The sequence below is a fragment of the Pinus tabuliformis genome, chromosome 7 (genome assembly GCF_031772625.1).
Source record: "Pinus tabuliformis cultivar Carrire ecotype Pingquan chromosome 7, CPIR1, whole genome shotgun sequence".
In the NCBI taxonomy this organism is placed as follows: Eukaryota; Viridiplantae; Streptophyta; class Pinopsida; order Pinales; family Pinaceae; genus Pinus; species Pinus tabuliformis.
The window spans coordinates 152,722,734-152,794,822 of NC_142293.1; the positions used below are offsets into that span (position 1 = coordinate 152,722,734).

General features: G+C 40.2%; 2 pseudogenes; both read left to right on the plus strand.

Moving 5' to 3' along the window:
- The first annotated feature begins 11,483 nt into the window (after positions 1–11,483).
- Positions 11,484–12,493, plus strand: LOC149246314 (uncharacterized; annotated as a pseudogene).
- A 4,623-nt stretch (positions 12,494–17,116) lies between these two features.
- On the plus strand, positions 17,117–41,867 carry LOC149246315 (uncharacterized; annotated as a pseudogene).
- The last annotated feature ends 30,222 nt before the right edge of the window (positions 41,868–72,089 follow it).

Consider the following 72,089-nt stretch of genomic DNA (forward strand, 5'->3'; position numbering starts at 1 on the left):
TTGACTTCGCAGTGAGGTAGTTGAAATGGGTGATGTAGAAGAAAGAATCTCACTGTCAAACTCGTGTGGTGCTTTCCTCGCTCTTTTCCTAGTGGGAAGAGAACTCAATCGGCTGGATGCCAAATTTTTCACTTTTCAATCTGGTTAGGGGATGAGCAGGATTGTACTGCGAAGTCACACTGCTTTGAGATTTATCAGACCTCTGAGGAGAAATGGAAAATCCCTGAAGTTTGTGAATCAGAGATTCGACTTCAAGAGGTTTAATGGTAAATTGGTCTGAAATATAAAGGTGTGCAGCAGCGATTGATACTCGAGCGACTTCCGATTCTGGATTTAAATATACTGGAGAAGTCGGGGGAGATGATAAGGGAAATTTACTCTCAGAATGGTATTTAGATTTTGATTTAAGTTCCATTCATAGTTCGAGCCCTCCTTCTAGCGCCAAATATGTTGAAGCCCCGAAAATCGGGTCGACAACAAGGGGGATACCCACCCGGTCCAGACCTTGGTTGGCAGCTCCTTATCCGTTTGGTATAGCGGGTCCAACTGGGGATAATAGGACCATTTTCCCAATCTAAGGGTGTGTGTGTGCAGAGTTGGATGATGCTGATCTACAAGTTCTAATCTAAGCTACTTTAGTCTAATTCTATGATATTGTAATCTAATGAAAACAGCACATCTAATCTATGCTAACCCGGGATGTATTTCTTCTATTATGCGATCTAAAGAGATTTCAGACAATAACTGGTAATAAAGATCATTCAGCTATCATAAGAATAGAAATCAATTAAGATGAACCAATTTGCATAAAAAGTTAGGCAAAACAGTTGTGAACAGCATATCGCATAATAAGTTATTCATATATCAAACATAAATAAATGATTCCACCGTACAAAAGTGCCAAATGGTAACTCACACATTCATGCAATAACATATAAACAACTAAAAACTGTAAATCACTTTAAGAATATAAGCGGAAATGGCCAAGAGATAAAAGTACCATTTATGACTAGTCCTACTCATAAGCTTCAAGCAATAATGATTTATCTCTCCTTGTTCTGATATCTACCAAGAGTACAGAAGTGCAACATCAGTAGCAGATATCAAATGCAAAAATTAATAAACCTTGATCCATTCATTCATCAAAACCTCCTCTGAGGGTGCAGAAGTGCATGTTCTGAGGACAAGTTTTTGACAAATTTCCGAAGCCTTCTCCAAATGCATGAGAAGGGTTTAAATACTGCTAACTAAATAACTTAATTACATAAATTTTGGATACGGTTTTAAAATGACCGCCCTTTATCTAAGCAAACTTATTTCTAAAAATTGAATCTAATTTCTAACTATTTCTGCATTTGCTCCTTAGTGCTGTGAGTATGCAACATTTGCCTGGGAAGAGTCCGCTGGTCATCCTCTGCTTTTATTTGAGCTACAAAAATAGAAATGGCAAGCGTTGGCACCTCTTTTTAGTAAACTAGAAGATATTTTTGAGAATCATCTTCTGGTTGGGCGAATTTACTGCGTGTATGCTTGGTAACAACCCAGATTCTTCTTCAACTACCTCTCCTTTTGCTATCTCAGCTTCCGGACTCGTGGATGACTAAGCAAGTTAGGGACTTTGCTTTCTGAACAATTTTCTTAGCGATGTGTGATTAGCGCTAGGCACTAATCGCGCATCAAAAAACTACCTCCGTTCTTTGATTCGGGCCTTTCTGGTGCGTTTTCCACCTTTAGCGCTTTTTCATTTACCGGGCATGAGCTTCAGAATTTTGTAAACATGCTGCTTTTGTGAGTTTCTTGACCTTGAGTGTCAAATCGCCTATTGATATCAGTATCTGTTCAGCAACACTCTGAAATATGCGTTTCTGTTGCATGCGGCATCCGTGTATGAGGGCATCTCTTTTCTGTTCTCCGAGCATTGACGCTTTCCCTTTTTCTTTAGATGTTTCCTGCACATTGCTTCATGTTGTTCCCTGTTTTTATTCCTACGGTTCACGCAAAGGAAAAGAGTAATGATAGTAAATTTTGACACGAAAGCTTTGAGCTCTATGAATGCATAAAATCATGACACCCACAGTGAACTGACTCTTTGAAAAACACAAAATTGTCCTTCATGAATACCTTGGCGTACATTCATTAATTTTCTTTAAGCCGTGCGCTCAATTTTTGGTTTAGGGACAGCTTTTCTTGGGTGTTGAGCCGAGGAAAATTTGTGATGGGTGATTTCTGCGACTCGCAGATCACAGTTATCGCAGTATCGCGACATCGCAGATCGCAGATCGCTGCAATTTGTCAAGTTATTCGTGTGTTGTTTATGCGACGTTGCAATATGCGATATCGCATATCGGCCATCGGAGATTTTCTTAAGATTATTCATTTATGGGCGCTTCTCAATGTATTCGATGTGATGAATTTCGCGTTGTTTTAATGTGCTCATAAAGGAATGCTTGACTCTTCTCCGTGCGATGCATTTTTTTTTTAGGAGTATAATACAAAAAAATTTATAAAATCTTTTTGGATTTTTTTATTTTTTTTTACTAAGGGTCCCCACTTCTTTAGCGCTATTGCTAATACTTAAAGAAGGAGGGGGGTTGTTGGTGGTCACAACACAACTATGTCTGGTTTTGTTAGATGTTTTGTACATGATCTTCAGTGCAAAACATTTCATAAGCATGTCCATCAGAAGTATCTCGAAAAATATTTCCAACGGTATATCACACTCCCAAAACCATCTTCTGGATCAGAAGATATGACCAAATGAATAATTGACTCAAAAATAAACCAGTGTAGTAGTTCATGTATTTAATGATTCCGAGGAAGCTACGAGTTTCCAGTGGCTGGTTTTGTGGCTGAATTGTGATAAAGAAGAAGATAACATAGCATTTGAGGCCATAGATTTTTGTCATGCTGCTAATCCTTATCTCAACATATGGTGAGCTCATTTCTCTGCTTTGATTGAAAGAGATATCCATGAATCTGTGTAGAGGTTGGTCCATCCAAATCAGTTTTTTGCACATGCATTTGTTGCCAAATAGGAAATTGATATTAGAATTGGTGTCTCCTTCACTTGGTTTCAAACTATGCTATTGAGAGAACGAGATTATTGCAGAAGTTCTATGCCAATTCAACTAGCACCTCAGTCTCAACATCTACAATATCTTCAAACTGGATAGTCATATGTGGTTCTTATGATGTACGAAGGTAAATTATTACAGAATTGGAAAATAAACAAATTGAATGACTCCAAAGACCAATCTTAGCTCCAAGCTTCATGCACCCTGCTGTTGTTGGGAAAAGTATCCAATACGGAATGACCCTATCCCACTCTAAGGGTGATAGTACCTCAGCAACAATCAAAGCAAAGCTATTCAAGATTACTTCTTTATGAGATGAGAGAGAGAAGAGAAAAGGGATCCACTAACCGTTATCTTCCGCTAATGGTTGATCCAATCTTCCCTCTTTGCTGCTTGCTCCTAGCTCCTTGCTCTTTCACCGGCCCAGCTACACAAAGATCCTGTAAAAGCACAAAGAAAGGAAACTACAAGAAGCATACATCCATAACTGATTCAAGGATTAGAATAAATCAAATATACAAGCATCAATTCACCATAGAGATACATGCATATAGAAGAACCTCAAATACTTTATTAATAGAAGAAGTAAAGTTCTGAGAGTGTTACAACCATAATAGGCCCAATCCAGCAACACCTCCCAGCAGAAAGAAATCTCCTCTTCACCTCCTTCAAAGCAATCACCCAATAGTTCTATACTCAAACCAACAGCACTTCCTTACTTGCACAAAATTCCAGCCTCCCTAGACCTCATGAGAGAGCTCTATATATAGGAGTTTTGGAGAAAGGATGAGTCAGCTTGAGGCTGGCATGAAGCTGACTAGTGTCCTCTCCCACTTCAGTTATACTTCAGTTCTTGAGTCCACTTGGAGTTTCTTGCTTCCACTTGGAGATCTAGATCCTCTTACTCATCACAAGGCGAATTCCTTGACCCAAGTGTCAGTTTGGAAGCTTCCTGGGCAATTGACACCTTGCAGAATGACTGTGCCACTTGGCCAATCTCGCCCAGCGCAGGTAGCCTTCATTAGATTTGACATTCAGCGCAGGTACAGAGTGGAGCAGTTGACATTCAGCGCAAATTCTCAGTGGAGCAGCTGACATGATCCAGAAATAGCTTGTTTTTGAGTGTTTTCAGGTGGAGAACTGATTTTCAGTGCTGTGGTTTGCTGACCTTGTTCCTCTAGGGGTAGGAACAACATGTTTAGGGACTTTGGATCCCTCAGATTATCGACATTTCATGCTTCATGCTGTAAGGCACAAAAATGTCTATAACAGTTGCCCCCTAAAGTATGAGGTCGTTTATCGGGTGAAATGCTTTATCAGGAGGATCCGAAGTTCATTCAATCGCTGAGAGGTGCCCTGTAATAAAATACAATACAATACATTATTTTTCATTCTGCTTTCATGATCTAGCTGAGGCGGGCATTCCCATGCTCAGCTTTATAAATTCATTTTGGTACATAGAACAGACGATCGTCTGGTGGTAGACTGATAATTCTCTGCTGAAATTATCATCCTTTGAGTAGGATGATCATCTGTTGCAATGATGTACATAACAAATGTCTTTATATCCTGAATATATATATCGCAGCCCGGATGGATGAAACTAGATCTGGGGTCTTCAAACTCGTTCGATCTTCACTCTAAGTACAAGTCGATCCATGTGAGAATTGCGCTGAAGTCGAACATGGAAAGACATCGCTTGATTACCGGTCAATAATGTAAACCGTTAACAAGCGCGAGAGGAATCACCAATAATGTCAATGACCCTCAAGGTACTGCAGTACAATTCACGTGGTGTGAATAAAGGACTTGGCGTCGAACACCACGCAAAATCTTCTGGTCGAAGGTCATTGATGTATACCTGTCGCCGGAAGTGAGAAACTTGCCATTGAGGCATGCAAGCTTCAAAGTACCGGGGGGGTTTGTTCCTAGATCAACTTCTTGGATAATGAGCTGAAGTCGACAAGAAGCGATCCGTCAAAGGAGGGCCTTAATGAATCCCACATCAATGACACGGAACGGAGCTAATGATTTTAGTGGAGGTGAAAACAATCTGTGAAATATGATTCAGGGTGGCGATCATGGGTGGATGAAGGATAATGTATGGCAGTGGATGGGACACGGTTGACTCTTTCTGAACACATCTCTTGAACATATAACGACACTGATGTGATGGATCGGTAGCATTACCCCAAATGTGGATGGTTTGGCGAGGACCATGGTGATGAGACCGGTGAATGAAACAACCCAACCCGATGTGATACGGAGGACAAAGTGTCATGTTCAAGAGCGACTTGCTACCATTAAAGCTTTGAGGTTCTCCCAATTTTTCCCCAGTCATTTCTGACCAGTACCTCTTTATTTTTGTCACGCTTGAGGAGGATAACATATGCTTGTTCTATAACCTGCCCTTCGGGCAAGCCCATCGCTATGTTTTAACGAGCTTAGCGATAGGGAAACTCGTTCTCGTCTAAAGACAAGTTTGTCGCTATTTAATCATTTTAACGAGTCTAACGACAAGGAAAACTCGGTCCTTTTCATTTTTAGAGAGTCTGAAAAGGTACAGAAAGTTAACTCCAAAATTCCTTTTTCGTCATCTAATCCCTTAAGTCCAAAAAAGTATAAAACAATACAGAAGGGATGAGTTTTCGATTACTTTAACGAGCCGAATAAAACAAGCACTCGACCTTTTTGTGCAATAATCCCTCAGGTCCAAAAAGATTAAAATCTAGAGGAGGGATAGCTCTTCCGGTCACTTTAACGAGCTGGAAGGCCAAAACTCGGCAAACTTTTCATATTTTACGAGTCAGGAGAAAAGAGCTCAAAGAAGACTCGTCTTTTGAGGAGCGAGTGATAAACAGGGATAGCAGCGGATTCCAGGTACAGGTTGGAATTTTCCAATCACGGCAGTGTCACAAGGATGGCTAAGTGAAATCACTCTTCGCAGCTGTTCCTCGAAATGGGTAAACAACCATATGGAGGTGAACGATTGGCCAAATGAAATGGAGGTGGCGGGTGCAAACACGACCAAGGCTTTTATGGCTAATAAATTTATGATCACAATGGTTATTTACCGGTACTGGGTTCATTTTTTAAAGAGCTTGAATGCGCCAAAACACTGCTCAAAAGCTTATGTTTATTTTTTAACGAGCATGAACTATGACGCTAAAACTGCTCGGATCTCGCTTTTCTATTTTTTAACGAGCATAAATTCCGCGGTAAAACTGCTCGAATATACCAGTCATAAGATAAGAAATGTCTCCTGTGAGATAGCTATTTTTTATGGAGCTTTATCTCACGAAGCTATGCTCCTAATTTGGCAAATTTTGACCTTTGCCCCACATCCTTTCTTTATGTAAGTTAGGAAACGATCAATGACCGCTCTTTGCTTACACTCCAAAAGGTTTGCATGCCCCCAGGTATAAGATATAATTTCAAGGCTGCCCCTACTTATCCGATAAAACATTTGTTTTAAAGGGTGAGGCTTGCCTCTTTCAGGTTATCCAAAAAATGGTTTTATTTGCTGCCGCAAATGAAACTCTTTCTTCGGCGATGTCTATCATTAGGTTACTCAAAGATGGTTACAATTTGTTGCAGCAAAGGAATCTCTTTCTTTGGAGGCTGCCCCTACTTATCCTTCAAAACATTTGTTTTAATGGGTGAGGCTTTCCTTTTACCCAAAGATGGTTACAATTTGCTGCCGCAAAGGAATCTCTTTCTTTGGTATTGCCTACCTGTTTAGACAAAGGTGAATGACTAGAAATCATCAAACGCATAACTTTGACAAAAGAATCCTGTTCTAGAACAACCCCTCTTCCTTCTTCCGGACGGGGTACGGACTAGTCATATTCTTTCGCGGAAATTCTACCTTATACCCAAGGTTTCCTCTGCCCGAAGCAGACCAGGATGCATGCCCCCTGGGTTCCAGTCCCATCTTTCCGAATCACTCGCACTCATCGGGAAGGAGGACTGGGGGTGGAGACATTTCTTGGGTGAATAGACCATTGAGGGTTGGTATTTGACTATTTGCGATGCGTGATCCTGGAAATGAAAGTTGGTCTACGAGCTTGACCATTCTTCCTTCGTGTGGAAAACACATTACTCTAAAGAGTGAGGAGACTATAGCTCCCATGCAATATATATAGTCTCGTCCAAGGAGTAGGTTATAATCCAAGGGTCCTTGAACGACCATCACGTTCATTTGAACGGTCTTCCCTTTCAATGTAACAGGCACATTGGGGAGGATCCCTAATGGTCGACTAGTTCCTTTATCAAAACCCGAGAGATTTCTTATCTCAGGCAAAAGCTCTGGGGAACCCAGTGCTTTCCAAGCAATAGAGGAAAGGATACTCACAGATGCCCCTTCATCAATGATAGTTCCAGCCATTACCATTCTGTAAATTTGGACTATGATTCTGAATGGTATACTGGCTGGTAACCGGGGTCTGCCTAGTTGGTTCCAATCAAAGGACACAACCAGGTTGCTTGGTGGTGGGACCGAATACACGGCCGGATACGATCCTGACGATGTTCCTTCCTGCGATAAAGGAATGGGCGCATTGCCCTGATGCTCATCAGAATCTGTGTTGATGAAAAGAATCTGGATGGTGTCATCCTTATTCTTTCCAGTGAGGGTGTCATTTGAAGATGAATCTTCAGTGACGGTGTCATTTGAGGATGAAACCTCTGAAGGAAGAACCGGGTCAACTGCCGTATCGACCTTTAGACTTTCGTCTGGTCTGGATTCAGTAGGTTCATTTTCAATGACTGACGCTTCAGCTGACCACTTGAGCAGGCCAGCTGTATTTTCAACCAACGAAGGACTTGGCACGAGTTTTTTGTATCCAGGAGGAAGTATTACTGGTGAAACCGGATGATCTTCCAAAACTCTCTTCGCTTCGTCTAAGAAGGGACAACGATGGATGGCGTGACCGCCTTCACATAGTCTGCAGGGGGATCTTGCTCCCCCTCTTTGTCTTGAACCTTCACTTTCGCTGGTTGACGGTAAGCAATCAACATGGCTATCAGAGGTCGATGCTCCCGAATTGTGCAACCGAGGGGACCAGTCCCTTAGTATCCGGGGAATACAGGGACAATCTCTATGAAAGTGGTCTCCTCTACATATGACACATGGCGATTTAGGCCCGGTCTGTGCTGTGTGTGGATTTTTGTCAGATGTCTTTGGATTGCCCCCAGTCGCCTTAGGCTCCTTCTTCTTCCTCTCTCTCTTCTTCTTCTCCTTCTTCTCCATGGGAGCTTGGCTTTTGCCAGCCCCACCTTGCGAAGATGAAGGATTAGAGGAAGAGTTATAAGAAGTAGAAGGCTGGTGGGCAGCTCTAGACTGATCTGACTGTTGACTCGACTGTTCAGGAACCATGGTGGTCTGAACTACATTAGTTGAGAAAAGCCAAATAGGCAGGCCAATTGTCAGTCCTGGAAGCGACAATGTGGCCATGTGGGGCGCACCAACTTCTCCCCAAGAGGAGAATGGACTAGGATTTCCATCATGTGGAGTTCCTTGGTTGGGGCGTTCCATGTTCTCAACTTAAGATCAACTGCGGGAATAGGAGGTGATTATGTTCCGTTTAAAATAAATTTTATAACGACGCTTAGACACAACTTGCTTTTTCACTTTTTAAGAGTCGAGAAAAAGCTAAAGATGACTCTAGTCTCCTTCGATGTTTTAACGAGCCCGAAGTGACAAATGCTCGGATGGACTTTTTCAGTTATAGAGTTTGAAAAAGGCCAAAAGAAACTGCTCTGGAGTTCTAGGCAGAGGGTGTGCCAAACTTTTCGCAAAACCACAGAATACGTTTTACGATACGAGTGGTCGATCTTCGTGAATGTTGTGTTCACTGCATTGCGATCAGTAGGGCGGCCGACACGGTTTCCTATTGGATAAAGGCTTTATTCCTATAGGGGTCTCCCAATATATACGCGACGGTACGTGGGAGCACAAGTCCGTATTGATACTTATCGCTTCACCGTGGAGGAATCACCCAACCACTCAACGCTAAGATATCACGTTTAACGACGCCAGAACACGTCTCTAGCTTAGACCTCTATGTGTTTGCGTTATGTTTCAATGCGTTGTTATGTAAATTCAATTTATTTTAAGGTTGATCTTGCTTAGCAATTTGCCTTTATGGATCACCACGAGATGTATGATAACACTCCTAAATGCAGTCTAAGATGATAAGCAAGCTTTTCAATCTTTCAACTTTGAAAACCTTAACTACTGAGGGAAAAGAAAGATAACACCTTTTCACACAGATCATAGAGCACACACTAATGCATTTTTTCCTAAATCAACATGCAAACTGTCATAATGTATATGCACAATGCAAGTATTTCTTTTCTCTTTCTTAATGTTGGTGTAATGCAAAAAGAAAGCTGTTGTATAATTTTGAATTCAATTTCAAGTGAAAGCAAACAAGCTTGTCCAAAATCAAAAGACACCTTAAGATTTACTTGTTTCGACACTAGAAATATATAAATTCAAACCAAATGACGAAAGCAAAAGCTCAATCAGCTATGAACAGCAAACAAACTAACTCTTGAGATCAATATGACACTTTATAACAGGTCTAGATCTAAGAGGCCACAGCAAGACTAGTTCACTTTCGTTATGGGAAACTGTAAATGTACAAGAAATACAAAAAGAACAAACACAGTTTCTTTATACAACTGAGGCGGAATAGTGACAAGGAAAGTTGGTTTCAGATAGGCCTACTGACTGGTAACAAAAAGCAAAAACAAGAGTGAAAACAGGGCAAGAAACAGCAGGAGACCCCAGCAGCACAAGGCAGGACTGAATCCAGCGCAGGTGGAACACTGCCTGTTTGACCTTCAGTGCAGGTAGCCCCTTCGGGAACTGCGCTGAAATGCAAACAGCCTTTGTACAGCCTGCACTGAAGAACGAAACTTTCGTTTCTGGTGGTTTCCGGGTCACAGATTGCTCAAAAATTCATAGTTTTTGCTCAAATCAGAAGCTATCAGTCAAGGACACACTAAGGGATGACAAGGAGGATGAAAAGCTATCACTAAGAGCTTATTAGAGTCCTTGTGGATCAGATCTTCAAATCATAAACTTGCCCAGAAACTGAGCTAGAGTAGCTGCCCTCTACTTTGCATTTGAAAGATTCAAACACAGTTCGATTCGGTACTCCCTTTGTTTATGAAATGAATAGAAAAAACACAAACAACCAACAAGATACGATCCCCAGTGGAGTCGCCAATTTGTTGTTGGGAAAAGTATCCAATACGGAATGACCCTATCCCACTCTAAGGGTGATAGTACCTCAGCAACAATCAAAGAAAAGCTATTCAAGATTACTTCTTTATGAGATGAGAGAGAGAAGAGAAAAGGGATCCACTAACCGTTATCTTCCGCTAATGGTTGATCCAATCTTCCCTCTTTGCTGCTTGCTCCTAGCTCCTTGCTCTTTCACCGGCCCAGCTACACAAAGATCCTGTAAAAGCACAAAGAAACGAAACTACAAGAAGCATACATCCATAACTGATTCAAGGATTAGAATAAATCAAATATACAAGCATCAATTCACCATAGAGATACATGCATATAGAAGAACCTCAAATACTTTATTAATAGAAGAAGTAAAGTTCTGAGAGTGTTACAACCATAATAGGCCCAATCCAGCAACACCTCCCAGCAAAAAGAAATCTCCTCTTCACCTCCTTCAAAGCAATCACCCAATAGTTCTATACTCAAACCAACAGCACTTCCTTACTTGCACAAAATTCCAGCCTCCCTAGACCTCATGAGAGAGCTCTATATATAGGAGTTTTGGAGAAAGGATGAGTCAGCTTGAGGCTGGCATGAAGCTGACTAGTGTCCTCTCCCACTTCAGTTATACTTCAGTTCTTGAGTCCACTTGGAGTTTCTTGCTTCCACTTGGAGATCTAGATCCTCTTACTCATCACAAGGCAAATTCCTTGACCCAAGTGTCAGTTTGGAAGCTTCCTGGGCAATTGACACCTTGCAGAATGACTGTGCCACTTGGCCAATCTCGCCCAGCGCAGGTAGCCTTCATTAGATTTGACATTCAGCGCAGGTACAGAGTGGAGCAGTTGACATTCAGCGCAGATGCTCAGTGGAGCAGCTGACATGATCCAGAAATAGCTTGTTTTTTAGTGTTTTCAGGTGGAGAACTGATTTTCAGTGCTGTGGTTTGCTGACCTTGTTCCTCTAGGGGTAGGAACAACATGTTTAGGGACTTTGGATCCCTCAGATTATTGACATTTCATGCTTCATGCTGTAAGGCACAAAAATGTCTATAACACCTGCAGTCACAACACACAAGTCTAAACATCAAACCATAGAAGCACAAATCCTCCACTTACTCTGGTTCCTGGGAAATGGGTTTGCAAGAAAAGTAGAACTAAAGGATGCTCGAAACTTCACAAAAGTTAATGCATGGAGAAATTCACATGAAAAAGACAAATATTGTTGATATGACTCTCACTGAACTTTCACAGTGTTACCAAACACATGGATCATAAAATCGTCGTAAATCCCTCATTGCACTTGCTACCTAGTTTGGTGTTAATAAGGTTCACATTTGAGAACTTATCCAACAATATCTTAGATTGTAGAGTTATGATCATGCTCAACAGTCTGACTTGGATGAGGAAGGGTGTGTGTCAGCTTTATATACGATGGAGAAAAATCTACAACATGCTCTAAAGCCATTATATGTAACAGTGTTTGAGCGATTGAATGCACATCTTGGTGGCTTGAAATTCATGATTGATCTTCGAGTATATCTTAATGGAGCTATTGGAGAGGAAACAATTCCATTTTTGAGATCCTTGGATTCAAATTTAAAGGAAAAACTAGCAACATGGTTCAGTCCAACTGTCCTCGAACTCCATCGCATTACCTAGGATGATCCTGCATCTTTACTGGAGAAGATTGTGGCATATGAAGCTATACATCCTATTAGCAACCTCCATGATTTGAAACGGAGATTGGGAGTAGGCCATCACTACTTTTGGTATCTGCATCCCGCCACTTCAGCGTGGTCTAACTGGAAATCAATCTTGGAAAGTTTTTAATCAAACATGTCATTAAGCTAGTTCGACAAGAGAAGCCACATGTTAAAAATGTTTGCCACAATTAGCCCTATCTCAAGCTTCATGCAATGGCTCTTATCGAAACTAGCATCTCAATCAATGTTTTCTCCATCTTCTTTCAAAAGTGGTACAGATTATGAGGAAGCTTTGGCTTTTGTACTTAGAGATATTTTACTTATCTAGAAGAAGAGGAGGCAATTATTGAAGTGATTATGGAAACTAATAAGAGTATTGGTCCCACGGAAGTATTGTTGAAGGCCATGCTCAACTCCAAATTCCATGTGCCCTGCATCAAAAATTACAAATTTTATTTAAAAAATTGAGAACCCAAAGGCCCAGCTCAGCTCCAAATTCCATGCACCGTGCAGCCACAACACACAATTCAAACATCAAGCCAAGCCAATCTAAGGAGGTGTATAATGTGCACAACACGTCGAAATATGTTGTGAGTGGTAAGTATTATAAATAACTACGTTTTATTTTTCTGCTCGCATGTGGGATAAATACCATTCAGAAATGTGTGGTCATCTATATATGATGTGCCCTTGTACTCGTCAAAAAACATGATGGTGATCGACCTGAATTGAGCGCATACTAGCTGGAGAATTTTAGTGGCAAAAAATCGTCTACAGTGACCATGAAAGCAAATAATATTAGAGCCTATTTGGGCATCTTCCCAAAGGATTTTTTTTTTTTTGGAATGATCATCTGATATAGAGAGTCTAGGGGTGTTGCGCGTAGCCCTTTGGCGCTGCGCATAGGACAATCTTTGGGTTCACATAAATGAAGGACACCCAGCGTTGATAGGCATTGATTGGTGATAAGAAGGAACTTCATCACTCATGTCCTTGCATTCTTTGATGCATCTGATGGGATTGTTCTCAGAAACCTAGCTGGGAATTTCATGAAATAAGTTTAAGTTCCAGAGGCTTGTGTGTTTATGGTTTTGTTTGTTGGGTATGCGTATGCTTTGTCGTGTCTATATATTATGGGCACAGAATGGAGGAAGAACACACTGAAGACAACATTCTCATTTCTAGGCATTTCCTTTTTCATTTTTGTTATATAATCAATGCACTAATATAGGGTGAGAAATCATCTGGTGTAGTTCCTTTTGGGAGTATGTTTTCCTTGGTCCTTTTATGGTTTGGAATTTTTTTGCTATTGGTCCTTGTTAGTGCTTTTGGCTACATGAAACCTGCAATTGAGGATCTAGTGAAGACCATAAAATCCCCAGGCAGATTCCAGAGAAAGCTTGGTATATGAAACCCATTTTCTCAATATTGATTAGAGGCATTTTTCCTTATGGAGTTGGTATTGGGGCAATGCTTATGTGCCCATCATCTGTGAGAATCGTTTCCATGATGTGAAAGTTAGTACAATGAGCAAGAGCCATTACAATTTGCCAAAGACATCCTATGAAACCAATTACAGTGCAAGAGACATTACGGTGAAAGCCATTAAATTTTGAGAGAGATTGTGTTTACACCTCGGCAACAAGACAAATGCTTCCTTTATGGTCAGATTGATCATTTAGCAGCTACATGTGAAGGATAACCAAAAATAAAACATGGAGATATTGATGAGAAGAGTCGTGTAGCAAAGTTGATTTGTCAAAAAGGAGAACCAGTGGTCTAATAGTCAAAATGGAATGAGTGCTCGGGAAAAACGTCAGCGAAAGCGTGAAGAGGCATATGAAGCATCTCTTGTTGAGGATCTGGGTGAAGATTTCCATTTGCCTATCAATCATAGACCGATTGAAAATCTAGATACTGACAATTTGGAGTAGGCATCTGTAGACACGCAGTTAACATCCTCAAATATTGGATTCAGGCTATTGCAGAAAATGGGATGGAAAGGGAAATGGTTAAATTTGTTCAGATTGCGGATGCCCAAAGGTCACAACAACAACAAGAGGATTATCATTTTGTCCCATCCTCTAGCATAGTAAAAGCTGCAACATCTCTTGCAGTGCAGGATCAGAAAAAGGCATTAAAGTTTGGCTTTGCAACTAAGGCTACTCCTTCCAAGACTTCTTCAAGTGCTGTCTCCAAGAAAGAAAAAGCTATTTCCAAAGTGTCATCAGTTTTCGGGAACGATAGCTATGAAGAATGATAACTAGATGTGGCATTATTCGAATATTTATAGGAACCAACGGCAAGTATTTTAGCCATGAAATCAACAGCATTGAGTTTTTTGAGAGGTGGCAATATTCAAAACATTCAAGGAACAAATGGAAAATATTTCAGGAATCCAAGGCATCTATACGGTGCAGGTGGAAGATGATCAATCAGCATCTCAAAAAATCCTAGATTTCCAGTGATGACACCTTCAACAATTCGACTTGTGGCAGTAAGCTTATTGTTCTGTTTTGATGTGATTTAATTCCTTAGTTATAAATTTGATTTATTTTATTTGACCACATAAAAAAATATTTAGTGCTTTTGTTTTTTCTATTTTAATTATTTTGATTCCTATGTTTAGGAAATCACAATTAATATGTAATCACATCAGATTTGGGATCCATTACAATCCCTTTAGATTTGGGATCCATCACAATGTTTAATGTCCAGCATGTGTTCATTGTAAAATCACTTACATACTTTGTTTTCTCCTGCTAATTCTTGTTACAACATTATCTAAGGGAAGTGTTAGGAATCCATCCATGCACGATGCTCCTTTTCAAATGATTTTGTTGTTAAATGTAGTGGTTATATTTGCATAATACATCCTCTGTTAGATGCTCTGTTGAGTAACCATGTGTTTCTTTTTCTTCTAACTCTACCACTGTAGATCCATCCCTTGATTAAAGCATGCAAGGAAGCTGGTTTTCTCCTCTTTTATTCTCTCATTTACATTTTTTTATCTAGATGATCATTGTGCTTACTTTGCCCCAAGTTTACTGACAGAAACCAACCTCGGCTCCATAGCCCAACGGTCCCTTCTCTTGTTGTTTTCAACCCACAACTTTCAATCAAATCCCCGTACTCCATAGCTAGCTTAAGATTCATTTATTTCAGCCACCCTCAGTTGACAAAGGGAGAGCCCTCTCTGGTCTGGCAGGGCTAGATGCCAAATCAAAAGCTTGGTCTATGGTTACCTCAGAATTGCCTCTTCTCAGCCTTAAGGTTCATTCTGAGTGCTAACATATTGGCGTCGTTGCTGAGGATGAGGTGACAGATCTTCTCTGGGAAAAAATCATTCAAGTTGCAGTTATGGTTGCTAATGGTGGATAGTGATCAGACATATGAAGGCTGAAACATTCACCTGGCGACCCCAACTCAATCTAGAGATTCCAGTGCTCACTAATCCGTTCATGTACTAAAATAATATGGTAGGGTATGTGGCAAACCCTGTGTTTTGTGAAGTTTTCAAAGAAGTTAGAGATCAGTTAGTGGATATTGAAATAGATGAGGTACCTTCCATTATCGTGCTTCAATGTTTGAGATCTCCAAAGTTTCCTCCTAAAGGTAAAATTGGTTTCTTTGAGTTAGTTGCTGAAAAATTTTAGAAGGGGATTGAGTATTTAAATGATCAGATCCAATCATATGAATTCTAAGATCCCAAAAGGTTCTTGGAAACTCTCCCTCCTTCGAAACAAGAAACAATAGGGCTGCCCATGGATGTTTGCATTGACAGTTTGTAGCTGGAAGCATATTTTGAGGAGTTAGGGTAGCAGACATGGACTAGTTTCTATGATCCTTTTGTTGCATATATGGAATATTTTTTTAGTTTGAATGACAAACCAATTTGTCGTTTACACAGCCAAAAGCATTGTGTGCATGTATGGTTGTCAACATTTCCAATTGTGTCCTGGTTCAAGCACTCCCTAGCATCGTCGTTGCCACAGCTGCTTGATTGGTTAGTCTGGCATTACAACATTACTTGATCTATCAATTTTGAATTAGAGTAGGGTAGGTTTGTAAATAAATAAGTTTCCCAAGGAAACATTTCAGTTTTCGGTATTTGTTTATGTACATATTGCATTATGTATATGTTTTTGGATTGGTATGAGTTGTTTTGGGTTTACAGTTTTTTGTGACTGTATTGCCCAATGGATGAGGCACTTGGTCTATGGTGTTCTTGACACCTCCAAGGAGCTTCCATCCCCAATAATGCCAATGTTAGTTCTAGTCTTCGTAGGCTGTCACCGGTGATCAAGATGGGCTTTTACTATGTCTTGCTTTGTTAGATGTTTTGCACATGATATTCAGTGCAAAACATGTCATAATCATATCCATCAAAAGCAGCTTGGATAAATATTTCCAACGGTATATCACACTCCTGAAACCGATTTCTAGATTAGAAGATATGACCAAATGAATAATTGACTAAAAAATCAACCAGTGTAGCAGTTCATGTATTTAATGATCCTGAGAAAGCTAGGAGATGTCAGTGGCTGATTTTGTGGTTGCATTGTGATAGAGAAGGAGAGAACATAGCATTTGAGGTCATAGATGTCTGCCGTGCTGCTAATCCTTATCTCAACATATGGCGAGCTCGTTTCTCTGCTTTGATTGAAAGAGATATCCATGAATCTGTGCAGAGGTTGGTCCATCCAAATCAGTTTTTTGTAGATGCAGTTAATGCCAGATAGGAAATTGATCCTAGAATTGGTGCCTCCTTCACTCGGTTTCAAACTACACTATTGAGAGAACGATATTATTGCAGAAGTTCTATGCCAATTCAACTAGCACCTCAGTCTCAGCATCTATAATATCTTCAAACTAGACAGTCATATGGAGGTTCTTATGATGCAGGAAGGTAAATTATTACAGAATTGGAAAATAAACAAATTGAATGACTCCAAAGACCAAGCTCAGCTCCAAGCTTCATGCGCGGTACAGTCACAACACACAAGTCTAAACACCAAACCATAGAAGCACAAATCCTCCACTTACTCTGGTTCTTGGGAAGTGGGTTTGTAAGAAAAGTAGAACTAAAGGATGCTAGAAACTATGAAAAAGTTAATGCATTGAGCAATTCACATGAAAAAGACAGATATTGTTGATCTTACTCTCACCGAAATTTCACAGGGTTACCAAACTCTTGGATCAGAAAATCGTTGGAAAGCCCTCATTGCAATTGCTACCCAGTTTGGTGGTAATAGGGTTCACATTCGAGAACTTATCCAGCAATATCTCAGATAGCAGAGTGATGATCATGCTCAGTAGTTTGACTTGGATGAGGAAGGATGTGTGTCAGCTTTATATAGGACGGAGAAAAACTGTGACATACTCTAAAGCCATTATATATAACGTTTTTTGAGTGATTTAATGCACATCCTCGTGGCTTAAAATTCGTGGTTGATCTCCGAGTATATCTTAATGGAGCTTTTGGAGAGGAAAAGATTCCATTATTGAGATCCTTGGATTCAGATTTAAAGGAAAAGTTGGCAACATGGTTCAATCAAACTGTCCTCGAACTCCATTGCATTACCTGGGATGATCCTACACCTTTACTAGAGAAGATTGTGGAATATGAAGTTATACATCCTATTAGAAACCTCCATGATTTGAAATGGAGATTGGGAGCAGGCCATTGCTGCTTTGGGTATCCGCATCCTGCAACACCAGCGTCATCTAGCTGGAAATCAATCTTGGAAAGTTTTTATCAAACGTGTCATTGAGCTAGTTCAACAAGATATGCCACGTTAAAAATGTTTGCCACAATTAGCCCTATCTCAAGCTTCATGCAGTGGCTCTTATCGAAACTAGCATCTCAATCAAAGTTTGCTCCATCTTCTTTCAAAAGTGGTGCAAATTATGAGGAAGCTTTGGCTTCTGTGCTTAGAGAGATTTTACTTCTCCAGAAGAGGAGGAGGCAATTATTGAAGCAACTATGGAAAATAATAAGAGTATTAGTCCCATGGAAGTAATGTTGAAGGTCAAGCTCAGCTCGAAATTCCATGCAGCCTACATCGAAAATTACAAATTTTATTTAAAACATTGAGAGCCCAAAGGCCCAGCTCAGAGCCAAATTCCATGCACTGTGCAACCACAACACACAAGTCAAACATCAAGCCAAGCCAATCTAAGGAGGTGTATAATGTGCACAACACATTGAAATATGTTGTGAGTGGTAAGTATTATAAATAACTACATTTTATTTTGTTGCTCGCATGTGGGATAAATCCCATTCAGAAAAGTGTGGTCATCTATATATGTTGCGCCCTTGGACTCGTCGAAAAACATGACGGTGATCGACATGAATTGAGCGCATACTAGCTGGAGAATTTTAGTGGCAAAAAATTGTCTGCAGTAACCTCGAAAGGCAATAATATTAGAGCCCATGTGGGCATCTTCCCAAAGGAATTTTTTTTGTTTTGGAATGATCATATGATGGAGATTCTAGGGGTGTTGCGCGTAGCCCTTTGGCACTGCACGTCTAGGGGCGCTACGCGTAGCCCTTTGGTGTTGCGCGGAGGGCCATCCTTAGGTTCACATCAATGAAGGACACCTAGCATTGGTTGGCATTGACTGGTGGCAAGAAAGCACTTCATCACTCACATCCTTCCATTCTTTGCTGCCTCTAATGAGATTGTTCTCGAAAACCTAGCTAGGCATTTCATGAAAGAAGTTCAAGTTCCAAAGGCTCATGCTTTATGGTTTTGTTTTCTGGGTATGCATATGCTTTGTCATGTCTCTATATTATGGGCACAAAATGGAGGAAGAACACACTAAAGACATCATTCTCGTTTCCAGGCATTGCTTTTTGCATTTTTGTTATATACCCGATGCACTGATATAGGGTGAGAAATCATCTGGTGCAGTTCCTATTGGGAGTATGTTTGCCTTGGTCCTTTTATGGTTTGGAATTTCTGTGATGTTGGTCCTTGTTAGTGCTTTTGGCTACATGAAACTTGCAACTGAGGATTCAGTGAAGACCAATAAAATCCCCAGGAAGATTACAGAGCAAGCTTGGTATATGCAGCCCATTTTCTCAATATTGATTAGAGGCATTTTGCCTTGTGGAGCTAGTCTTGGGGCAATGCTTATGTGCCCATTATCTGTAAGAATAATTTCCATGATGTGAAATTCATTACAATGAGCAAGAGCCATTACAGTGTGCCAAAGACATCCTATGAAACCCATTACAGTGTAAGAGACATTATGGTGAAAGCCATTATATTTTGAGAGAGATTGTGTTTACACCTTGGAAACAAGACAAATGCTTCCTTTATGGTCAGATTGATCATTTAGCAGTTGCATGTGAAGGATAACCAAAAATAAAACATGGAGATCTTGATGAGAAGAGTCATGTAGTAAAGTTGATTTGTCAAAAAGGAGAATCGGTAGTCTAATAGTCAAAATGGAATGAGTGCTCGGGAAAAACGTCAGCAAAAGCATGAAAAGGCATATGAAGCATCTCTTGTTGAGGATCTGGGTGAAGATTTCCATTTGCCTATCAATCATAGACCGATTGAAAATCTAAATACTGACCATTTGGAGCAGGCATCTGTAGACATGCAGTTAACATCCTCTCAAATATTAGATTCAGGCTATTGCAAAAAAATGGGATGGAAAGGAAAATGGTTAAATTTGTTCAAATTGCAGATGCCAAAAGGTCACAATAGCAACAACAGGACTCTCATTCTGTCCTAGCCTCTGGCATAGTAAGAACTGCAACATCTCTTGTAGTGTAGGATCAGCGAAAGACATTAAAGTTTGGCTTTGCAACTAAGGCTGCTCTTTCCAAGATTTCTTGAGGTGCTCCTCCAAGAAAGCAAAAGTTGTTTCCAAAGTGTCATCAGTTTTTGGGAATGACAGTGATGAAGAATCATAACTAGATGTGGCATTATTAGAATCTTTCTAGGAACCAATGGCAAGTATTTTAGCCATGAAATCAGCAGCATTTAGTTTTTTAAGGAGAGGTGGAAGTATTCAAAACATTCAACGAACAAATGGAAAATATTTCAAGTATCCAAGGCATATATAGGGTGCAGGTGGAAGATGATCAATCAGCATCTCAAAAAATCCCAGATTTCCAGTGATGACACCTTCAACAATTCGACTTGTGGTAGAAAACCTATTGTTCTATTTTGATGTGATTTAATTCCTTAGTTATAAGTTTGATTTATTTTATTTGACTGCATAAAAACATATTTAGTGGTTTTGATTTTTCTATTTTAATTATTTTGATTCCTATGTTTACAAAATCACAATTAATATGTAATAGGGTATGTCATGCGGAAAGAGTCAATTTTGCAGACAAAACCGACCTCCCTAGAAGCTAAGGCTTTCTAGTGACAAACAAAACAATCAAGCACTATCTTTCCATAAATATGCATTTAAAATAAAAGCAACCAGGTGTTTAAGGCTTACCTCTAGTCCAACGCTTGTTTGTAGCAGTCCAGCCTCTTCGATCCAGATGAGCTCCTTCTCCTTGAAGCTTGCAATCACTAACAAGCAAACGATTACATAGCACCTGAATAACTCATATAATAAAACATATTCATCATAAAGACCAAGGAGTATATGAAACAAATTATATATAACAACTTGTTGAGAAAAATGAACTTAATTGCATTATTTGGAAACAAAAGAAACCATTACAACTAGTTCCTTGGTGTTGTGCAGGTCCCTCCCAGGGTCCAGCAAGAGTTCTCCTTTACTTTGATCAGCTCACCCACTTCCAAATGAAGCTAAGAAAGGATTGGAATCTCTCCTCTCAAGCTCTAAAAGGGAGTCCTAATTTCAGCAGCATCTACCCTTAGGAATGTTCAGCTTTCAACCTCCCCTCCCTCTGGCCCAATGCCTGTATTTATAATGCTTTGGAGGAAGTTAATCAGGTCCACCATCAATGGGATAAGCTCCTCTTTCAAAGGGGTAGCTCCCCTCTTCATGGGATAAGTTCCTCTTTCATTGGGATGCATGAACCATTTGGAGGCACTCAATACACGTCAAACCATCTTCTAGAATGCTCTAGAATCGACCACAAGTAACTTTTTTGAAGTAAAACTTGCGCCTTTTGACCTTTACAGGAGTACACACCCACCCCTTTACAGACAGAGCGTACAAGTACGCGGGTATTATGAACTTGAGGTGCGTACACGCAGGTAAGGGTAAGAGAAACTGCGTAACCAGAGTTATATTGACTTTTTAAAGACTTTCTCTCTTTTTTGGAGTTTGACATGAGGAGCAGAGGTATAAGACTTGCCAAGGAGGATAGTATGGTTGTTGATGGAGCCATACTAACTGCAAATAGTCATGGTGACAAATTTTAGTGTAACAGATTGCCCCCTAAAGTGCGAAGCCTGTAGTAGATTAGGGTTTTATATCATCTAGGAAGGGTGAAGCACTTTATCATTTCAAGGATTATCTTGTGGAGAGCCCAGTTGGAACCTACAAATATTCAACACAAAATACATATATGAGATCATATCATCGTTGAGGTAGGCATTCCCATACTCAGATCAAAAACTTTAACTAACAGACTAACTACTACTCTGATACAGGAATGATTTCACAGTACATCATAATCATAGACTCATGTAGACACAGTATGGACGCAGCCATATGTTTATAATTAGTCTACTATATAATGAATACAAAACTCCTCGCAGCCTGGATGGTGGAAACTAGATCCAGGGTCTTCATTTCTACTTCCTGAAATAGTACGATTCTATCCATGCGAATAAATGAGTTGATGTTGAACATGGTAGAAACCACTTGATTACCAGTCAATGATGTAAACTGTTAACAAGTGTGAGAGAGACCACCAGTGATGTCAATGGTTCTCAAAGTACCCAGTACAATCCATGAGATGTGAATGAATGTGTTGATGTCGAACATGTCACGGAATCCTTCGATCGAAAGTCAATAATGTAAATTGTCGTCAAAGGCGAGAAACCTACCATTGATGCATGCAGATTTCAAGGTACTGACGATTTCTAGATCATCTTTCTAGATAATGTGCTGATGTCGATAGAAAGCGATCTGTTGCAGGCAAGCCCACAACAAGAAATCATAGATCAAGTTGAATAAATGTAGCTGTAAGGACTGACTCAGGGATGGTCAAGATGGATGACAGGTATTTTGCAGATGAATGGTTTATTTGCAGTGACCTCTTGAACACATAACGACCCAACAGATGGCTTGGTGACAATTGACCCAAAGTTAATACCCGGAAACTGGTTGAAGTCTTTCAATGTGGTTTGATCAACTGTTAGGCAAAGGATTTCCCAACCCAGGTGAATGAAAAGTGGTGTGTTCAAGAGTGGTGATAAGGTTTTTCTGAGACAAAGGATAACAAATAGGCTCATTTTTCTCTCTTTTCCCCCACCATTTCTGGCAAGTACCTCTTTATTTTTTACAAGCTTGAGGAGGATAACATTTGCTTGATTATAAGCTCATCCTTCGGATGAGTCCAACTTAGTTTAGATTCGAACCCTAAGAAGGAGTGGTCCGTTCCTGTTTGTAATCGAACAGGTCCTTTACTGTGAAATTTTAACGAGTCCAGTATAGGAGAAACTCGGTGTTTTTCAGTTTTAGAGAGTCTGAAAAAACTTAAGAAGACTCCAGGGTTGACCTTTTTCGTAAGTTTGTGTCTCCCAAGCCCGAAAAAGTATAAAATAATACTTGAGAGAACCGCTTGATCTTTACGACCAAGGAGTACTTTCATGATTAGTGTCTCTGATCTGAAAAGTAAAAAGCGATCAAGGACACGTCGTTTTATTTCCAATATCGAATTTGAAACGATAAAAATCCGGCAATCTTTTCATGTTTTTACGGTCAGAAAAGGGTTGTAAGAGGACCGTCTTTTAATTCTGTTTTAACGAGTGTAAAAGAAACGCTCGGCAATCTTTTCATGTTTTAGGAGTCAGAAAAGGGCTTAAAGATGACTGTGATGTTTTTGTTTGTAAAAAATGACAATTTTCCCTGAAAATCCTTTATCCTCCACAAAAACCAACACATTACTCATACCTGTTGAAGATAGATAAAAATACTTTGAAAAATACCTTTTCATGGTGAAAAATAAACAAATTTACCATTTATTTACCCAAAAAACCTATAAAAAGGGCTTTTACCAATTCATTTTTACCATTTTACTGTTGAGGAGAGCAAAAGGGCTTTTGGCAAGAAACTTCCCGTGGACATTGCGGAGAATCCGACCGTCGAAACCGAACGCCGTCTCTTTCAGGTATTCTACAACATCCTCCTCTTCATTTTCATCTGTTTAGAATTCTTTTTTAGGCCCTAATTTCATTTTTTGGAGGCTTTGGGGTTTCGAGAACCGCCTCTCGGGGTACGCAGGTGCCACACTAGGGACCCGCGTACCCCGACATTTTCTCAGTTGGGAAAATGCCGGGCGTACGCACCTTGCCTTAAGGGAACCTACATACCCACGCTCTGTTCCTAAAGGCGGGGTGCGTACCCCTCAAAACGAGTTTTCAAACCCCAATTTCTCCAAAATGGACCAAAACTTTTTGATTTCATGGAATCTAATGGATGTTTTCTGGTGTGTAGATTGCTCACCATGCTTGATTGGCGCGAGAGAGAGCACGAAGATGTTGATTTGGCCGCCATTAATCATCAACCGTCAATTGATGCTTTGAAGGCATGCGGCCTTTATAAATACTGGGCCATACCTGGCATGAGGGCCCAAGTGAGATTTCTAGAGTGGCTGGTAGAAAGGTGGAACATTCAGGACCAGTGTTTTTATATTGGAGGGCACCAGCTCGAGATAGAGCCCACAGATATTTACTTTCTCACTAGTTTTCCAAAGAGAGGCGAACACTTGACTCTGTTCGGGACTAGGCCGGGTGGCCAGTCCATCGCTAGTCTTCGACTAGAGTGGTGTAACACTCAGACTCGGGAGAAGGGGATAGAGATCAAAACTATATCCCGACCTGAACTTATGGTGATTGCCTTCACAGTTACCAGACTTTGCGGGGCTACCGCTTTGCACATTGCCACTGGGTCCCAGATGCGGATGGCAATTGATTGCTATCGAGGTACCATTTTTAACTAGTGTGATGTTGTGTTGGCCAATGTAAAAGGCCAACTGACTAGAGCCAAAAATGGACAGCTGAAGACTTTTGGTTATGGTCCTTTAGTTGTGAGTTTTGGCTTAGAGAGGGTTCTGATGCTGATCCCACAGCAGCTCACTGTTGGTGTTGGGCTTCCTCGAGAGCCCAAATTGATGCGATGGGTTGCGGTTATGGCCCGTCATCCTGATGAGGGAACGGAGGTTGTCCGATTTACTCCGGAGTACTTTCACTGGTTAGAGGACCAGGTCTTTTCTATACAGGATTTTCCTTATGCCGGAGTTGATTTTCGTGGAGATCCGGACATGGTTCTTCCACTGGGAGAACAATGGGATGATACAGGTAACTTCATTTTCCACAAGTTTTTAACTTATCTATTTTTTTTTTTTTTTTTATATCATCTCAAAACTGATAGTAATAATTTTCAAAATGCAAATGTAGGTCCACGTCGTCCAGCCAATCTCCGGCCTTTCGAGAGGAGACTACCAGTTGCAGCGGCACCGGCCCCACAGGACGAGGCCATAGAGACTTTAGCTGAGTTGGAACATGACCTAGAGCGTCTTACAGCAGACATACCGGAGACTACCATAGATGATATTTCTATCAGGCTTCAGCGCTATGTAGTCGGGGTCCCAGGACCTTTTAGGAGGTTCTTGTGTAGGGTAGCCCGTGCAGTGGTGTCATATAGAGATCATCACCAGTGATTGGATGGTCGTTTTGTAGACACATGTGACATTTTGGTTTTTTGTACTTATCATTTTTGCCTATCATAAGGTGTTTTTCAACCTATGATCGAAGACGATGTATTTTTTGACATACTCCTATCTATATATATCATTATTACCGGCTCATCTTGTAAATCATGTTATGAAATGGTTTTAAATTTACATGTATGATTATTGCAAATGTCTATTTAACATTCGAGAAGCAATTGCATCTGCTAATGTATTTAAAGACCTTGGAATATTTTGATATTCAATGTAATCAAACTCACGTTCCAAGAGACGCACTCTCAGAAATAACCTTAATAACACTGGATTTCTAATGGCATACACTCTATTAAGCTGTAATACAACGAGTTCAGAATCTAACCTCACTATCAAACTCCGAATCCCAAATGAAATAGATTCAGACAATAACTCAATCACTGCACTGTATTCAGCAATGTTGTTTGTTGTTTGACCGAGGCTCACCCCATGCATAGATACTAACTCGTCAGAGGGTGAATAGATAACCCAAGCTGCGGAAGAGATATTCTGTGTACTACGAACCATCAGTGAAACCAATGTATGTTTGGAGAGGCATTGACATCTGCGTCATCAAGAGTAAAACCAAGATAAGTCAGAATAATGACGAAAAAACACAGTCTCTAGGCTAAGCACATTGTCTAAACTAACAAACACACCAGCTAGAAAGAAAAACTAACCTAGAAAGAAAAACTAACCTAACTAAAAATCGTCGTACCCATATTTTAAGCATAATACCTCTTTAGGTAAAGTCCATTTCTGGGTTTACCCAAAGAGTCCCCGTCAAATTCTACCAGCTCATAGGCCCCTTTTGCTAGCTTTCGCTTGACAATATAGGGCCCATTCCACATCGGAACAAATTTCCCAACACCTAATTTATCATTAGCTTGATCATATAATAACACTAGGTCTCCTTCCGAAAAATTTCGAGGGGTCACATTTAGATCATACTGAGCTTTCATACGTTTTGCGTGAGTCTCGATCGCCAATGCAGCATCACGTCGATTCTCATCTAATTGAGCTAAGTATAATAAACACTTCTCCTCTTCGGAAGTAGCTGGAAGTAACTCGATGGCCATTTGTAGTGACGGGATTTCGCATTCAATGGGTAGCACAACTTCCAAACCATAAACTAGTTGGCCAGGAGTGAACCCTGTTGATGTTTTCACTGAGGTTCGGTACGCCCAAAGCGCGGAAAATAACATGTTATGCCAATTTGACCGATGAATACCAATGATTCGTTGGATCATGATAACTAAAACTTTGTTGATGGACTCAACCAGACCATTCGCTTGTGGATAATAAGGAGTTGAACTATCGTGACGCAAACCAAGTTGGCCTGTAAGTTCTGTCATCATAACGTTTCGAAAATGGCGCCCATGGTCAGTGATTATCACTTGTGGGACACCAAACCTAGCAATTATATGATTGAACACGAAAATTGCAGTTGTCTTGCCGTCTGCCTCGAATGTAGGCATCGCCTCGGCCCACTTAGTAAAATAATCTACCGCAAGGATGATATACGCATGCCCCCCTACCGAGTGAGGGTTACATGTAATAAAATCGATACCCCATTTGGAAAAAGGACCAACAGAAATTATAGGGTGGAGAGTAGCAGGTGGAGCGCGCATGTTTTGATCAAACACTTGACAGTTGTGGCATTTTCGGACCGCAATAATACAATCTTTAAACATGGACGGCCAGAAGTAGCCAGCGTGCAATATCTTTTGGGCTGTGGCATACCCAGACATATGACCGCCACACGCTCCAGAGTGACAGTCATTGAGAACCCTTTCAGCCTCTTCGTGAGTTAAACGTCGAAAAATAGAGTCCGCCCCACGGCGATAAAGAGTATCTCCAATAATTTTGTATTGTTGGGACTGGAATCGAATTTTCCGACGTTCTGACTTTGAAGCTTCGGGCTGAAAGGATTGGGTCTGGAGATAGACGATGATATCCCCATACCACGGATCTAAAGTGCTGATTAGAAACAAATATTCGTCCGCAATGGGCTCCTCTGCCACAGTTTCCGTGTCAGCATGCAAGAAGTCACACATTAACTCTGCAAAAACTAAAGATTTCTTAGACTTAGATTTCTCAAACTCCAAAGCAAACTCCTGTGGGATAACAATCCATTTAGAGTACTTGCCCCCTAGCAATTTTTTAGTCAAAATGTAGATCATAGGGTTGCAATCCGAAATGACTGTAGTTTTACGAAGTAAAATGTAGTAACGGAAACGTTGGACAGCTTGAACGGCTGCCAATGCCAATTTCTCCACATGTGAGTATTTTAGCTCAGTTGGATTTAAAGTCCGACTAAGGTAATATATCACATGTTCCATTCCGAATTCATCTTCCTGAACTAAGACCATCCCAATGGTGGAATGAGCGGCGACGAGGTACAAAAAGTAATCCTGGTTGTAGTTGGGAGGATGCAGCAACGGTGCATGGGTCAACGCGTGTTTGAGTGCATCAAAAGATTTCTAAGCTATCTCATCCCAAGAGAATTGAGCGTTCTGTTTCAACAACCGTGTAAAACCCTTTGTAACCTCGGAGTAGTTAGGAATGAATCGTCGTAAAAAGTTTGCTTTTCCCTGCAAACTTTGGAGTTGGCGAAGACTCGAAGGAGGAGGCAATTTGATGATAGCTTCTACCTTCGAGGGATCGACGCGAATGCTGGCTTTCAAAACTACAGATCCTAGCAATCGTCTCGCTTCTATACAGAAGACACATTTTTGTGGGTTCTGTTAGTGTCAGTCTTTCCAGCCTTCCTCCAGTGATCAAATGTGCTCTTACAAAGTGATTTTGAAGTGTCAAGGTCAAATTTTGTCATTTCAAAGAGTTTTCAAGCAAAATTTGGTCACTAAGCATTAGGTCTAGGGTTTGCTTTCACTCTGTTCAAAGTTGCCCAAATGTCAGTCTATGTCATCATTCACCTGAGTGTATTATCATTCATAGGGTTTTCATTATCATCTCAGTGTCTAATGAGTCATTTGATACCTTGTTCATGCTTCAGTTGCGCCCAGGCAAGGTCATTTCCCTCTCTTAGGGTTTTGAAGGCAGTTTCTCTTGGGCGGACAAATCATCGGCAAAACTTGTTTCCTGATGTTCATACACCTTCCCCTACCCTTCACCTACCTTATCAAACACTTCCCAACACTCAGATCCCCCAAATTCCTCATTTTTGCACAAACCCTAGTTTCTAGCTACAACCTGGCAATTTTCTAGGTTGGGCCTGTGTTTCGTCCTTTTCGACCCCTTCCCCTCACTCAATCTCTGAGATTCCACTTTCCCCTGCTTCCTAACATCCCTCCCCACTCCCAAAAATTTCCCCAAGAATTTAGAAGCCCTCTATCCCCTTCATTTCGCTCCATTTCGACAAAATCCCTTGTTTCACACATCGGGACAAGTTTCACTCAAAAGCTGTTTCTGAGCAATCAAATATGAATTTTGCAAAACTGAGAGAGGTTTTTGTCCACAACATGCCACGAAAGAAAAACCTCTTTCACTTTTTACACAGGTGTCATGGTTTGAGAGAAATGTCAAAAGTACCAGCGAGAACGAAGGTGCTCCAAGGACGGTTGGCCAAAGCACAAAAACGAAGGAAAACGCCCGATCCACTCCAAACTTTGGCCAAAGCCTCTTTGACTGAGCATGGTACTTGATTGGGGACTCCCATCCCAAATTTCAAGAAATTTGGAGAAAATTTTGTCATTTGTGAATTTTTTGTGCAATTTACAGGTTTTTCCCGTGGAATGGTCTCACCCCGGGTGAGACCATTTTGGAGGACTGCTCGGAATTTTGAAAACTTGGCATTTTTGGAAAGGGCATGCAAAGAGAAAAATTACCAATACTTGGGAGAAGCCTGATTTTGATATTTGAGCCTCCAAAAGCTCAAAATACATCAAAAAAAATGACTTTCTGCCCACTTTTTGAGTTGCAGAAAGTGACCTTGGGAGAAATGGTTTTTGAGGGGGAAAAACAACTCCAAATTCAGAAATTCCACTTGGGATGGAAAGTAGACAGACCAAGCTTTCCAATGAGCCATCTTGCACCTGATTTGGACCAGTGGAACCCACTCAAAAGTTGCTGCAAAGGGGCGCGACCATTTGAACAGGGGGCGCGACCATTCGAGCCAGCTTTGCCAGAATTGACCTTTTTTGTCAAAAAACACTGTTTTGACTATGGTTGACTATTTTTACTTGTAGATGATGGATAAATGTAATATTTTCATGGCACTTTGATAGATTTTATCTCTCTTTACCCTTCTAGAAGCTTCCTTGATGTAAAAAGTGAATAATTAATGCATGAATCAGTTAGCTAAGTAATAGAGGCAAGTTGTTGGACTGCCTATTATCTAGTGCTTAATTTAGAATTAGTTCAAACTGCCCCTAGGAAGCTGAGCTCGACCCCTAGAGGTGGGGAAAGGAGTTAGATGGTCTAGATGGTCTATATTATGCTCTCTCCTTCTCATTTTCATGGTTGGACTCTTGTGGGAGAAACATTATTGTGTATTGTACATCTATTTCTGCAAATTTAAGGAAAGGAAAGCCAGGGTTTTGCAGATTTCATTGTGGATTCTTGTGGATCATTGTGTTGATGGTGTGTCTTCTAATTGTTACTGTAAGTTTGTTTATGTGTTACATATCTCTTTCTTTGCTGCTATTTGAACAAGATGAAGTGATAAAGTTTGAATTCATGCATGCCATGCTCAGCTTTTAATTCTGTTCAATATCTATGTTTTCCACTGTTTAAAGAGGATTCAAAGCCCTTGTTTGCCCTCTTTAACCTCCTCTCTTTCTTCCCTGATCACTCATCCAAGCCAAAGGCATCAGCACAAGTTCCTACCTTGCCCCAAAGAACCCCCTGCAAAAACTGAGCCCAATCCCCGCACCCAAAAACCCCAAAAACCCCAAAAATCATTAAATCCAACCCCCCTATCAATTTACTAGCCTAAAATCTTTATTCTTAATTGGTCAGCCTAATCATATTGAAAGATCTATCAAATCTGACTCGAGAGAGCCTTCTCATACCTCGTAGGGCTAGCTACGAGGTGAAATAGTTTGATGTAGCCTTGAGAGTTTGTCTATCTCAGCCTAGGTGAATTCCAAGTGCTAATAGGTTCAACCAAATACGATAATGCCTACACCTCATGAAGATTGCTCGTAAATGGACAAGGTGATCAGCTCGATGTAACGAATGAGCAGGCAAATCATCGAGATACGGTTGCACAATGTGTTTGATGTCATGAAACGCATAAGACATCGCCCTTTGAAAAGTTCTTTAGCCCAAAAGGTAATTTGCAATAAGCAAATGTCCCCCATGGACAAATGAAAGTCGTTTTTGGTTGATCGGTAGAATATTGATTTGATTGTAACTGGAGAAACCGTCCATAAAGGAAAATATTTCGCTGTCGGCACAATCATCAATTATTTGATCGATATAGGGTGTTGGGTAGTTGTCTTTTGGACAAGCTCGATTAATGTCCCTATAGTCGATGCATATTCTTATTGTTCCCTATTTTTTGTTAACCGAAACAATATTCGATACCCAATCTGTTAACGGGATCGGATAAATGAAACCTGCTTTCAATAGTTTCTCAACTTCTGCTTTAATGGCAGCAGCTTTCCGTGGGTGAATCTGACGCAAACGTTTCTGGACGGGTTTAGCGTCTGGGTAAGTCTTGATCTCATGAACAACAATCGCGGGATCAATTCCTAGCATTTCCTCATAGGACCAGGCAAACACGTCGCGGAATTCTTGAAATAGGTCCTTGCATGTCTGAATTTCGTCATATGTACACGAGGCACCTATATGAATGTTTTCAATAATTCCAGGCTTAACTGAAATGTCAATGGGAATAGTTCGAGAGATATTTCCCAAATTCAGCTCTGAATCAGGATGTTTCATGGGATTCTGAGTTTCTTTGACATACTCAGCTGTAAAAATTGATGAGAAATCATTTTCAAAATGATCATCCTCGGGTAAAAACGAAGATCTATGATGGAGATCGTCCCATGGCAAATCGTCTACACATAGGACTTCACGAAGTTGCTCGTCAGATGACACAACTTCGGGAAACGTTGTTAACTCCGAGGTTGATGTGAAAAGTGATTCCTCACGGACCACATTCATTTGGTCGATTTTGGTTGAACACAGGTCGGTAAAAGACTGCACGGCTTCATAGGCATTTTCATATGGACTCAATGGCATAGAATTACCAAATGAGTCTATTTCAGATTCAGAAGGAACGATCCAAGGATCGTCATAATAAATAGTGTCTGATGTAATCATATGAATGGTTGCAAATGAAGATGATGTGTTGAGCGGAGGAAAAGGAAAAGTTCCCAGTAAACCAGAATCTTTAACTAGTCCTACTCCAACATCCTTATATGGGATAGTCGTTTTACCGACATGCTGAATACTCTCTGAAGAGGTTGGGTCAGATGAAAAGTAAGCCAGCTGGTCTATTGTTACGATCTTTCCATTATGTGGGAACTTTATTACTCAGAAGACCAATGAAACGACCGCTGTCATAGCGTAAGACCAACTTCGACCCAAGAGAAGGTTGTAGTCTAGAGGGGCATCAACCACCTCCACATCTAGACTAATGGTTTTGCCTTCAACCCCTATAGGAAAATCCTGTAGAATGCCAAAAGGATGAAACCCACGGCCATCAAAGGCCTTACGAATTGTCGGGGATTGATTTAGTGAAGGAGAACCAAGCGATCTCCAACACTGTATCGACATAATACACGTTTAATCTCCCTCATCAATTACAGTCCGATGAATAAGCCTGTTTTTGACTATCACTGGGATCTGGAAAGCCATTTGATGAGGCAAACGCGGTGTACTATTTTCTAGATCAAAGATTATTAGGTTCGGGTCCTGAACATCAATAGCTCCTATAGCCGACAAAAGTAATTTTCGTTGTGCTGGGCATGATTGCAGCACTTCCAAAGCCGACATTGCTGAGGGTGAAACAGCTAAGTCCTCAACAATGTTGTAATTCTGGGCCGCTCTCGCATGTGGATTGAAAGCAGACCTTCGAAGTACGCCCTTGGCAAGCGGTTTGATTACTAAGTCTGGGTTAGGCTTCTCGATCTGTAGCGGATCAGAGCCGGGAGCTGAGGTTGATGGATTAGAATGAGAAGATTCTGCTTCTTTGCCATCAACAGGACTTTTTCTACCATAATCTTGCGATCGAGTCGCAATCCTTACATGGGACATCATCAAAATGGGTTCTTCATTGGCACTCGAGGAAGAACCTATCATTTTGCTATCTTTTGGAAATGGATCCTTCAAGACAGCAGGAATTTGGGAACCCTTGACGATCTTTGCAACCTCTGCTCGATGAGGGCAGTCTCTTGTAAAGTGTTCCTCTTCACAAATGAGACATAGATAACGAGGTTTGCGCTTTTCATCATTGGATTCCGCCTTTTCAGTTTTCTCCTTTGGAGTTTTGTCTGCTTTATTCTTCTTCTTCCCTTTCTTCTTTCCATCGGATTTTGATTTAGCCGTAGATGACTCTACAACGTGAATATCGACGGAGAGTTCAGCAGAAGAATCTCCTATCGGGGAGTCTGGTAAGGTGATAATAGGAGAAGAATTCATGGAAGACTTCTTCTTGCTTTTAGTGTTCACCGAACCAATCATGCCATCAGCGGCATGAGATCCCAAAGGAGCAGCAGCGATTTGATTTGACTTTGGAAGATCTGGGATCTTTTCGTGTAACGTACCTGACTGAGTATAAACTAAGTCAAGGTACTGCGCTTGAGCAATCACTTGCTCCTCAGTAACTACTCCGGCCTTAGCTACGTCTTCAGTAATCTTCGGTAACAATGATTTAACAAACCATTCAGCTAAGATTTGGTCCGGGATAAAAACTTTCACTAACCGCCTTCGACGTCTCCATTCATGGATATGATCGGAAATATAAGTGGACGTCGATTGTTTTAATGAAGTTAGTAACTCCGTGCCATTATCGTATCTGACCGGCAACTGAAAATGAGTTAAAAACGAGGTAGCTAACTGACTAAAATTATAAAAAGAGGCCCGAGGTAACTCAATGTACCACTTGGCCGCAAGACCAATGAGAGTGCGTTGGAAAAGACGTAAGCAGATCGAATCATCTGAGATGGAATTAGAGGCACACCAGAGGTGGTAAGTCATCACATGATTCGACGGGTCCTCTCCAGACTTACCTTCGAACTTGGGAATGTCACTGGGCAACTTATTTGGCATTGGCGGCCAAAAGGGAAGATAATTAATTAGATCATTCGCTAGGCGCGACAAGTCTGGTAAGTCCAAAGTTGCAATAAACGGTAGCTACCGATCAGGATCCCTAAAACTCTGAGTCATTATACCAGCCCCAGGAGGAGGATATCCAGGATAACTAGGAATGGGAATTGCATTCAGGATATTGTATCCTCCTGGAAAACCAGGATTAACCGGACCGTACTGGGGTTGCTGTGGTTATTGATAAGTGTACCCAGGATACGATTGATACTGGTACATTGGTTGCTGGACAGCAGGACCGAATTGATACTGTCCCTGGTACGGTTGATAAGTGAATTGTGGTTGACTTGTGACAACCGTACTTAAACCACGTTGTCCTACAGGCATCTGAACCGTAGTTTGAATCGTGGATCCAGACGATGGTAAAGATGTCTGAGGAGTAGATACAGGGACAGTAGAAACCGGAGATATCGATACTCCAGAAGTAAGTGGGGTAGATTGAACAGATGTTGCGGCAGTTGCAGCAGTCGTTTGAGATGGAGTACGAGGTGAAATAGGCCCAGACTGAGAAACTGCTGAAGGTACAGAAGTTTGAATATTAGACTGGACTGGTTGCTGGGTTGAACCAGGAACTAAGGGTTGTCCAGTTTGAGATGACAACTGTACACTTGGCTGCAACACCTGTTGAACTTGCGATGGATCCCACACTATGCTTATTCCGGGGTATTGACCCATAACAGGTTGAGGATATTGAGATGCATAATCGGGTTGAGGGTAGGATTGATAAGTGAAAGGTACATTTCCCGTACCTTGAACATAAGATTGTCCTTGGGGTGGTTGGAAACCTTGACTCGAGTACCGACCTTGGGCTAGATACCCTTGAGGCATGTACTGATACTGGGGTTGACCTTGAGGTATAAATTGATACTGGGGTTGACCTTGGGGTACATATTGAGTCTGGGGTTGACCTTGACGAATGTATTGTACCGTAGGCATGTACTGTCCTTGAGGTTGCCCCCCAGATGCAAATTGTGTACCTTGAGGTTGCCCCCCAGGCGTTAATTGAGGCTAACCCCCAGGCAGTAACTGGCCACCTTGAGGTTGAGAAGCGGGAATAGAACCTGACATCATAAGAATATCCTCTACGCTCAATGGCTTTGCACCATTGCTTCCAGTGAACATCCTTTGTTCAATGGGTTGAGGAGATGCTCCCGAAAAAGTACCAGCAAGTGAATGATACCCAGAGGGAACAGAAGGACCGTCGTACAAAAAAGATTCAGGCGATTGAGTAAACATGGATGACTGACCTGACATATTTACGGGAGTATAAATACCTCTAGGTGGATAAGGAGCACGAGGTGGTGAAAAACTTAACCCTGAGTTGTCCAAATAATTAGTTAAAGAAAGATACCAAGTAGTACTTCTAGGTGGACTGTAAAAAATTGATTCACGCTCCCTTAGATCAATAGTAGGTTGATCTTCAGGGATAGGGATGCCTATTTCTTCTTGTGGAGCAAGTTCTTCAATAGATATCAAACCAGAAGGAATATTTTTGGTGATGACTCTTTCTACCCTAGGTGAATCAGGAGCACTAGAAGTTGGAGAGACTAACCCCGATGTTGGAGTAATAGGTTCAGATATCTCAGGTTCTTCGCCTATATCACTAGTAGATGAAAAACTACCAGCAAGCTCAGAAACCGAAACAGCTTCAGGATTATAACCTGTTTCTAAAGTTTGGTAATCAGGATGAACAACCAATGACGACTCTCCTTCTTCACGTGATCCTACTTTACTGCCACTAGGAGTTACGAGGACTTTCAAACCTTCGTAATGGCCCGGGACGTCTTCAGGAGGTTGGCCCCGAAGTCTACGGGACTTCCTCAACAAATCAGCCACGGTTACAACCTTAGGAGACTGGCCCTGAAGTCTACGGGACTGTCTCGGTAATTCAGCCACAGTTAAAACTTTTAACTACTGCACACGCAAACAAAGTAAAATCTCAAAGCAAACCACCTAAAGTCTCTAAAGAACCAAACAAATTCGAATCACACGCCTAAAGAATCTAGGGCGTCAAACCACACACAAACAGTAACCTTCCGGACCGAAAAACACTAGTTGGTGATGAAATCCAACATCGCAGAATTCAGTACAGAAGTGGCGGGTGGAACAGTTACCCCGGCAACCTGCTTAATGAATAGACTGGACCAAGTTCCTCCACTTTAACCGTCTCGAGTGAAGTGAACCCCCCAGAAAATCCAAGTGAGTCTAGCCAACGTCTGCTCCAGGTACAGTGGGATCTTCCCTCCACCGTCACCTTAGGAAGAATCCTAAAGATAATAGTCACTAAGGTCACCAACAGCAACAAATATACCTGGGGGAATAGTCTACGATCTTATACACACGCAAGGGAAAAGTAGCAAGCTCAATCCCCTTGCCGCTCCTTGACAATAATCCAAGGTTTACTGACAAGTGACCCCAGGCTCCTCGACAATGGTTAATCTGAGGTTTACCGTTTGTAGTACGTGCATATCTGGCGTCGTTCCCAATGAAGGAGGATTGATTCCCTCACTGGTTCAGACACGATCTCGTGCTTCTCCTTTAAGAGGAGCTTTCCCATAGTACAAATGAAACAGTTGGATTTATCCTACCGCAAGATAAGCTACTTGTTTGGTTTTGCTGTCTTGGAGAGTTAATTACTCTCCTACTCCAAGACACTAGCCTGATCTATATTGGTGTTTCAGAGCCCTAGTAAATAAAAAGTTACTAAGTCGATTTTACTTTAAGCGTTAATTTTTTATGGCTTTTCTTTAGGACAAAAGGTAGTGGAGATGAAACTGATGGTGTGTAGACTCGACTCAAATCCACTAAAACGATGCACCTAAGATGATTTAAACTATCTTTCCTTGTCAATGAATTCCCTAACTAAGAGAGTTGGAGAATGCAAAATTTATAAAGACAACTTTCTTGGCAATGAAAATCAAAGAAACAATCTCTTTATCTTTTCCAAAGAACACAACACATGACCACTAATTATTTCACGAAAACTTCCTTTCTCTTTTCAAAGACTTCAAACGCTACTAAAACAAACTTTCCTCAAAAGAGATTTTTGTATTTTTCCTATTTTAACAAAGCATGTAAAACTACTTTAACAAAAATCAATTGTAAGATCTATGAAAATCTAAGAGAAACTTACCTAAAAGCAAATCTAAAATCAAATCTAAGAGGAATTTACCTAAAAGCAAATCTAATGAGGTAAAATCCTACAAAATATAATTCCAGGTTGTTTTACTCAGTTACAATTCAACCAAGGACTAATTCATGCAGAATCATAAACTAGTCAAAAACAAAAATAAATCTCTTGTTCTTTTTCTTAAGAATGAAATTCACAGCTTAACCAACAAGCCTTCTCGAAATTCCGCAAAGAGACAACACAACGGTAGGTTTCTCACAAAGGTGGATTTTACGAAAGGTCCGACTCCTAAGAAGACTGAAAAGACCAGGGAGATCCAAGGTTTTTTACAACTTCTAAAGCCAAAGTCACTACAGGACCAATGCAAAAATCAAACATAGGGCTAGAACTTCTATGAACTTCACTAAAACCCTTGATGCTAATGAAACAAGCTTGGATGAAAACTTTTGACAGGTAACCAGTGGATCTGGGCAGCAAAAAACAAGCTATGAGCAAAATCTAATAGGAAAAAAAGGAAAAAATTGAAATTTTCTAAAGTTTTGACAGGGTACGCAGGCAGCCTGTTTGCACAGGTGCGGCCACGCTCTGTGTACAAAGCCGAAGTGTGTACAGGTATGCACTGTGCTTAACGCAAAGGGTGCGTACTGCTCTCAAAATTAAGAAAAATAAAAACTAACTCAACCCTAATCTGTTATACCCAAATTCACTGTCAATCAGTCAAAAACCAGAAAGAAATCAGAGCAGTTTTGGCTTCAAGGGGATGCCTTTGTTGCTGAGGGGTTTTGCTCGGGCCTGTGGTAGACCCTATTCAGTGGGAGATCTGCAAGATCGATTCTAGTGGTAAAAGAAGATGGCGAGCAGTGGAAAGATAGAGATCGAGAAATTTAATGGTCAAATTTTTGAGTTGTGGAAACTCAAGATGGAGGATCTGTTGGTGGATAAATATCAGTGGATTGTGGTAGATCCGGGTACTAAACCAACGGGAGTGTCTGATGAAGAATGGAAGAAGTTGGATTGGAAGGCAAAGAGCACAATACGATTGTGTGTCTTAGATTTAGTATTGTTGAATGTATCAAGAGAAGCTACAGCAAAGGATTTGTGGGTCAAGTTAGGGACTTTGTACCAATCTAAGTCTTTGGTGAATAAACTGTTCCTGTGGAAAAAGCTATATAACTTGAGGATGAAAGATGGAGACTCGGTGACAAAGCATCTGAATGCATTTAATAGTGTGGTAAGTCAGTTAGCATCTGTTGATATTAAAATTTCAGATGAAGATAAGTGCATCAGTTTGTTGTGTTCTCTACCAGATTCATGGGATAGTCTGGTTATTGCAATAGGTAGCAATGCAACTGCCTTGCAGTTTGATGAAATGGTCTCATCCTTGCTAATGGAGCAGATGAGATGGAAAAATATGGGGATTCAGAATGGTGATGCCTTGTCTGTACGAGGATGGTCCCAGAACAGAAACAAAAATAAGTCATCGAGTGGGAGATCTAAATCTAGAGGGAGATCTAAATCTACAGGAAAACCTGTAAAGCTGGTATGCTGGAAATGCGGAAAGGAAGGGCACTACAAAAGGGACTGTAAATCTAAATCTCCTAATAAAGGAAAGGGATCTGATGATGCTCCTTTTGCAGAGGCGAAAACCACCTCAGATGAAGGTGGGGATGTGTACTTGGCTTCTTCAAGTACACATGTAGATCGTGAGGCATGTTTGATTGACTCAAGTGCATCCTTTCACTTCACTCCCCATAGAGAGTGGTTCTATGAGTATGAGAAATATGATGGTGGTGATGTCTTCTTAGGGGATGATAGGAAGGCTAGAATCATTGGTCACAGAAAAGTAAAGTTGAATTTGAAATTTGGAAGGGTTAGAACACTTCCAGTTGTTCTGCATATTCCTGCATTGGCCAGAAATCTGATTTCTGCAAGCAAGTTGGATGATGCAGGTGTAAAAACAGTGTTCAAGAAGGATACTTGCAAAATGATTCGAGGAGCAATGGTATTTGCGGGGAGTTCAAATTGGAACTTTGTACAAGCTGTAAGGTAGCTCTGTTATTGATGGGTGCAATAGTTCTATGGTTCCTGAAAGTGGAGCAGAAAATCTAGTGGTCTCTGGAGAGAAGACCATGTTGTGGCATTAAAGGCTTAGACATATTGGAGAGAAGGGCCTTGGAATACTTCATGGTAAAGGTATGGTAAAAGGTATGACTAATAGCTCTCTAGATTTTGACATCTCTGAAAATTGTGTATATGGGAAGCAGAATTGGGTGAGTTTCCCCTCTAGTAGTAAGAGGGCGAAACAGATATTAGAACTTGTGCACAGTGATGTGTTTGGAACTATGAAGGTTCCATCACTTCGTAAGTCTATGTACTATGTATCATTTATAGATGACTTCTCAAGGAATACATGGATATATTTCCTTAAGAAGAAATCTGAAGCCTTTGACAGGTTTAAAGAATTTAAGGCCCTTGTGGAAAATCAGACAGAGAAGAAGATAAAGGTGCTGAGGACAGATAATGGTGGAGAGTTTCGCAGCAAGGAATTTGAAGAATTCTATAAGAAATGTGGTATAGCATGACAATAAATTAATCCATATACACCTCAGTAAAATGGAGTTTCAGAAAGAATGAATAAGACGTTGATGGAAAGGGCAAGAAGCATGCTCATTGGTGTTGGGTTAGGACAGGAATTTTGGGCAGAGGTGGTGGAGATAGCATGTTACCTAGTCAATAGGTCACCTTCATCAGTGTTGGAGGATAAGACTCCACAAGAGGTATGGACTAGTAAGAAACCCTCTCTTTCACATCTAAGGGTATTTGGATGTGATGCATATGTACATGTTCCAAAGGAGAAACGAACCAAGTTGGATAGTAAATCTGAAAAGTGCATCTTTATTGGGTATAAGGATGGTTTAAAGGGTTATAAGCTTTGGAACCCAGTCACACGGAAGGTTGTGTACAGCCAAGATGTGGTGTTTAAAGAGGTAAAAGATGTTATTAAACATGAAGTCCAACCAAAGGAACCTGAGAAGATAGAGTTTGAGCTTAAGGAGGAAGAATCAGACTCTACAGCAGAGGAGGAATCAGAAGATGAAGAGCCACAAACTCCGGGTGTGAGAAGATCAATTCGAGAAAGAAGGCCGCCATAAAGGTATAGTCCATCTGCTTTTTCTTCAAATTTTGCTTTATCTATTACTGACGATGATCCCAGAACTGTGAAGGAAGCAGTAGATTCAGAGGATGGAAAACTCTAGAAAGAGGCCATGGTTGATGAAATGGCATCTTTGTAAAAAAATGAGGCTTGGGATCTGGTGGAGTTTTCGGATGGAAGGAAACCCATTAGCAGCAAATGGGTGTTCAAGAAGAAGACAAATACAGAAGGAAAGATGGAGAAATACAAAGCTTGGTTGGTAGCAAAAGGTTATTCCCAGGTGCCGGGAATTGATTTTGGTGATATTTTTTCTCTTGTTTTCAAGGTAACTTCTATTAGATTACTTTTATCTGTTGTTGATACTTTTGATTTTGAGGTAGAACAGATGGATGTGAAGACAACATTTCTTCACAGGGATCTGGAAGAGGAAATATACATGAAGAAACCTGAAGGCTTTGCGGTGAAGGTTAAGAAATAACTGGTATGCAAGTTAAAGAAGTCTCTGTATGGGTTAAAACAGTCACCAAGGATGTGGTATCAAAAATTTGATACATTTATACGGGGACTTGGCTTCACCAGAAGCAAAGCAGATCACTATGTGTATTTTCAATTAATTGGTGACCATGTTATTTATCTGGTCTTGTATGTGGATGATATGTTGTGTGTTGGAAATGACAAAGAAATTATCCAGGATTTGAAGACCCAATTGTCCTCAAAATTTGACATGAAAGATCTTAGTGCTGCAAACTATATTTTGGGCATGGAAATTAAAAGAGATCAGGAAAAGAGGAAACTCTGGTTAAACCAAAGTAAGTATGTTGAGACAATACTGCAGAGGTTTAATATGCAAGATAGTAAACCGGTGAAGGTTCCTATTCCTGTAGGTGTGAGGTTATCTGATGAACAGTGTCCCAAGATACAAGAATAGGAAGAGGACATCTCATGTGTTCCATATGCATGTGCAGTTGGTAGCCCAATGTATGCAATGGTCTGTACTAGACCAGACATTACACATGTAGTGGGAGTATTGAGCAGGTTTATGTCAAAACCAGGGAAGGAGCACTGGACAGTAGTGAAGCGGGTTTTCAGGTATTTGCGTGGCACTAGTGATTATGGTTTGTGCTACCAAGGAAGATCAAGATTGGACAGAATGTTGGATATTTGTGGCTTTGTTGATGCAGACTGGGTTGGAGATCTGGATCAAAGAAGATCTACAAGTGGGTATGTGTTTAACCTATTTGGAGGTGCAGTCAATTGGATGAGTAAGAAACAATTTGTATTGGCACTATCAACTATAGAGGCAGAATACATGAAAGCCACTCATGCAAGCAAGGAAGATATTTGGTTGCAGAGATTGTGTTCAAGTATGGGGTTAGTACAGGGAGCTATAAGGATAGACTGTGACAGCCAAAGTGCAATTTTCTTGGCAAAGAACCTTGCTTATCATTCAAAGACAAAGCATATTGATATTCAGTATCACTTTGTGAGGGATATGATAGAAGACAAAAAGGTGTTGCTGGTAAGGGTGGACACTTTGAAGAATACTACAAATGCATTGACAAAATCTGTGAGCTCTGAGAAGTTCTCTTGGTGTAGAGAAACAATGGGCATTTCAAGGCTAGAAAAATTACTAAGCTCTCTTGTGGCCCCCTGTGGAAATAAAACAACAAGTGGGAGAATTTTGGGTTGTGTTATATTCTTTCCACGACTAGCCCTCGTAGTTAACCAAGGGGTTAGATGGGGGCCAGAGCCCCCCTTTGTTGCACTGATTGTGTAACAAAGGGGGTCACAGGGGGTTTGAGGTGTACCCATAACCCGACTTTATGGGGTCTTAGACCCTATGTTAGGATGGGCGCCCCACCTATGGTTTTGTTCATGATTTTGGCACATGTTTTTGGATGCAATGGTTTTCGGTCCATGGTATTAGACGTGATGGTTTTTGGTCCACGGTATTGGATGCTTCAACATGTATAAATATGTATTATAACATTGAAAGGAACATAATGAAAAATCAAGCTGGTAGTTCCAGTTTTGGGATCCAGGGGAAAATCTTTGTGTATATGTTTTTTATGTGTTATGCTCTCGCATTGTTTATTTTCTGTGTTTTAGAATTCGTATGCAGGTAATTTTTGTACGGGCTAAAATCCTACAAGAACAAGGTTGTAGTCAAGATTGGCATCTAAATTCTACTTCTAATTCAAATGTCTTTCCTTCTAACGTAATCAGTAAATTCGTGAGAATACCATATGGTCGTGAACCTTTGCCATCAAAGGCTTCCAAGGTGTTCGGGGATTGGTTAAGAGGAAGAGAACCATTGGCTTTCCAACATGAAACTGACATGATGCAGGTTGACACACCTTCATCAATAACTATTCGATGAATCGTCTTTCCTCTGATAAGGACATGAATCAGATTGTGATCTGATGAAGAAGACGAGGTACATGATTCTCTAGATCAAAAGTAATGAGACTCGAATAAGAAGGATCGATAGCACCTATAGCAGATAGCAGTGACTTCCATTATGTTGGAAAGGATTGAAGAACCTCCAAGGTAGACATCATCGAAGGTGCCTGAGCTAAATCCTCAACAATATTATAATGTTGCGCAGCTCTCGCATTCAGATTTAAATATGACTTTCGAAGAACAAGGGGGTGGTCGGATGACAGACTCACTGTTAGGGCGCTCGATATGGAACGAACCTAAAGAGGATAGAGTAGAAGTAGAAGTAACATCATTGGCTTCTTTCTCCGAGGTCTGTTTTGATGTAGCTTGATAGCCCTTGGTTTGAGTTGTGATCGAGATAGGTGATGAACCTTGCATCATGAAAACTTGGGAACCTGAGGAAGCAAAAGACTGAGGCTGGTCTACCAATTGGGTTTGTTGTGACAGAAAAGGTTATTTTAAGACAAGCAAAGTCCCTTTTAGCAAACGAATAACTTCAGATCATCAGGGACAATATTTAGTGTAATGATCCTCCTCACAGACGAGGCAAGGACATTTAGGCTTTCTTCGAGAAGCGTCATCAACAGAAGATTTAGGAGGGTCTTGTTTTGGGGCATTAGATTTGGCTTTACCTTTGCCTTTATTTTTACCTTTAGAGGATTTATCTATTGTGGTATACTGGATAACATGACGCTTAGAGGTTTTACCGGGACTGGATGAATTCTTAGAGGGATTATTGGAACTTGTGTTCGAGACTGATTTCTGCTTCGAAGAAGCTTACGAAGGAGTCTGAGACACAAAACCAATCACGTCATCAACAGGTGGTGTATCCAGAGATTTCAATGTTGTCAGATCCAATGATCATCTCGGAGCATTAGGTAAAATATCATACAATGTTCCATCTTGTGAATAGAATAGGTCTAAATATTGAGCACAGGCGATATCTTGTTCTTCAGTAACACATCCACCCATGGCTATGTCCTTAGCAATTTTTCTAACTAATGATTTTGTGAACCATTCTATCAACAACTCATCAGCAATCTCAAACTTGATGAGGCGACGCCGACGTCTCCATTCATGGATATGATTAGAGATGTGGGTCGCAGTGTCTTTATTTAGTGATGTAAGAAAATGGGTGTCAATTTCATTGCGAACTAGCAGTAAAAAATGAGTTATAGAATCCATAGAGAGAGAGTTGAATTCACATTAGGTACCTCTTGAAGCCTCGAAAATCTTTACGACAACATGGGGGAAAACCCCCGGTCTGGACCTTGGTTAGCAACTCCTTTTCCATTTGGTGTAGTGGCTCCGACTGGGGATAATGGGACTAGTTTCCCAAAAAGATTTTGATAGTGCTGGTGAGGTCATATATGATGTAATGGTAAAATGATTGAGCTAAGTGTAATCTAATCTAACTACTAAACACATGCATATATCCTAATTTAGCACTATTTAACTATAAATATACCTGGGAATTAAGTACAATATGTGATCTACAATGATGTCTTACAACAATTAGTAATAAATATCTTTCAACTGCAATAAGAAGTTAAATCATTTAACAGTAATCATTTTGGATAAATAGTTAGACAAAACGATTGAGAAAAATATATCGCATATAAAATCATTCATGTATTCATAATAGAGTCAAAGCTAACATCATAAAAAAGTGCAATAATGCTAAACTGTAATTTTAGACTTTCATACATACTATAATTGAAGAAAGACGTATTGCTTAATACATAAATAAAACATGATCATAAGATAAAAGTTCCATATATGACAAGTCTTTCTCATGTGCTTCAACAATATTGGCCCAATTTCAATCAATCCAACACATTCTAAGAGTAAAAAAGTGCATTTCAGTAGAGCATGTTAGATATTAAAAGAAAATAGATCCTATTTCGTTCATTTCATCAAAACCTCCTCAAAGGTACATAAGTGCAATGTTTTGAAAAGTGCTTTTGATCAAATTTTCGAACCTCTCTCTAAATGCATGAGAGGGGTTTAAATACTAAACTACATGTCTTAAAATACACTATTACAAAAATAGTTGCGGAGGTTTCAAACAACCTTCCTTAGATTATGAAAAAAAACTTAAAAAAAAAAAAACTAAATTAAATGACTAAATCCTTTGGACTTGATCTCTAAGGTCACAAATATCAGTCATGGGCTTTAGCTGAGGTAGTTGGATGATTACAGATTTTAACTACCCAGTAAATATGGCATTTGTTAGTGCTGGCACCATCTTTTGTGTAGAGCTTGTTAAACACCTCAAGGTCATCCACTGGATGTGTGGTTTCACTAAAAACTGCTAGTATGCTTCCAAATTCATCCTGTTTATCTGTGTGATTACCTCCTCCTTTTCCTGCACTACCTATCTCCACTACTGCTCTAACTGTTTGACATTCGGAAGAAATCCTAGCATACATTATGTAATAAGATTAGTGCCATGAATATTTTCATTGATGGCTTTACTATGATGTTTGTTGTTGTCACTGCTATCGTTGTTTCCCTTTCCACTTGCTTCAGCCGAGAATCCCAATTGGTGAAAAAAATATCTTTATGAGACTCCTCCAACTTTCAGTAGGTCAACCTTCTTCCCATCCTCTAATTCTTTCCAGGTGATAAAGTCAGAAATCCTTTTGTGGATTTCGTCATATTCAAGCCTCATGTCAATGACCTGGTTTGTTAGCTTATCACTAGTCTCGCAATAAGGGCTTATCTGCGAGATTTTCTGGAAAATTACTTCCTTTTGTTGTATTAGTAGGGAATTAAGGTTGAGCGCTTCCTTGATGAATTCTTCGATTTGTGGATTATCCTTAAGCTTATCTATCATAGATTGTATCCGCGCATCTTTTTCTGCTAAGATGGCTTGATGTTTTATTCTCATCTATTTGAATTTGTTTTGGAGCTGGGCTAATTGTAATTCTTCTTAGTGATTAGATTTCTCTTCAGCTAATTGTTGTTTGAACAGCAAAATTCATTGTTCCTTTTCCTTGAGAAACATTTGGACCTTTGTCGCTTTGTCAATATTTGATGTGGTATATGCTCCTACGAATTACGACAATTTTTTGAGGATTTTAGATGGGTCCATGGGCAAGTCTTTCCATATGATGTCCATTGGTTCATTTTCCAGAGTCATAACAGCTACAACGTCCAACTTTATTTTATTCCTTTGTCTCTTGACTACAGCTTTGTCGGTAGGATTATAAAATACATCTAGCAGAGGTATTTCCTCAATTCTCAAAACAATTTCTAAAGTGGGAGTAGCAGGAATGATCTCAACGTCCCGAGTGCCTCTAGCTCCTTCCCCTTTAATTTTTGGATTATGACTTGTGTTGGGTTTTCTTAGGAGTCTATATCTCATATGTTTGCTCAGGGTTTGAATCTGTGTGAAGTTTTCTGTGGAACTGTTCCCATTCCTGTTCCAAATCAATAATTAGGGTTTTTCCTAATTGAGTTGATGTAGAGGAAACTTCTGCTTGTTTCTTTGTTGAGGTTTGCTCGGTCGTTTCCTATGTAGTTCCAGTTGTGTCCTATTTAGATTATTTATCTGTGTTTCCTCCCCCATTTTGAGAATATTGCTCTGAGTGCTCTGACTCATGCATAGATATCTCTTGGGTTTCTTCTTCTGAGTTTTCTTTGAAGCTTCCCTCCAAGCTTACGATGCATGTTAGCTCCCTTATTGGTTCAATCTGTAGTAGGTCCAATGGGACCTTCAATAATATCTTTTTCCTGTACACATGGAAAGCTTAACATCATCTGGGGTCAAAAGTAGTGATTCCATATGCGACACTTGTGAAAATGTTTCTGCTTGTAGGAAGAGGTCATCAAAGGCATCCTATTCGTGAGTGAACTACTTTACTTTCACCATAGTAGTAAATTCCTTAACAATGTGATTTGGGTCATATTGCCTTCCCAGGACTGTAGCTAGTTTCAGAGACTAAATGATCTTTGCCTCTTTGCATGCATGTCTAAAATCATGTAGCACAAATGTACCACATTGTAATGGAAATGTAGGCCAAATGGCCTACTTCTGCTCTTTCTGTCCTCTGCTTGATTCGCCATCCCCTGCTATTTGGTAGGCTATTTCTCTGGCCATTAATTTTTTGGGGACATAATATGGGAGAACATGCAGAGAAGCAATGCTTCCAAAAAATCTGATGTAGGTGAATGTTTCTCCCCCAAACCATCTGGCTACTAGCAAGATATCTACTTTGGCCTCTTTAGAAAACCTAGGGGTTGTCCTGTTGTATACTTCTTTATGAATGTGTAGCATAACCCCTTGACATATTTTATGAAAATGGGGGTGAAATTGAGATTCCCACAAAATATTATGTTACATATGGATGGGAAGCAGGTCTTCTGCAGTCCACTTCCATCCCATATTGGGAATTTAGAACTAAAACAGATTGCATCCATTACAAAAGCACTCAAGAAAAATGGGGGAAATAATCTTAGGGAAGAACTTCTCTTCCTTATGTATTCTATAATGGCCTTAGCCAAATTGTCTGATAGAATTTGAGCCCAATTCATTATTGTTTCATTTACTATCGCATCTATTAACGGGAGCCATTCCTGGGAAAACTTGTTGCTATCGGGTTTTCCGAACAATCCACATATCATTGCTGTTGCGAAACTATGAGGGGGAGAAATGGATGTTGTAGAGTACATACTGGTTTTATCCCATTTGAGCATGCCTTCACTTGATTTCTAGGTTTGCATGACATCTGTCGAGTCTTCATTTTCCTTGGCAAATTGCTCAAGGAACTGTTTGTTGTAGAGATTTTGTGTCTCTAGTAACTGGTACATTAGTCATAGGTTGTCTACTGAGAAAGACCCCATGACCTCTTGTTTGTGATTCTTGAAGGCTTTGTCTATGATGTCCACCTCGTCAATCATCCATTTGACCATATCCGTGTATGGGATTATCTTTGGCCTCCCAGTTATGTGGTGCGAGAATGAACATGCTGTTTTGAAATAGGACGCATCAAAGGAATCTTGAGCATCTGTCGTGGCCTTTTTTACCAATGGCCTTAGGTTTTCTTCTTCTAAAAAGTTGTACATGGACTCCCATGTCAAAGTTCCCCCTTCCTTACTACAAGTAGTATCAAAGAAAAGAGGGATCATTTCTAATTTCTCAGAGGCAACTGCCTTTCCCTTCTTCTCCATTGATCCTAATGATGTTCCCTATGTATTTTTCCTAAAATGGAGCAAAGAAGAAGCTATCGGATAAACACAAGAAAGAATGAGAATGGGAATGAATGATACAGATAACTTGAAAAATGTGACAAGAAATGAGTTTTAACCAAACGCAAATGAAAAGATATCGTATCATGGTAATCTACTTTTTAACATAAATGCCATTAACCTATATTAAATAGCCACTAATGGTTCCTTATTGCTGCCTTTATTACTCATTAATGTATTGCATCGAAAAAACGAGAAGGAAAACTTTTAAGGTGGTGGGCTTAAATTGTGAGAATGTCAATTTTGTGATTCTGATGCAATATCGCAAATCACATTATCGCATATTTGATTGTGCACTTTCTCAAAGTCCTTTAGGATTCTGTGAGATACAGGATGCAAGATAAATGGTACATCCTTTTTCATTTAGAGTGTAGTTTCTCTGATGGAGTAATTACTTTATAATGCATTTTTCACTAGGTGGTGAACTTAATTACAATTTATGACATTGGCTTCTATTGGGTCTGGGCTTTTAATGCATTTCACAAGATTGCATTGTTCATAATATTTAGCCTTTTTAAGCATTTTGACGTGATGCAAAAAGGTTGAATTGGTCTGTTGAAATATCACATCTCACATGTTTCAACATGCTTTGCGGGTTTGCGTCCTTTGTGAACGCCGATATGCGATTGCGATAAGGACTTTAATTTATATGAAATGCCTTAGGTCTTAGCTTTTGAATAAAAAGTCCAATGATAACTAGGTTAAGTGCGGTGATCCTTTTGATCGAAATTCACGGTTTTTGCTCATTAATAAGGCTTTTGACACACTTGGTCCAGTGGCATGCGAAGAGGTGAGAATTGCTAGTTTTCAAAAGGTTTTGACTTGATATCTTGTTTTTATTCTTTAAAAGTTTTAAATAAAGTACCTAAGTGCTATTTTTTTCTTGGAGAGTTTTTATTAAGGGTCCCCATTTTTTAAGAGAATATTAGTTATTAAACCAATAAATGGGGGGATTGTTTAATAGCACAACAATACCTTGAGGCAATTCAATGTACCACTTGGCAGCAGCACCTATGAGAATCCTTTGGAAAATTCAAAGATGGATAGAATCATTGACATACGAATTGCAAGAGCACCAGAGGTGATATGTCATCACATGGGCTTATGGATCCTCCTTCGCTTTTCCCTCGAATTTGGGGCAATTTCTTGGAATCTTCGATGGAACTAGAGGTTAGTATGGCGAATGAAGAATAGGATCATTCGTGAGGCTGGAAACATCAGGTAGCTCCAACGTAGCCAAGAAATGCAATTGCATATTAAATGTCATATAGGGCCTTTGAGGAGACCCAAATTGTGGAGTCCATCCTTGTTGGTAAGGATTTTTCCCCCATAGTGGCGGATTTTGTCCATATGGAATCTAATTTTGCCCCCACTAAGGATCACCTTGCCCATAAGGAGGATTCGATCTTGCGTAGGTTTGATATTGCCCACACATAGGCCGCTAATGAGAATTGTACGTGACATATGGGTTATAAGGTTGTTGAACCTGTTGACCCTAGAAGTAAGGGTTTTGAACCTGCTGCTGCAGGGGTTGACCTTGACCTTTCAAAGATTGACCTGGTTGATACACATATAAGGTTTGTTGCTGCAAAGGCTAACCTTATTGCTACAAATGTTGGCTTTGCTGTTGTAAAGGTTGGCCCTGTGGCTGCATAGGTTTGCCTTGCAAGGATAAAGGTTAGGAGGACTTTCGAACAAACTACGTCTGAGACTGCAAAGTTTGCTACGACTATTGCAAATGTTTCCCTTGCGGTTGTAGTAGTTGTCCTTGTTGCTACAATGCTTGCCCTTGCTACTACAAAGATTTCCCTTGCTACTGCGAAGGTTTCCCTTGTTGCTGGGAAGGTTGTCCTTATTGTTGCAAGGGTATCTAGACAGTTCCTGGGGTGATATGTGATGGGTATTAATAGTTCCCGAAATGGATCTAGCCATATCCACTAGGCACAGTCGATTGGCCATGCTGAACATAAGGCCAAGCTTGAGGAGTGTAAGTTGGATTTACCATAGCTTGTGAGCCATATGGGACATAAGCTGGTTGGAATGGGACCTAAGCCATATATGGCTGCTAGTATTGGATGTTACCTGAACCAAATGGACCAAAAGGGTTAGGGATAGCATCGTAAAAGGCTCAATTCATTCCAACCATGTGAGTTTTTAATCCACTCACACTAGTTTTGCTAGACGTCATGGGGATATTCGGATCTCCCCCCAAGCATTTGCACAGTCTATCCACTCGTTGGATGGATAGAAGAACTTACCAAGACTTGACTATGAAGTAGGAAAGTGTTCCCTCTGCAGACAGAGGCAACCCCTCTAGCCCTAGAGTGGGTCTGAGACTGTCATTTGAACTGGAAGATTCGGTTGAAACGACAAGAAATGTTGAGACAAAATGGTAGGTTGAACTAGAACTGAAGTGATTGTAGTTTGCACAATCGATCGATAGGTCATGTTCTGAACGAACAGACCTAATGTAGGCATGGTGCTGAAAGACCAGATGGGGTTCTGATACAATGATGAGGCACTAGGAGTGCCCAAAGCTAGCTGAGCTAGATAGGTATAACCATGTGTCACTATGGGCTTACTTAACTCAAGATAAGAAATAGATGGGACTCTTCCTGTATAAGGGAAGCCTTCTAGAGGGAACTCATATGCCTACTCATCATCTATGTGAGGAGTGTGGGTAGTGGAAATTTCCAAGTGATCCGAAGAGGAGACTGGGATTTCACCTTCTGACTCCATAGATGGAAACAACTAGCGACGAGGAACCAAAGATTTCCAAGGATATAACTCCAAAGGAATACCAGGTCGATCATGCCGACTGTATGGACACTGTAGAAATATCACAATAGGATCGAACAATGGGTTCGCTGGATAAACAACCACTCTTTGTGGACTTTCTGGAGTCTGCGGACTCTCAGGTGTCTGGATGGGATTATCAAAGGAATCCGGATCAGATTCTTGTGGTGACAAGGAATTTTATGGAGGTGGGCGAGAAGGAAAATGTTGGATACTCAGAACAATTCCAAGTTCAACATCTTGATCCTCAAGCGACTGAGGAAGTTTCAATGAACTCCTTGGGAAGACCCTTCAATATCAGACAACGAAGGGGAAATATGAGATGGACTCAATGGTTTAGCCATGATGGCTTCCCCTCAACAACAAAAAAGGAAGGGAAACAATTTGATTAAGGCTTTAACAGTCTTGAAATTAACAGGGAATTACTTAATTTGGTCTAAGAAGCAACTACATGGGATGACATGTTTACTGTGGGCAGTTATATTTTAGAAACAAAAGCATTTCCTTTTCATCTTTTAAGAGTCGAGAAAATGGGAAAAAGGTGACTGTAGTCACTTTCAATAGTTTTGCGAGTGTGAAAGGACAATTTTCTCCATGATCTTGTCAAATTTAAAGAGTCTAAAAAGATCAAATGACTACTTAGGTGAATCTAGGTAAAAGGAGTACCAAGTAACTGTGAACTGCAACATACACCTCAGCCAATAAGTTGACCAAGGACTTGATGTACATGCAGTCAATCTCCCTGAATATTGTGTTCGGTGTATCATGTTTACAGGGCGGTAGACTCAGCGTCCTATAGATAAAGGATTGTAACCTATAGGGGTCTCCCTTTATATACGTGATGGTACGGGGAGCACAAGTCAGTGCTAGCGTTGTCTGATGCTGAAGCTAACGACAACTGCTAAGTTTTAAAGACACTAAAACACGTCTCTAACCTAGACCACTAGATATGATCATTAATGTTTCAAATGCTCCTTAGGTTAATTGATAGATTTTAAAGTTGATCTTGTAATTATGTCTCAATTGCAAGGCCTAACGATGTTTCTTCTTCCTAAAATACAAACTAGATGATGAAAAGAAATCTTTTAATTCGATGAAGGCTAGCTATGTAGGGAAGAAAATCACTCAAATCATGCATCAAACCAAATGCAATGTGCATCTATGAACATCTTTAGATGTAAAATATCAAATCTAATCTTTCATATGATAAGAAAATGCAATGCTAAAACAAATGTTAAAGAAAAATCTCTAAGATATAATGATGATTTTTTTCTCTCTTTTCAGCATGCAACAAATGTAATCTAAAGGGGAAGAGAATGCAAGCAAATCAAGAAGTATGAAAATCACTTTCACATAAATGATTTGAATGCAATGCAAAATGTTCTGAAAACTAGGAAACGAATAGCACATTCACTATATCCACTAATGAAAACAACTTAAGGCACCAGAACCAAAAGTAATCTGTAAGCAGGTCTGAACACACAAAGACTTTTTAACGCAGGCAATCAATCTCTGATCGGAAGACCAACAAGTGTACTAAGGTTGACCAAGAAGACCTAGAACCCCAAAAGGCTAATCAAACTTCAAGAACACTCAAGCCAAGTCAAAAAGCAATTGAAAGCAGATAATGAGAGAGTCATTGAACAAACACACCGGTAAATTACAAGGAAAAGACAACTGAAAGTGAAAATTAAAGAGAAAACCCTAAATTTCCAAGTTTTATGCAATCATCACACCTGTCAGCAGTAAAGTAGCGAGCATCACTACTATAACCAAAAAACCTGCGATATCATCACGACTGTTAGGCTCATATCTACGATGGTCGAAGAAAAGAACAAAGAAATCTAAACTTTTTAAAAACAGCTCAATTTAACACTCTTCAAACATTTATCAGGCGATGACACTGACTGCAAGCAAGCAATGAAGTCTAAAAAAAAATGGTTGACCAAACTCGTCAAAAGACAAGGTGAAGGGAAGGAAGGAAAGGGTCATAGGCCCCCTAGTGGAGTCACCATTTTGTTGACAAGGTTAGTCCTCTTTGCGAACAAAGACAATCCCTCTAGCCTAATGAGTGGGTCTAGGAACTTGAGAGGACAATCAACTAGACATCTTCCTAGATTATGATTGAAAACTAGAACAAGAGAGAAGGCCTACCTTGTTCTGATGCTAATCCGATTTCCTTTGTTGAGATCATTGAACTTCTTGTGTCAAGGCCTTGTTCCTGCTTCTTTCAGCGCTTATGTACCTGCACAAACAACCAAGAGACAACAAAGCATGCCAAAACCAATAGCAAATCCAATAATAATCTATTTAGTCTATCAAGGAATGTCAAACAAATACATACAAGAACATATATATTGGGAAGATGAACCAATAGTTGTATTATTATTTAAATAACAAAGGGGAAGCTTACAACCATAGCCTTGATGTTGAAAGGCTCTCCTTGAGTGGTAATCCAAGTCCAAGCCAAGAAACTCTCCAACACTCCTTCTCCAAGTCTAATGAATAACCTCTAAGCACAAGCTTAGCATAAGGGTGCAAATGGACATAGATCAACCATTTGGGAATGGTAGAGGGGAAATTTATAGACTGGGAGAGGGAGTTAGACATCCTCCAAAGATAGTATTAGGACCGGGGAAACTTATAGACTAGGAGAGGGAGTTAGACCTCCTCCAAAGATAGGATTAGGCCCACCTCTTAAGGAGGTAGCTCATAGGGATCAGATCAAGAGGTCAAATTAGGAGGATTCAACCTCATTTATGCGAAACTTGTAGGTTTTAACCCTGTACAGAAATTACCTGCATACGAATTCTAAAATACAGAAAAATAAACAATGCAAGAGCATCACACATAAAACACATATACACAGATATTTTCCCACTAGACCCCAAAACTGGGACTACCAGCTTGATTTTCATTATGTTCCTTTCAATGTTATAATACATATTTATACATGCCTAAACATCCAATACCATGGATCGGAAACCATCGTGTCCAATACCATGGACCAAAAACCATCACGTCCAAAAAAACATGTGTGAAAATCATGCACAAAACCATAGGTGGGTCCGCCCATCCTAACATAGGGTCCAAAACCAAAATTTTCCGGGGCACTGCCCCGGACCCCATAAAGTAAGGTTACAGGTACACCTCAAACCCCTTGTGACCCACCCCCGCTACACAATCGATGCAACGAAGGGGGGCTCCACCCCCCTCTAACCCCCGGTTAACTACGTGGGCTAGTCGTGGAAAGAATATAACACAACCCAACATTCTCCCACTTGTTTTCTTTCCACAAGGGGCCACAAGAGAGCTTAGTCATTTTTCCAGCCCTGAAACACCCATTGTCTCTCTACAACAAGAGAACTTCTCAGAGCTCACAGATTTTGTTAATGCATCTACAGTATTCTTCAAAGTGTCCACCTTTACCAGCAACACCTTTTTGTCTTCTATCATATCCCTCACAAAGTGATACTAAGCATCAATGTGCTTTGTCTTTGAATGATATGCGGGGTTCTTTGCCAAGAAAATTGCACTTTAGCTGTCACAATCTATCCTTCTAGCTCCCTCTACTAACCCCATACTTGAACACAATCTCTGCAACCAAACTGCTTCCTTGCTTGCATGAGTGGCTGCCATATATTTTGCCTTTTTAGTTGATAGTGCCACTACAAATTGTTTCTTACTCATCCAACTGACTGCACCTCCAAATAGGTTAAACACATACCCACTTGTAGATCTTCTCTGATCTAGATCTCCAGCACAGTCTGCATCAACAAAGCCACGAATATCCAACATTCTCTCCAATCCTGATCTTCCTTGGTAGCACAAACCATAATCACTAGTGCCGCGCAAATACCTGAAAACCCACTTCACTACTGTCCAGTGCTCCTTCCCTGGTTTTGACATAAACCTGCTCAATACTCCCACTACATATGCAATGTCTAGTCTAGTACATACCATTGCATACATCAGGCTACTAACTGCACTTGCATATGGAACACGGGACATGTCCTCTTCCTATTCTTGTGTCTTGGGACACTGTTCAGCAGATAACCTCACACCTACAGGAATAGGAACCTTCACCGGTTTACTATCCTGCATATTAAACCTCTGCAATATTGTCTCGACATACTTCCTCTGGTTTAACCAGAGCTTCCTCTTTGCCTGATCTCTTTTAATTTCCATGTCCAAAATATAGTTTGCAGCACCAAGATCTTTCATATCGAATTTTGAGAACAATTGGGTCTTCAAATCCTGGATAATTTCTTTGTCATTTCCAACTAGCAACATATCATCCACATACAAGACCAGATAAATAACATGGTCACCAATTAATTTAAAATACACACAGTGATCTACTTTGCTTCTGGTGAAGCCAAGTCCCTGTATAAATGTATCAAATTTTTGATACCACATCCTTGGTGACTGTTTTAACCCATACAGAGACTTCTTTAACTCGCATACCAGTTCTTTCTTACCCTTCACCGCAAAGCCTTCAGGTTGCTTCATGTATATTTCCTCTTCCAGATCCCCGTGAAGAAATGTTTTCTTCACATCCATCTGTTCTACCTCAAAATCAAAAGCAGCAGCAAAAGATAAAAGTAATCTAATAGAAGTTACCTTGGCAACAGAAGAAAAAATATCACCAAAATCAATTCCCAGCGCCTGGGAATAACCTTTTGCTACCAATCAATCTTTTCTCCACCTTTCCCTCTGCATTGGTCTTCTTCTTGAACACCCATTTGCTGCTAATGGGTTTCCTTCCAGCCGGCAACTCCACCAGATCCTAAGCCTCATTTTTGTGCAAAGATGCCATTTCATCGACCATGGCCTCTTTCTAGAGTTTTCCATTCTCTGAATCTACTGCTTCCTTCACAGTTTTGGGATCATCATCAGTAATAGATAAAGCAAAATTTGAAGAAAAAGCAGATGGACTATACCTTTCTGGCTGCCTTCTTTCTCGAATTTATCTTCTCACACCCGGAGTTTGTGGCTCTTCATCTTCTGATTCCTCCTCTGTTGTAGAGTCTGATTCTTCCTCCTTAAGCTCAAACTCTATCTTCTCAGGTTCCTTTGGTTGGACTTCATGTTTAATAACATCTTTTACCTCTTTAAACACCACATACTGGTTGTACACAACCTTTCGTGTGACTGGGTTCCAAAGCTTATAACCCTTTAAACCATCCTTATACCCAATAAAGATGCACTTTTCAGATTTACTATCCAACTTGGTTCGTTTCTCCTTTGGAACATGTACATATGCATCACATCCAAATACCCTTAGATGTGAAAGAGAGGGTTTCTTACCAGTCCATACATCTTGTGGAGTCTTATCCTCCAACGCTAATGAAGGTGACTTGTTGACTAGGTATCATGTTGTCTCCACCACCTCTGCCCAGAATTCCTGTCCTAACCCGGCACCACTGAGCATACTTCTTGCCCTTCCCATCAACGTCTTATTCATTCTTTTTGTAGCTCCATTTCGCTGAGGTGTATATGGAGTAGTCTTCTGTCATGATATACCACACTTCTTACAGAATTCTTCAAATTCCTTGCTGCAAAACTCTCCACCATTATCTGTCCTCAGCACCTTTATCTTCTTCTCTGTCTGATTTTCCACGAGAGCCTTAAATTCTTTAAACTTGTCAAAGGCTTTAGATTTATTCTTAAGGAAATATATCCATGTATTCCTTGAGAATTCATCTATAAATGATACATAGTTAACAGACTTACCCAGTGATGGAAACTTCACAGGTCCAAACACATCACTATGCACAAGCTCTAATATCTGTTTCGCCCTCTTACCACAAGAGGGGAAAGTCACCCAATTCTGCTTCCCATATACACAATTTTCACAAAAATCAAAATCCAAAGAGCTATTACTCATACCTTCTACCATACCTTTACCATGAACTATTCGAAGGCCCTTCTCTCCAATATGTCCAAGCCCTTGATGCCACAGCATGGTCTTCTCTCCAGAGATCACTAGATTTTCTGCTCCACTTTCAAGAACCACAGAACTATTGCACCCATCAACAATAGTGCTACCTTGCAACTTGTATAGAGTTCCAGTCCAACTCCCCGCATCAATACCAGTGCCCCCCGAACCGTCTTGCAGGTATCTTTCTTGAACAATGTTTTTACACCTTCATCGTCTAGCTTGCTTACGAAAATCAGATTTCTGGCTAATGCAGGAATATGCAGAACACCTGGAAGTGTTCTAACTCTTCCACCTTGCAACTTCAACTTTACTTTTCCATGACCAATGATTCTAGCCTTCCTGTCATCCCCCAAGAAGACATCACCACCATCATATTTCTCATACTCGCAGAACCACTCTCTATGGGGAGTGAAGTGAAAGGATGCACCTGAGTCAATCAACCATGCCTCATGATCTACATCTGTACTTGAAGAAGCAAGTACACATCCCCATCTTCATCTAAGGTGGTTTTCACCTCTGCAGAAGGAGAATCATCAGATCCCTTTCCTTTATCAAGAGCTTTAGATTTACAGTCCCTTTTGTAGTGCCCTTCCTTGCCGCATTTACAGCACACCACCTTTACAGGTTTTCTTGGAGATTTAGATCTCCCTCTAGATTTAGTTCTCCCACTCGATGACTTATTTTTGTTTCTGTTATGGGATCGTCCTCGTACAGACAAGGAATCACCATTGTGGCTCTCCATATTTTTCTGTCTCATCTCCTTCGTCAGTAAGGATGAGACTATTTCATCAAACTGCAAGGCAATTGCATTGATACCTATTGCAATAACCAGACTATCCCACAAATCTGGTAGAGAACACAACAAACCGATGCACTTATCTTCATCTGAAATTTTAATATCAACAGATGCTAACTAACTTACCATAGTATTAAATGCATTCAGATGCTCTGTCACCGAGTCTCCATCTTTCATCCTCAGGTTATACAGCTTTTTCCGCAGGAACAGTTTATTCACCAGAGACCTAGATTGGTACAATGTCCCTAACTTGTCCCACAAAGCCTTCATCGTAGCTTCCCCTGATACATTAAGCAATACTAAATCTGAGACACACAATCGTATTGTTCTCTTTGCCTTCCGATCCAACTTCTTCCATTCTTCATCGAACACTCCTATTGGTTTAGTATCCAGATCTACTGCGATCCACTGATCTTTATCCACCAACAGATCCTCCATCTTGAGTTTCCAGAACTCAAAACTCTGACCATTAAATTTCTCGATCTCTATCTTTCCACTACTCACCATCTTCTTTCACCACTAGAATCGATGTCACAGATCTCCCACTGAGCAGGGTCTACCACAGGCCCGAGAAAAAACCCTTAGCAATAAAGGCATCCCCTTGAAGCCAAAACTACTCTGATACCAAATGTAGGTTTTAAACCCGTACAAAAATTACCTGCATACGAATTCTAAAACACAGAAAAATAAACAATGCGAGAGCATAACACATAAAACACATATACACAAATATTTTCCCACTGGATCCCAAAACCAGGACTACTAGCTTGATTTTTCATTATGTTCCTTTCAATGTTATAATACATATTTATACATGTCGAAGCATCCAATACCATGGACCGAAAACCATCGTGTCCAATACCATGGACTGGAAACCATCGCGTCCAATACCATGGACCGAAAACCATCGTGTTCAAAAAACATGTTCGAAAATCATGCACAAAACCATAGGTGGTTCCACCACTCCTAACATAGGGTCCAAAGCCAAAGTGGGGTTACGGGTACGCCTCAAACCCCCTGTGACCCCCCCCCCCCCCCCCGCTACACAATCGGCGCAACGAATGGGGGCTCCGCCCTCCCTCTAACCCCTCGGTTAACTATGTGGGCTAGTCGTGGAAAGAATATAACACAACCCAACGAAACCACCTCCAGCTCTCCGTTGTGGAAGCTTCTAGATCACGTAGCTTCTCATCCTCTTTGGAAAAAATTCCTTTTTGAGACCATCACGAGTATGAGAGAGAATAGAGTGATGCCATCACTGGCTTAACAAGGTGCAATATGAAATCATCATGGTTTTGAGCTTCATAAGGGCAATGATTCTCATTTTAGGGTTTCATGAGCTATTTCTTCAGGGAAAGCTCTAGATATTTTCTAGGAAAAGTTAAAGGAGGGATCTGCGTTGTATACATTGATGAGTAGATTATATAATGATGATGTTTCGATAACTTTAGGGTATGTCACAAGGAAGTGCAAGAGGCATGACAAAATATTGTGTAACAACACCCAACATCCTCTTTGTCTGTTTTAAGAGAGATAACCTTCTTTCATAACTCCTCATTTTCTCCAATGGTACTTATCAGTAATTCATTTGTATTTTCTTCGTTTTCCTGTCTTGGTTCATAATATTTAGTGAATTCCATAAATAGTACTTCATTGCTTCTAGCATAGTCATTCTCTTCATCTAATTCATCATTACTTTCTTTTTTATGGAAGATACCTGTGGATGATTTCTTCTTGATGACCACATATTCATCCTCATCAGATTCATCTTGTTTAGAGAGGAAATCATTCTTAGTAACTCCGTTGTTTTTGTATGTACTTCCTTCCTCATTATCATGATCATTCTTATGAGGACATTTTGCAGCGTAATGGCCTATTCTTCACAATTGAAACAAATAAGAGTATGCTTACCTTTTAGCTTGGATCATTTCTTTAGTCTTCGTACAAATTGCACCAATTTGGATTCTACATCAGAGTCTTCACTACTAGTATTCCATCCTTTTCCCCTTTTTGATTTTGAGGCCTTGAATGCTGCATCTTTGGAACTTGGGATTCCTTTTCTCATCTCATAGGCAATGAGGATTCCATGAATTTCATCCATTTTGAGAGTGTCTAGTTCCTTCATTTCTTTTATAGCACGTATTTTGGAGTCAAATCTATCTGGGAGAGATCTTAAGACCTTTTGAACAACAATGCTTTCTTCAATATTTTCTCCCAATCCTTTAAAAGATTTGACTACGTCAGCTACTTAGAGGAATTATGATGTGATATCTTCTTCATCATCCATTTTTAGACTTTCAAACTTCCTCCTATGAGTTTGAAGCTTTTCCTTTTTAACCTTGGAGTCCCCATCATATAAGCTAACTAGTTTATCCCATACTTCTTTGGTTGAGTCACAATTCAAGACTTTCGTAAACTCAAAATCAGTAATTCCACTAGTAATGGAATTTAGAGCTTTGGCATTGGAAATGTATGTTTTCCTTTCATCTTGATTAGTAAGAAGAGTGGAAGGGGAATTGTACCCATTCACAACAATGTTCCAAACTTCACGTCCAAGGGACATTAAGTAGTAATACATTCTCTTTTTCCAAAAGCCAAAATTAGTACCATCGAACAAGGGAATCCTTCCTGCTATCATTTCTTAATTCCTCATTGTAACTTAAGAATCCTTCTTCCAGCTCTTAGGCTGATTCTGAAGAATATAGGTCTGATACCAATTGTTGGAAATACTGAGAGGGGTTTGAATCAGTATTTATTTTCAATTTTTATTATTACCAGTTTAGATTCTTTACAATTTTAATCAAAGAAATGATTTTATTAAATATAGAAAAAGATTGAATACAATATCTGATGAAAGTACCAACTTGGAATTTGATGAGTCTCCAACCTCTAGGGATCTGACCCTATCTTACCAAGGAACCAAGCTTGAATTTAGGAGCACCAACTCAAGGACACCAATCCTTCCAATTTTGAGGCACCAACCCCAAGGGCTCTGACCCAATAGATTTAGTTTGTTAAGAAATGTTTGATTGTATTATACTGCTTCCAAGAAATTCTTTACAAAAAACCTATCATTGTAGTCTTTGTAATAGGTCGTCATTTGCATTATGGCTTCACTTTGAGGTCTCATTCTTCCTTGATGAATCAGGTCAAAAGATTGTCCTGTCGCTCTGTCTTCAGTTTCCTTCTTCGCTATGCCTTTGGCTTCTACGTCTTCTCGACCTTTGACTTCCTCTATCTCTTCAAGGTCATGAGTTGTGGGCTTTCCTTATGTTCTATTTTTTGTGCTCGGTCGATACTTAGAAGTGAATCCTTTTAACTCGTTTTTATACAAGTTTCACCAATACTCAAAAGACATGTTCATTTGGAAGGAGAGGCCGACTTATGGATATTCATCGAATTACTCATAAACTTGTTTTATATACGACAGATTTCATAGGGGATATCGTACCCAAGGAGGGCCCACATCCACATCATCAATATCAATCGCAACTCTTAACATTACCGATGTAACATGGCCGATATTCACCTACTGATGAAACGAAAACGATATAATATTAAACCATCATAAATAGATTCATCGAGTCCACAGTTAATATTGCAATCGACAGTAAGGCTCATAAGTCTTATCGAAATCATCAGTTGCGTTCACAAGTCTTATCACAATAGGTGATCCAATGGTGACAACCCTTATGATTTGCGTAACTTCCCCAATACCTCAACACGATAGTACACAAATGTATATTGTAATGGTATCGTGGGTTCAAAATATTATCGCAATCATAGGATTCATGAGTGTAACATTCTTTGTGATAAGTAACTTTCGAGTGGATGTGATATTTCATTAGGGTTGTTACCATAACTATTTTCTGTCCGCACCATATATCGCACATCGGAGGTTTTTGGTAGTGACACATAATAGACTACTAATAAAGTCGTTGATATGTTTTATTACATGTGTTGGGGATTTTAAAGGGTTTCCATGGTTTTAATACTCCCTCCACTTAAATCCTCCATTAACATTGTTAATGCTCCTCCGCCGCATGATCCTCTTTGTTTCTTAGTTCTTTCCTTCCGTCCCTTACTATTGGGTTTTCTCTTCTGTGGCTTCTCTTCATTCTTCTATTCTTCTAATAGCTCTTCTTCCAATGTCTTTCCAATGGCTTCCCTGATGGCTTTCCTCCATGGCTTATTGCTCCTGTTGCTTCACGGATCTGCTTCTCCTTGGCTTCACATCATCATTTGGTACCCTAGAATATTTCCATATTGACATCAATGACAATATAGATCAAAAATCTCCCCCTTTATCATTGGTGGCAATATTCTTCTTCTCTCCCCCTTTGATATCAATCGCAAAGGAGTACACAAGGACTCCCCTTGTCGAACTGCTCCCCCTGTCATGTGGCATCTTAAGAATTGGTTTAGTGCAATGCTAAAGAAATAACCCCCATATTTTGACGGAGATGTTAAAATTCTTCTCAAGGAAGAGGTTTGGTGAAAATATCTGTAATATGTTCCTTAGTATTAGTATATTCCAAATTGATGTTTTTTTCAGCCACCTGTTCATGGAGAAAATGATACCTGATTTCTATATGTTTGGTTTTTGAGTGCATTATTGGATGTTTACCAAGACTGATAGCACTTGTGTTATCACAATAGATGGTGATTGGTTGTTTAGTTTCTATGTTGACATCCTTCAAAGCTTCCTTCATCCATAGTATTTGTGTACAATGGTCAGTTGCGGAAATATATTCGGCTTCAACTGTAGAGAGAGATATAGATGATTTTTTTTGTTGAGCCAAGCTACGAGGGAATCTCCCATAAAAAATTCATTTACAATAGTTCTTTTATGATCATCCATGCTTCCAACCCAATTAGCATCTGTATAATTTTCCACTGTAGTATTTTTGCTTTTGGGATACCAAAGACCAAAGTTAGGGGTTCCTTTCAAGTATCTGAGAATTATTTTCACAACCAACATGTGGGATCTCTTAGGATCTAATTGAAATCTTCCCACCATTCCCACTGCTTGCATTATGTCGGGTCTTTTAGCAGTTAAGTATAAGAGAGCTCCAATTATTGACCTGTAAAGAGTTACATCTACTGGGGGGGATTCATCATCTTTGCTCAATTTGTAGTTCATGGTCATCGATGTGCTCATGAGTGCACATTCTTACACTCCATATCTTTTAAGCATATCTTTGAGATATTTTGTTTGAGAGATAAACATGCCTGCTATGGTTTGCGATACTTGTAGTCCAAGGAAGTAGGATAGTGTTATAGCTCCAAATCTCACTCTTGATATTTGTGATGATGCATTTATGGCCTAGGGAAACCCCTCCTTCCAGGCCTGGTCCAAATACTTAAAAAACAATGTTTTACTCCCTATACACGACATTGCCCTGAGCTAAACCCATGTGTAAGTAAGTCAGTCTATACCCAACCCACGTATATGTCTTAAAACACTTAAAAAAATTAAATCTCCTTAATTTCAAGCAGAGATCACAGGTTTTACCTGTTGATTACCTATTAGTTCCCATGGCCCAATTGTTCCCAACGAATTACCAACTAAAAAACTACTTTGGGAGAAGTATAAAAGGCTTCAATGGGAAGGCCTTAAGGGGGAGAGAATAGAGAGAAAAATCACTCTACTGAGATTATCCCTGATCAGGTCTGAAGATCCTTGTGCTTTCAGCACTTCCCCCACTACATGAAACCCTTGTTTCCTTGATAGTTGATGTCCTTGCACTTGTTAGTGACATCCTTTCATCTTGTGTGAGTCATGGAAGGAGCCTTTTGAAGAATTGGGATTGGATGGATCCAGAGGACAGTTTCGCTTGGAGCCTGCAAGAGGAAGATTCGGGTGATATCATTCCTTGCTTTGTTTTAGTTATCTGCAATAAAGAGATATTTGTCTTATTCCTGAAATCAATCTTCTTCATGTTTATGATGTTATTGTTATGGTTTACATATGAGTACTTGTTTCAATGAATAACTAACCATCTTTCAATAAGTTATGAAGTTGATTTCTATATGATACTTTTTCTATATATGTCTATGTTTCTTTGAATTGGCTATTTTGTAGGTTCAAAGATCAAGAGGAACTCCAAGAGGGTTTGAACCCTGGCTGGATCTACTCGAACGAAGGACCCCCAAGTGCACCTCTCTTTACGTAGTATGCTTCTTTAAGTATCATGGCTATGTGGAATGCTTGTTTTTCACTATAGATAACCCCCACTCTACTAGGGTGTTGACCCAAAACCTTAGGGGACTTTGTCCCTAAACAGAATTGGCAACTCCGCTGGGGACAACAGTATTGTTGTTCCTAGTTTGGGTTAATTTAAGCCAATCAGGGCTTAGCATTTCATTTTCTTGCTATAACTAAGTTGTTTGTTCTTATAGGAACTCAAACTTTAAGTCTGAGTAGTTTCTTCAGATCCCTTTTTTGCTTTTCTTGTGAACTGTTATATACACATTTTTGTCAGGTTACAGAAGTGTATGTACGCAAGTTTCCCCATATGAACCCGCGTATACGCAGGTTTCTTTGGGCTGAATCGCGTATACACACAACTATGCATTGACACAATCGCATATACCCTAATTTTCCAAGATTTTTTCAAATATTTCTTGTTCAGAAAATTTGTTTGCTGGTCTGAGTGTTTCCTAAGAAGTCAATTTTGGTTGTCAGTCTTTGTTTTTACAGCAAGTTTTCGGTTTCAAATTCTCTCCGGTTGTGGAAAGTTTTGGTCTTGATTTGTTTTGCTGCAAGTGTCATCATTTGTGTTTGAGCACACGAGATTTCTCTCTAAGAATCTTGGTTGTTCTGGTCTTCTAGGGCAGAAAGATTGGTTTCAATCTTTATGACAAACTTTATCTTTGCAATCTTCTTGCTTTGTGTCAAAACTGCATCTTGTGGCCATTTTCTTTTCTTGCTTTTTGAAAGTTGTTGAGTGACGATTTTTGTAAGTTGGCTTTCTTGATCTTTTGATCATTGTCACCAAGCTCTTTTTTCTGCTTTTTGGTCGTTAAGAGCATCTTGAAACACCTATTTTGTTGATTTTTCGCCCATATTGAGTTGATAACTTGCAAAGTGTTTTTGTTGCCTATCTTTCGGTCTTAAAGTCTTCAATAGTTTTTGGATCACTTTTGAAAAGTTGTATTTTTGCTTTTGTGAAAAAGAAAATTTCTTAAAAACTCGGCTTTTGCTTTCTTTTGCCTTGTTTTTGGTTTCTTTTTGCGAGTGAGAGTGCATTTTGTTTGTCTTAAGATTTGCTTTTAGTGTTCGGATGAAAATTAGCATTAGGAACTTATATTCTATCTGAACATCTAAGGTGGCTAATTAGAAGCGATAAACAATTTTCTTTCATTCTTTGCTTTAGAGCAATCTTGAATTCTTGCATCTTCATTACACCTTGCATTAGTTTGCATCGTTAAAGCATTAGTAACCTTTTTGGTTTTTTGCGTATGTGAAATGTGTTGCAAGAAGAGAAAAGAAAAAAAAATTACTTTCTAAGTGTTTCGTAGAACCCAAGTAGAAATTGCTTTTCATCGAAAGAAAAATGATTGCATTCATGTAGTTACTTTTTCTTTGATTTTGGTTGAGTCATACACACATCAACAGTTTCACTCCCATACCCTTGACTTAAAAAGAACAGCCTCTAAAAACAAGCACTAACTAAAATATACTAGAACTTTTTTTATTGTCAATTTAGACACCCCAACAAGTTTTAGGATATTTAGGGCCTTGGATTAGGCGAGTGGAGAGAAAACTCTCCAAGGCCACTTTAAACTGTCAAACATAGAAGTCTGAACAACGAGTTCAAATCTAATAGTGTTAGGGAGACCAGGAAAGCTCCAGATTTGGGAGTTAAGCACGAGGGTTTTTGAAGATAAGGAAGAGAGATACCCCCTCTCCTACTTGTTGGATCTTACCTCAAGACTGTTTTGCCTGGATTTTGACACAAGTTGGTAACCTTAATTGCTTATCCTATGGATCTACATAGGTGGCTGCGGAGGGGAACCCTGTGGCACCTGAGGTTGAAGTTGTATCACTCTCAGCAGTACTTCTGGAGGACACCCTTGTGAAGCTCGGGGGCTTACACTGGCACAAGATATTGTTTGGAGGTCAGCGTAACTTCCTCTGATACCTTCGCTAGTAGGCCTGGGCTGTCATTATCCCAGACTATCTTCAGATGGTCCTTTATTTTACTTTCTTGTATTTTGGTGTCCGGCCCTAATCACCCGAAGTGGAAATATTTGGAAGTTGCTTGATTGGTTGTATCTTTAGGGACGTTATAGTTGAGTTCTCTTTGCTCCTTGTATATAGTTGGCTTTAGGTATTTTTGTCTAGTCACTTTTGTACTTTGTATTCTGAGTGACTCACTTACCACTCCGCCAATCTTGAAAGGATTTTGGTCATTCTTTTGAGGTTGCAGAGTTGCCTCCTCAAGGGAAAAGGTCTTGATTGTGTGTCTATCTTCCTCGAAAAGTTATTTGTACATTCCCATAAGGGAAGGGTCTGTGAATCAGTTAGATATGGCCAATATTCCTGTGGAAAACAACTAAGGTACCCTCCCAAAAGGGGATCCTTGTGCTTTTTCTTTCTTTGGAAATGTTGGTACTCCCTTGATGGCCACTTTGAATATTCCTGGATTGAATTTTGGACTACCCATTTGGTTGTGGTCCACTCCAAATATTCTTGATGTTATTGAAGCTTCTCAAATGAATGCTTTATTTCAGGGACATCACATGGATGTTAATTGTTCATCTTCTTTCAAAGAGAAATATAAGGTTCCTCTTTCTCCTCCTTCTTGTAATAAGAGATCTAAAAAGAGGAGAAAGGAAGACAAAGAAGAAGAATAATTTTGTCCATTCATCATCAACCTCTGCTAGTCATGTTGGAGATGAGCCTTCAGCCACTGCAAGTCATGCTGGGGGCACAAGTCTAGTCACTGCAAGTCATACTAGCAATTCATCATCAACCTCTGCTAGTCATGTTGAAGATCAGCCTTCAACCGCTGCAAGTCATGCTGGGGGCATAAGTCTAGTCACTGTGAGTCATACTAGCAAAGATTCACTAACCTCTGCAAGTCATGTTCAGGACTCTCCGCAAACCACTGCTAGTCATGTTGGCGGAATGGAGGTTGATAAGAAACCTAGACGTAGAAGTTTTAAACCTAAGTTCCCTTGTAAGATATGCAAGGGAGATCATCTTACTCATTTATGCCCTAGTATTCTAGAGGTACAAAGGATATGGTCCAAGTCTGAAAGTTCCTCTACTCCTAGATCTGATATGGTTTCTCATCAATCCCATCAACCATTGGTTGATAATGTGGTTGAGCCTGTGCAATCTCTGGCTGATTACACTCCTCTTTTTGGGGGTTAAGTGCCTAACAAAATATTCTATTTGATTTCTAGTACAGAGTCTTCTAGTATAGGGGTCATTTCGGTTTCTTTGAATGTTCCCCCTCCAAGATCTAAGAGTGTTTCCTTTGATTGGGATAGCCTTGTCGAGCCTCGTCTTCCTTCCGCTGCACCTTTCCAAATAAAGGTCAGAGTTAATTGCACAAATGTCTATCGATGTATGGTGGATGAAGGATCCTCTGCAAGTATTATATCCTCTTTGACTTGGAAAGCTTTGGGTTCCCCAAAGTTGTTGACAGCTCAAAGTCAGTTGTTAGCCTATGATAGAAGACCTAGTGAATCTATGGGTGTTCTTCCTCAATTGCTTGTTAATTTAGGTGGGAAGGATGTCTTAATCGATATGATGGTGGTTGATAGCCCTTTAGACTTTAATATGCTACTTGGGCGTGATTATGTCTCTGCTATGAATGTTGTGGTGTCTTCACTCTTTTGAGTGATGTGCCTTCCCCATAAAGGAAATATTGTCACTATTGCTCAGCTTGCATCTGATAATCACCATCCTAATTCGAAGTTACTGCAAAATACCCCTTGGTTTGTTCCAAGCATTCAAGTAGACTCTTCCTCACCACGGGTGAATTATGTGGCATTGAATCCTCCATGTTTAATCACTTCTGAGAAGGATCCTTACACTTATTATTCTCCTTCTTGGTACTTGGTCCCGGCAGTTGACCGAGAGATTCTTCCTATAGGGACATGGGATCCTTAAGTCCCTCTTTTGATCCTTGTAGTTCTCATGATTTCTTAGAATTTGATTTGCCTTCACAGGAGGAACTCTTTGAAGCCATGAGTTTTGACTACAAAAGGAGTCCTTGGCCTGAGCCCTGCAAGGGGTTTGTCCAGAAGAACTATTGCATGAACCATAAGGTTGTGTGGTTCCCCTGTACCATATTGTATATATGAGGTAAACATTTTCAAGTTTTGTATTCTATAACACAAGATTTTATATGAAGTTTATATGTGGGATGTGTTAACTTCTTGCCTAGTGTTCCTATTTATGTTTATAGAACTTTGAAGATTTCTCCTTTGGAAATTTTTATGGTTGATCCGTTCTGACAGGTATTGGTTCTCGAAATTCGCATATAGGTTAGGTTTTTCACCTGCATTGTACACTTATCAGTTTCCTTTCCCATTTTGGCCTTAGGATCGACCCCACCAAGTTATGGTGCAGAACCTTCTCATTGCTTAGAAGTATCATGACTTCTGTGGTAGAGCCTACCTTATCATGGGTGCCCTAGATAGTACCTTGTTGTCACTTGGCACCCATGCTGATTTTTTGTTCTTAGGCTCGGGAGTCCTTTCTAGTCCCACCATGACTTATGCATTGAAGACTCATTCCTCTTTTCTTCTTCGCTCCATTTTGGCCTTATACCCTAGAGGCTCCTTTGTGTTGAGTTGTACTACTGCATTGCATTTTGACCATTTACACCTTTTAGCCTTGAGCCAACTTCACTTGGACTCGTGTTTAAGCCACTTTTTGACCATGTCATCTGCAAAATCAAACTTGCAATCCCTTAACTTCTATGACTTGACACACTATGACCGGTGGAAGGAACACACCTTTGAGTGTCTTTGACCAGTTTTCACCTCCCTGCATTGAGCATAGGATTGTTCCAATCCTAGGAACTAGATCATCTACTTTGCCAACACTCATTCTTTCCATTGTACTATAGCATTTTTTAATTCTTTTTCCAGCTTAAATAAAAAGACAAAAAAAAAATTATATATTCTAAAAATATCAGGAACGCAACAATATTTCCACTTATTGTTAGCATCTAGAGTCAGTCGTGTCGCCCTTGAACAAAGCACTCAAAAGAAAGTCTCTCCTTCATTTGGGTGGGATTTAGTTTGACCTAGGTACACCTTAACCTTGTTATTGAGTCAATTCTCCTCCGATTGGTTATCTATTCCAATCATATGGAGAGTTCGCTCATGCCTCCTGCATGGTGAACTTATACAGAGTCATCATATGCTGCCACATAGTCATCATTGAGTCGTGATTTTGTTCAAGGGAAGTTAGCCTGAGTCGGCCTCTCTGCAGTGTCTCTTAACTCATTTTTTATTCAGCCATCCATGGTTGTCAGTGTCTTGTCTATCATCACATCAGTTATATTAGTCCTTTACTCGTGTCAGTTTGAGAAGGTCTCCATTGACTTCTTGCTGGCGGGTCTTGTCCTTATCGATGATGACATCTTGCTCTGAGAACAGGCCTAGAGCTGCACCCTGGCCTTATTTTCATTATTGATAGGTCACCTTGTGCTCAGCAACGATCAGTATCATGGGTCTTTGACTGATTGGTTTCCCTTGTGTTTGACGTCAGCTTACATTATCACACATTGGGATTCGCATAGTACCTTGGTTTCCATTTGACCCTATTGGTGGATACCTCGCCTCTGTGTTAGCTTTCATTATTGGTTGGTTTAGAGGGTCTCTGTCGTGCACTAGCCACATCTTGTGTCCACCAAAAGCGTGCTTCAGTTGGGTTACTACATTTCTTTCGTTCAATTCCTTCCACATTATTGGCCTGCGGGTTACACTCACACTAGATTGATGAAGGATGCCTTAATTCCTTCCTTCTACAAGATCTTTCCCCGTAAACTACGACCCATTTCTCTAGGGCAAAGGTCTAGAGTCCATTTGGTAGTACCTTGGGGTTTGCAGTCATCAGTGGCAGATCCATGGCTATCGACAGTGGGAAACCATCATTGTCTCCTGATTGATAGATTCTTACAGGTGTTCGACTTCAGCTCATCTATTCGCACTTGTTAGTTTGTACTGGGTACCTTGACTCTCATTATCATTATCGGTGAGTACTCGCATTTGTTAATGGTATACATCAATGACCAGTAATCAAACGATTTCTCACATGGTCGACATCAGATCATTTATTCCCATTGTGTAAAAATGTACCACGGCGGTCGATGAAGACCTTGGGTTGCATCAGCATTCATTGGTTCACTTGACAGTTGCTCCTGTTGCTGCTAGTTGATACCACTCCACCTTATATGTTGCAATCATTCATGGTGACATTCTATATGCTGGCAGCCGAGTTTTCAGTGTAGTACCATCTTATTCCATCATGTTCATTTGGTACTTTTGGGATCAGTCTTTGATATCAGTGATCAGCTTCATCTTTCAACATCATTGACATTCTTATATGTGATATTCAGACATGTACTTGTTCAATCATGATCAAATGATCCATTATGTATTTCCATCCTTCTATACTTGTATACTTAGTGGATCCGCATGTAATTGATATGCGAACATGTTTTACTTTCTCTGAGCATGGGTATGCCAACCTCAAATAGTGTTTCCTTCTGATCTCCTTTTGTGACTTGGAAGGCTGAAATTTGGTGAAGTCCTTCTCAGGTTTTGACAGGTTTCCTTTCCATGTACTCAATATATTTCGGCCATCATATACCCCTTCTGACCTCATATATTAGGGGGCATCTTTTATAGCTCCAAATCTCACTCTTGATATTTGTGATGATGCATTTATGGCCTAGGGCAACCCCTCCTTCCAAGCCTAGTCCAAATACTTAAAAATAGTGTTTTACTCCCTATATGCGACATTGCCCTGAGCTAAACGTGTGTGTACACTAGTCAGTCTATACCCAACCCATGTATATGTCTTAAAACACTTAAAAAAATTAAATCTCCTTAATTTCTGGCAGAGATCACGGGTTTTACCTGTTGATTACCTATTAGTGCTTGTGGCCCAACTGTTCCCAACGAATTCCCAACTAAAAAACTACTTTGGGAGAAGTATAAAAGGCTTCAATGGGAAGGCCTTAAGGGGGAGAGAATAGAGAAAAAAATCACTCTGCAAAGATTATCCCTGATCAGGTCTAAAGATCCCTGTGCTTTCAGCACTTCCCCCACTATAGGAAACCCTTGTTTCCTTGAGAGTTGATGTCCTTGCACTTGTTAGCGACATCCTTTCATCTTGTGTGAGTCAGGGAAGGAGCCTTTTGAAGACTTGGGATTGGACGGATCCGAAGGACAGTTCTGCTTGGAGCCTGCAAGAGGAAGATTCAGGTGATATCATTCCTTGCTTTTTTTTAGTTATTTTCAATAAAGAAACATTTGTCTTGTTCCAGGTACTAAACCAATGGGAGTGTCCGATGAAGAATGGAAGAAGTTGGATCGGAAGGCAAAAAGCACAATACGATTATGTGTCTCAGATTCAATATTGTTGAATGTATCAGGGGAAGCTACGACGAAGGCTTTGTGGGACAAGTTAGGGACTTTGTACCAATCTAAGTCTCTGGTGAATAAACTGTTCTTGCGGAAAAAGTTGTATAACCCGAGGATGAAAGATGGAGACTTGGTGACAGAGCATCTGAACGCATTTAATACTGTGGTAAGTCAATTAGCATCTGTTGATATTAAAACTTCAGATGAAGATAAGTGCATTAGTTTGTTTTGTTCTCTACCAGATTCATGGGATAGTCTGGTTATTGTAATAGGTAGCAATGCAACTGCCTTGCAGTTTGATGAAATAGTCTCAGCCTTGCTGATGGAGGAGATGAGATGGAAAAATATGGAGAGCCAGAATGGTGATGCCTTGTCTATACGAGGACGGTCCCAGAAGAAAAACAAAAATAAGTCATCGAGAGGGAGATCTAAATCTCCAGGAAAACCTGTAAAGGTGGTGTGTTGGAAATGTGGAAAGGAAAGGCAATTCAAAAGGGACTGTGAATCTATAGCTCCTGATAAAGTAAAGGGATCTGATGATACTCCTTCTGCAGAGGCGAAAACCACCTCAGATGAAGGTGGGGATGTGTACTTGGCTTCTTCAGTTACACATGTGGATCATGAGGCATGGTCGATTAACTCAGGTGCATCTTTTCACTTCACTCCCCATAGAGAGTGGTTCTGCGAGTATGAGAAATACGATGGCGTGATGTCTTCTTGGGGGATGACATGAAGGCTAGAATCATTGGTCGAGGAAAAGTAAAGTTGAAGCTGCAAGGTGGAAGGGTTAGAACACTTCCGGGTGTTCTACATATTCCTGCATTAGCCAGAAATATGATTTCCGTAAGCAAGCTGGATGATGCAGGTGTAAAAACAGTGTTCGAGAAGGATACCTACAAGATGGTTCGGGGAGCACTGGTATTGATGCAGGGAGTTCGGATTGGAACTCTGTACAAGCTGCAAGGTAGCACTATTATTGATGGGTGCAACAGTTCTGTGGTTCCTGAAAGTGGAGCAGAAAATCTAGTGGTCTCTGGAGAGAAGACCATGTTGTGGCATCAAAGGCTTGGACATATTGGAGAGAAAGGCCTTAGAATACTTCATGGTAAAGGTATGGTAGAAGGCATGAGTAATAGCTCTCTGGATTTTGATTTCTGCAAAAATTATGTATATGAGAAGCAGAATCAGGTAAGTTTCCCCTCTGGTAGTAAGAGGGCGAAGCAGATATTAGAACTTGTGCACAGTGATGTGTTTGGACCTGTGAAGGTTCCATCACTGGGTAAGTCTATGTACTATATATCATTTATAGATGACTTATCAAGGAATACATGGATATATTTCCTTAAGAAGAAATCTGAAGTCTTTGATAGGTTTAAATAATTTAAGGCTCTGGTTGAAAACCAGACAGAGAAGAAGATAAAGGTGTTGAGGACAGATAACGGTGGAGAGTTTTGTAGTAAGGAAATTGAAGAATTCTGCAAGAAGAGTGGTATAGCACGCAGAAGACTACTCCATATACACCTCAGCAAAATGGAGTTGCAGAAAGAATGAACAAGATGTTGATGGAAAGGGCAAGAAGCATGCTCAGTGGTGTTGGGTTAGGACAGGAATTCTGGGCAGAGGCGATGGATATTGCATGTTACCTGGTCAACAGGTCACCTTCATCGGAGTTGGAGGATACGACTCCACAAGAGGTATGGACTGGTAAGAAACCCTCTCTTTCACATCTGAGGGTATTTGGATGTGATGCA